The 67,635-nt window shown below is 40.5% G+C and overlaps 1 protein-coding gene and 1 long non-coding RNA gene across 3 annotated transcripts; one reads left to right on the top strand and one right to left on the bottom strand.

Annotated features, from left to right (window-relative positions):
- Window positions 1-32,411: 32,411 nt before the first annotated feature.
- Window positions 32,412-66,777, bottom strand: slc9a4 (solute carrier family 9 member A4). 2 transcript variants are annotated; one of them, XM_062975396.1, is made up of 12 exons: window positions 66,108-66,773; window positions 63,976-64,439; window positions 61,426-61,685; window positions 58,829-59,046; window positions 56,105-56,307; window positions 55,312-55,398; window positions 54,557-54,627; window positions 49,461-49,622; window positions 44,185-44,281; window positions 41,582-41,713; window positions 38,065-38,155; window positions 32,412-33,005 (listed from the first exon to the last, which is right to left on the bottom strand). In XM_062975396.1, the coding sequence occupies exons 1-12, from the start codon at window positions 66,361-66,363 to the stop codon at window positions 32,626-32,628; spliced, it is 2,421 nt and encodes an 806-aa protein (XP_062831466.1). In that variant the 5' UTR covers window positions 66,364-66,773; the 3' UTR covers window positions 32,412-32,625. The 2 variants fall into 2 exon arrangements, with proteins under 2 accessions (XP_062831466.1, XP_062831467.1); XM_062975397.1 differs by lacking the exon at window positions 32,412-33,005 and having other exon boundaries at window positions 38,067-38,155; window positions 41,582-41,679; window positions 66,108-66,777.
- On the top strand, window positions 50,595-51,801 carry LOC134297543 (uncharacterized). The gene is made up of 2 exons (XR_010004321.1): window positions 50,595-51,133; window positions 51,220-51,801. It is a non-coding gene; the product is annotated as an uncharacterized LOC134297543 (long non-coding RNA).
- Window positions 66,778-67,635: the final 858 nt, after the last annotated feature.

Here is a 67,635-nt window from a genome sequence, read left to right as displayed (position 1 = left end):
TTAAGTCCAGTCGTGACCGACTCTGGGGGTTGGTGCTCATCTCCATTTCTAAGCTGAAGAGCCGGCATTGTCCGTAGACACCTCCAAGGTCATGTGGCCGGCATGACTGCATGGAGCGCCGTTACCTTCCCATCGGAGTGGTACCTATTGATCTACTCACATTGGCATGTTTTCAAACTGCTAGGATGGCAGGAGCTGGGGCTAACAGCGGGCGCTCATTCCGCTCCCAGGATTTGAACCTGGCACCTTTTGATCCGCAAGTTCAGCAGCTCAGCGCTTTAATGCACTGTGCCACCAGGAGCCCCATAGGTGAACTACAACTCCCAAAATCAAGGTCCATTCCCACTAACCCAGGGGTCCCCAAACTTTTAAAACAGGGGGCCAGTTCACGGTCCCTCAGACCATTGGAGGGCCAGACTATAGTTTTTAAAAAAACTATCTGAGGATGCCTGCCATAGATGTGGGTGAAACATCAGGAGAGAATACTTCTGGAACATGGCCACACAGCCCGAAAGACATACAACAACCCTGTGATCCCAGCCATGAAAGCCTTTAACAAAACTATGAACAAATTCCTATGCAGTGCACACTGCACATACCTTATTTTGAAGTAAAAGCAAAACAAAACAGGAATAAATACTGCCTCAATGTTAATCATAATCATAATAAAAACAATAAAGAGGGTTGGAAGAGACCCCTTGGGCTATTTAATCCAACCTCCTTCTACCTTTGTGCACCAAAAGAACTAGCAAAGCACCCATTAATAATTAATTATTAATAATTAAAATTCCATTATAAACAAGCAAAGCTTTGGAAGGCGCGCACCAGGTGAGGGAGGAGACAGGAAAGGTGTGCGCCTTTCCCTCCTACCCCGTGCCGCACACACCTTCCTTGGCGGAGGAGGAGGGAGCTGCTGCTGCAGGGGCCAGATAAATGGCTTCGATGGGCCGCATGTGGCCCCCAGGCCTTAGTTTGGGGACCCCTGCACTAACCCATGTAGTATGTTCAGCTGGTCATGGGGCTTCTCTGTGCCAAGTTTGGTCATAGTCCATTGTTGGTGGAGGTCACAATATCAGTGAAGGTACTGCAAGTCCCATTATCCGTGGCAAGTCTGATCCAGATCCATCGTTGGTTGGGTTAACAGTGCTCTCTGGAAGTAGGTCAAGTACTACTGTAAATCATTGTAAATGCTACCCAAACCTCTTGTTCAGTTGCTGATCAATTCCTCTGTTAACTGTGTGCTGTAGGAAAGGATAGGAAAGTATAGGAAAAGGTTAAGGGTTAAGGTAGAGAGTGGGTGGGGTCATGCAAATTACAGAACCTTGGGATGTCCATTCTGGAGTCACTTCAAGGATACCATCCATCCGGCCTCTCTTCCTTTTTCCTTCAATTTTCCCCAGCATCGTGATCTTTTTCAAGCTTTGCCTCTAGTATCCTTCCCTCCAGTGAGCAGCCAGGCATTATTTCCTGGAGGATGGACTGGTTGGATCTTCTTGCGGTCCAAGGCACTCTCTGGATTTTCCTCCAGCACCAGAGTTCAACAGCATCTATCTTCCTTCGCTCAGCCTTCCTTATGGTCCAGCTCTCGCATCCATAGGTTACTATGGGAAATACCATTGCTTTGACTATGCAGACCTTCGTTGCCAGTGTGATGTCTCTGCTCTTCACTATTTTGTCAAGGTTGGTCATTGCTCTCCTCCCAAGAAGTAAACGTCTTCTGATTTCCTGGCTGCAGTCTGCATCTGCAGTGATCTTCGCGCCTAGAAATATAAAGTCTGTCACTGCCTCCACGTTTTCTCCCTCTGTTTGCCAGTTATCAATATGTGTAGTTGCCATGATCTTGGTTTTCTTGATGTTTAACTGCAACCCAGCTTTTGCACTTTCTTCTTTCACCTTGGTGGTAAGGCTCCTCCTCGCTTTCAGCCATCAGAGTGGTATCATCTGCCTACCTAAGGTTGTTAATGTTTCTTTCAGCAATTTTAACTCCGGCCTCGGATTCCTCAAGCCCTGCACGTCGCATGATGAGTTCTGCGTCCAAGTTGAATAGGGAGAGTGAAAGTATGCAGCCCTGCCGCACTCCTTTCCCAATCTTGAACCAGTCTGTTGTTCCGTGATCTATTCTGACTGTGGCTGCTTGGTCTTTATACAGATTTCTCAGGAGACAGACAATGTGACCTGGTATCTCCATACCACCAGGAACATGCCATAGTTTATTATGATCCACACAGTCGAAGGCTTTAGAATAGTCAATAAAGCAGAAGTTGATGTTTTTCTGAAACTCCCTAGCTTCCTCCATTATCCAGCGGATATTGGCAATTTGGTCTCTCGTTCCTCTGCCCTTTCTGAACCCAGCTTGGACATCTGGCAACTCTCGCTCCATGTATTGCTGGAGTCTGCCTTGCAGGAAAACATCACATCTAGAATTAAATTGTCTCTGCATGAAAGCCTTCACTTGGGTGGGGGGCAGAATGGTGTCTGTAGAGGACTCTGGCAGGGTTTTGGCTCCATGTTCATGGCGTTCACTATAACCTGCATGTCAGAGGAGGGGGGCCATTGGTATCTCCTGCTCAATGGGAACTATAGCTGATTGTGGAGGTGGGAGGCTGTCTGTGTAGGTGTGTTACTGTGTAAGATACCTCCTCCACATACACATATATAAATTTTTCACTTTTAGATTTACGGTAGTGTCAAGAGTCAGACGCCAATTAGCGAACAAAAATAGAGTTTATTCAGCAGATAAGCCAAAAGGTAATGTTAACACAGAAAAAACCTTGAAACACTTCACTATCAGTGCTTCAAGAGCAGTTCAAACAAAAATATAATTCAGCAACACAAGCAGGTAAAAACAAAGCTAAACAAACTTAGTGCAAACTGCACTTTCTGAGTCCAAGCCCTGCCAGCCGGCTCTGTAGTTTTCAAAGGAACAGTTCCCAAAAGAAAACACCAAATTGATCAGGAAACAAACAAACAAAGTAAGAATGCAGTAGACTGCTTCCACAATGTGGATAAAAAGACGTCGTCCGGGATTCCAAGGTCAGGTCAGGAGATAACAGCGGTGTCCAAAGAGCAAGCCAGAAGTCAAAAGCCGATAGTAGTCATCAATCACAGGGCGAAGGCAGTAGCAAGGTCAAATTCCGATCCAAGGTCTGAAGAGGGTGCAGTCATCCAAAACAGGTCCACGATAAGACACAGCGAGAGCCAAGCTAGGTGATAACAGCAGATTCAAATCATAGTCCAAGTCCAGTCTTCATGGAAACACAGAGATCCCAATGGCGCCTCAGCAACACCTTGCCACACGCAAAGTGCAGTGGCCAAACATTCCCATTTTATTCCCCTTCCTCCTGGGTGACCAAACACTCACACCCAAACACCAGGTGTCCCAAACCTACTCAGAGTCTGAGCTCCACACAGCTAGAGCTCGTGGATCTGGAGTACCTAGCAATTCGTCGGAGTCCCAATCATCCTGCCCACACTTAGCCCCATGAACACTTAAAGAACCATCCTCCCTTCTCCAAGCATCCCAATTGGGATCAGCTCCTGCAGAAACCCCAGGTTCAGAAGTATCCATAGACCCCAAATCCCCAGACATCTCCGGTGGCTGTGCCCATTCAGTGCCCGCTTCCCCAGCCACCACCTGTTCCTCAGCATCCATCTCCCCATCTGAATCTTCCTCAGAAGATCCCCCATATAGCTCTCTAAGTCGCTTCCTGCGCAACTCCTCCAGTGAACCCTCATCACGAGGGTTTTTTCTTCCTCTTCGAATTCCATCCCCATCAACCATAATCCCCGAAGGCGCAGTCACAACAGGTAGAGTCTCGCTTATCCAACGTAAATGGGCCGGCAGAATGTTGGATAAGCGAATATGTTGGATAATAAGGAGATATTAAGGAAAGGCCTATTAAACATCAAATTAGGTTATGATTTTACAAATTAAGCACCAAAACATCATGTTATACAACAAATTTTACAGAAAAAGTAGTTCAATACACAGTAATGCTATTTAGTAATTACTGTATTTGTTAATTTAGCACCAAAATATCACGATGTATTGAAAACATTGACTACAAAAATGTGTTGGATAATCCAGAACGTTGGATAAGTGAGTGTTGGATAAGTGAGACTCTACTGTATTTGCAGCAGTCTTGCTTATCCAACATTCTGAATTATCCATTGCAGTCTGCCTTCTGCCTGTTTCCACAGCTGTTTCTCTAGTCAGCAAGAACTGAACTTTTTCTGGATTTAATTTCTGACAGTGTTGTTATTATTTATTTATTTATTTATTTACAGCATTTATATTCCGCCCTTCTCACCCTGAAGGGGACTCAGGGCGGATCACATTACACATATAGGCAAACATTCAATGCCTTTTAACATAGAACAAAGACAAGACAAACATAGGCTCCGAGCGGGCCTCGAACTCATGACCTTTTGGTCAGAGTGATTCATTGCAGTGATTCATTGCAGCTGCTCTCCAGCCTGCGCCACAGCCTGAGCCCATATAAGTTCATTTTATGCCATTATAAGTTCATTTTATGCAATTCTATCTTTATTTGTAGTCAATTTTTAGTAGTCAGTGTTTTTGTAGTCCATGTTTTCAATAAATTGAGATGTTTTGCTGCTAAATTCGTAAATACAGTAATTACTACATAATGTTACCATGTACTGAACTGCTGTTTCTGTTGATTTGTTGTAAAACATGATGTTTGGGTGCTTAATTTGTGAAATCATAATGTAATTTGATGTTTAATAGGCATTTCCTTAATTCCTCCTTATCCAACATTTTTGCTTATCCAACGTTCTGCTGGCCTGTTTATGTTGGATCAATGAGACTCTACTTTATTTGCTATATTTATATACCGCCCTTCTCAACCCCGAAGGGGACTCAGGGCAGTTCACAGTCTTGGCAACAATTCAGTGCCCTCAAAAAAACCCAGTATAAAATATCAACGTTGACCCTCCCCTAATAAAACATTAAACATTATTAATCACATCACATAAAATAACATCATATATCACACAAAGACATAGTCGTTGTCTGTAACAGTCCTGGGTCATTGCACTTTCAACTTTAACTTTAAATATTCCTATGATGGCAACAATGGAACACTGGCAACGAAGGTCCGCGTAATTAAAGCAATAGTATTCCCTGTAGTAACCTGTGGATGCAAGAGCTGGACCATAAGGAAGGCTGAGCAAAGGAAGATAGATACTTTTGAACTTTGGTGCTGGAGGAAAATTCTGAGAGTGCCTTGGACCATAATAATAATAATAATAATAATAACAACAACAACTTTATTTTTATACCCCGCCCCATCTCCCCGGAGGGACTTGGAGCGGCTTACATGGGGACAAAGCCCGACATATACAACAATAAAACAATGAAGCGAATATTTCAACAATAAAACATCAACATCAATAAAACCATCATAAAAAACAACATACAGCATAAAATATTAAAAACAGAAGACTAAAACACGGATCTGGGCCAAGGTGCAACATATTTCAACATGGGAGAGGTAGTTTCTTAGCCTAAGTAGTCAATAAAGTGCATAGTAATAATGGCAGAGTATCCTATTGTTGAATGGGCAGATAGTTCGAACCTGCAATAATTAATCGTCGAAGGCCTTTTGGAAGAGCCAGGTTTTTAGGCTCCTCCGGAAGGAGAGGAGGGTGGGGGCCAGCCTGATCTCCTTGGGGAGCGAGTTCCAAAGTCGGGGGGCCACAATGGAGAAGGCCCTCTCTCTCGTCCCCACCAACTGCGACTGCGAGGGTGGTGGGAGCAAGAGAAGGGCCTCCCCCGACGAGCGAAGAGAGCGTGCAAGTTCATAGGGGGAGATGCGGTCTCTGAGGTAGGTGGGTCCCAAACCATTTAGGGCTTTGTAGGTTATAACCTGCACCTTGAATTGGGCCCGGAAAATAAACAGCAGCCAGTGGAGCTCCTTAAACAGAGGCGTTGAACGTGCGCTGTAATTTGCTCCAGTTAGAACCTGGCTGCCGAACGTTTTACTAATTGTAATTTCCAGGCCTTCTTTAAAGGCAGCCCCACGTAGAGTGCATTGCAATAATCCAGTCTAGAGGTAACTAAGGCATGGACCACCATGGTCAAATCAGACTTCTGGAGGTATGGTCGCAGCTGACGCACAAGTTTTAGTTGTGCAAAGGCCCTCCCGGCCACGGCCGACACCTGGGCCTCAAGCGTCAGCCCCGAATCCAGGAGGACCCCCAAGCTGCGGACCTGTGCCTTCAGGGGGAGTGTGACCCCATCAAGCACAGGTTGCCACCCAATACCCCGATCAGATGCACGACTGACCTGGAGGACCTCTGTCTTGTCAGGATTAAGTCTCAGCTTGTTCGCCCTCATCCAGGCCAACACAGCGGCCAGGCACTGGTCCAGAATCCGAGGGGCTTCCTTGGATTTTGGTGGAAAAGAGTAGTAGAAGATCCAACCAGTCCATCCTCCAGGAAATAATGCCTGGCTGCTCACTGGAGGGAAAGATATTAGAGGCAAAGATGAAGTACTTTGGCCATATAATGAGAAGACAGGAAAACTTGGAGAAGATAATGATGCTGGGGAAAATGGAAGGAAAAGGGAAGAGGGGCTGACCAAGGGTGAGATGGATGGATGGTATCTTGAAGTGACTGGCTTGCCTTTGAAGGAGCTGGGTGTGGCGACAGCTGACAGGGAGGTCTGGTGTGGGCTGGTCCATAAGGTCACGAAGAGTCAGAAGCAACAACATTATATAATGGAGTTTAATGCTGCATAATACGGTCAGTGTAGATCAGGCCTGGGCAAACTTCAGATCTCCAGGTGTTTTGGACTTTAACTCTGACAATTCTTAACAGCCAGTAGGAGTTGAAGTCCAAAACACTTGGATGGCTGAAGTCTGCCCATGCCTGGTGTAGACCCATATAATGCAGTTGGAATGAATTGTATAGCATTGCAGGTCCAGCTTCAGCTTTTGAAAGCAAGGACACCAGACTGCCATATTATGCAATTTCAAACTTTTGCAGATTTCATTAATACAGTTTCTCTAGGAATTTCCAGGTCATCCAGTGCACCTCTACACTCACCATTCTGCAGAAATTGACTATAGAGTCACTCTAGAGAACCCAGAGACTCCTTGTATCCTGCCTCAAGCCGCAGGGAGATTCTGGCAATAAATTTATCATCTTCATTATTACTATTAATACTCATACATTACAAACGAGTAACAAACAACCATTAGGTAGATTATAATAGTAAAATATTCACTACACTCACCCATTTTTGTTTTTTTAAGTGACTTTGGTAATTGGGCCTACCTCTGAGTCACTATAAGGGTCATGCACATTAACTTTCAACAATGCTGATAACTTACTATTATAGCCACTTTGAAGATTTTTTTAAATACACAAAATTAATCTTATAAGAAGATTTGGTGCCACAGAGATGTTAGCTGTCCTAGTGCTGAAAATATTTCCCTAGTTGGCAGAGTAAAGACAGGAACACTACACCTGTTGGGACAGTCTGTGTTTTACTTAGAAGAGGGGCTTCCCAGCTATAACCAATAACTAAATCAGCATTTGGGGGCAAGGAGCATAAGAGCAGGCCACATGACACACACAAAATATGTATATCTATATAATTTAAATGTGAACCCATACTTTATTGGAAAGCATACTTGTCTCATCTGACAGTGTAGACAATAATTTCCTATATAACCCCTGAATGCTTCAGCAAAAGCAATTCCCTTGGGAGGAATATGTCACCGACCAGAGAGCTCTGCATTTATATGACTTACTCACCATCGTATAGTGTTCCTGCCCTAGCCCAGCCAGCTATGAGATTCTGTGAATAAATAGAATTCTGCTTCCAATAATAGCCATGACCAAATGCCCTGAGTCTTCTGTTGGTGCAGAATTAGATACTAGAACTCCAACGTTCTCATGCCCTCAACGTAAGGAATATTGAGAGAACATTGCAAAGTTTGTCAGCTCCATGACAGCTAATGTTCCTGTGGAATTAATTGTTGTTATGACATTCAGTTTATGATTTTTCAAAATAATGTATTGGAATTAGGGAAAATTGACATTGACATTAATTTATGGAAAGTTACCCCAAGTCTAATATATAGCCAACTGTACACATTTGAAATGCAAATGTAAATCCAATATACAAAAATGTCAGACCCCTGGCAGCAGGGCACCAAGAACCATACACGGAGGCCAATCTCTATCTAATATCTTTATTAAGGAAATGTATAAAAGTAATAAAAACAAGTGAAGAATATAGTTCAGAAGCAGACCTTTCAAATGAGGTCAAAAATAGTCCAAAAATGTATTGTCCAATAAATGATATTAGAGTTCAAAGTTTAAATCCAATACCGAAACACACACTATTGCCAAGCAATAGTGTGGGGAAATGCCAGAGTCTTAGGAGTCCAAGGAAGCTTGACAACAAGGCTGGAAATAATCTTGGTTCTTTAACAAGGTCCATGACTAGGAACAAGGCAAACAGTGAATCTTGGAACAAGGTCCGTGGTTAAAAGCAAGGCAAGGCAGTACTTGAATTCTTGATCCGGGAAGCAAGGAACTGGGGTTACGAAGTCCACACACGATCTCACTCCTGAAGCTGCTCTGTTGACTCCGCAAAGATTCTCCTGCGTCAGGCACCTATATTGGGTCTCATTTTCCCGCCAACAACCTCTTTCCCTAGAGAACAGGAAGCGAAACCCAACTTTGTCCAGATGCAAGACTCCTTAGAATTTCCCAAGGGAAGCAGGCCTAATCAGCCTGTTGTTTGGCTGCAATCCGTAAACTCCTGCGATTCTGTTCCCTGACTCCTCTGTCAGCACAATAGGATTCTCTCCTAGGGAACGGAGGCGAGGAATGTCCAAGGTCTGTTTTACTGAATTCTTGGGTACAAACATCAACATCCAGCAGGTGAAAAGACTCCGGCTCTTGTTGAAGCGGCGAAAACCCCATGTTTTCGTCTTCATCTGCCTCGATGGCACTAGGAACAGGACTACAAGGCCCATGAGGCATCACAAAAAAAGCAGCACATGGTTTTAGGAGAACATTAATCCATGTCATGCCTAGTGGCAAATAATGTAATAGAATCTCTTGTTCTGGCTGAAACAGTGCCCTACAAATGAAAGAACTGGGAGTTTGCTAATAGAAAGCCACGACTCAGTTTCTGTCTGCAAATTTGGTATAATAATATTAACTCTTCGGGATTGTTGAAAGGTAATGAGTGTGAGTGGGTAATAATGACCACCAGCATTGTTTTAGTGACATTTCCAAGTGTAGATGCAAAATGATTACATCTGCTGACACTTTCATAGGGCACCAGGAGATCGCAATGAATGACATCATCAGTCCTCATCTGTCTTTGACCAACATAGTTGGTCACTTCTCTGATCTGAACAACAACAACTCTCCACAAGCAACTCAATAACCTTGTAGGCTGACGTGATTAAATAGTATGTTGAAAGGAAATTGAGAGGAAAGATGTGACATAGGGCACATCTACACTGATCACTTAGCTCAAAGGACCAGCAAATTAGCTCAGTGGTGACTAAATGACACACTAAGAGAATCCAGGTTAATGTGGGCCAAAGCTGCTTAATATGGCCTTGAATTCCATTACTCAAAGTCATGGATTGTTCTCAATTCTCCCCTGGAATCCAGAACAAACTACACCTTTGTGCCAATGTAAGCAGTCGGACCAGTTTCAAGATCCCATGGCCTTCCTGTGTTCTCTGTATGACAGTATGATAGGAAGCAGTCACCAAACTTTCCTTTGTCCTAGGTGGCAGGATGGACTGGCCCATCCCTTCCTAAACACTTGTGATGATGTAAACAGAAAGTGCCTGTTACCTTGCAAATGTTACCTTTTTTTTTACTGTAACACATAGAATATCCTAAACCAGGGGTCCTCAAACTTTTAAAGCAGAGGGCTGGTCCACAATCCTTCGGACTGTTGAGGGGCCGAATTATCATTTGGGGGAAAAAATCCGAACAAATTCCTATGCACACTGCACATATCTTATTTGTAGTGCAAAACAACAACAATAACGATGAAAGAACAATACAATATTTAAAAATGAAAATAATTTTAACCAACATAAACCTATCAGGATTTCAATAGGCCAATGAGATAGTTAGGTTAATTAGGATTGTTGTTGTTGTTGTTGTTGTTGTTGTGTGTCTTCAAGTCATTTCAGACTTTGGGCGAGCCTAAGTCCAAAATTATTTATTTATTCATTTACTACATTTATTTACTACATTTATATCCCATCCTTCTCACCCCAAAGGGAACTCAGAGCAGCTGTATGTACATACAATATATTATATTATTAGCATAGCACAATATTAGCATTATACTATATTGAACTATACCACTATACTGTAATATTATATGTAATATATAACATATAATTAATATTATTATATGATATTATTGTTAGTTTTGTATTGTATTAAATTAAAATATTATTATCAATATTATATGTATATGCAATATATTATATTATTAAAACTGATATAAAAATATTATATTATAAATGAGGGCGGGGGCCAGGTAAATTACCTTGGAGGGCCGCATCCGGCCCCCGGGCCTTAGTTTGGGGACCCCTGTCCTAAACTGTCTGGGGCATTGTAGGAAAAGTAGTCCCAAAAGTAACTTATCCAATCTGTCTTCTGAACATGTTAATGTTACTGTATGCCTTTAGGTAGTTTCTTAACGATAGTGACTCTAAGGCAACTCTGTCATAGGGTTTTCTATGCCACCCAATGTTTCAATGGGTGAGCAAAAATGTGAACCTTGGTCTCCAAAGTAGTAGTTTACTACACCATACTGTCTCTCACGCTTTGAGCATGCGCATCAGAAGTTTTCAAACAGTTTCTACAGGCAACCCCTCGTAGAATGTGTGATAGTTCAAATGGGGCATAATCAAGCTGTGTATAATCACAAATACATTAATATGGAAATGGACTGTTCATGTGCTTAGAACATATTAATGTTATTGTGAGTATTGTACCTGATTTGGACTACTATAACACATCATACATGAGGCTGCCTTTACAAACAGTTTGCAAACTTCTATTGTAGCAAGAGTTCTAACTGAGACCTGGTACAAGGATTATATGACTCCCTATGTTGAAACAGTTTCGCTAGTTTTTGGTTCATTTCTAGAACAATTCAAAATGCTAGTCATGACCTTTAAAACTCTATGCAGCTTAGAGCCAGATTATCTGAAAGCTCTTTTATTACTTGAATATAAATATTTAAAAGTCCTCTTCCTCTAAGATCCTGATCACATCTCCTCAAATTCTGTTTCTGCATGAGTCTTCCTCATTTCAATTCCAGCCAGGTTGGCCTCTGTTATTTTGACTCTGTGTACTATGTCAGTTCCCATCCCTGGTCCCTAACTTAAGGCACTCTATCTATATTGGCTGGGGGACTGTCAATACCAGGTGCTGAATACCTATGAAATTCATGGGGTCATCACAAGCCAACAAATAATTTGAAGGCACATACACATATCTGCTCTTGTTTTACTCATTACGTAACATGAACCATTGCTTCTCTTTAGCAGAGCCTTTCCTAATTAAGTGTCATATTTACCTCCTTGCCCTAATCATCCAGTGCTTCCCGATTCACACACTTCATTAGTTCCTGACCTCTTATGACACCAGCAGAAATCTTGAATATCCAATGCAGTTGGTAAACTTCCTGGGCATGGACCAGTCTCATATCAGTGCATTTGTGCTGAATATATATTTAATAGCAACGTTATTTATTTAGCTCATTATTTGTTTTAACTAGTGTCGCATGGACACTAAGAGACTTATAAACTGGGAAATGTCAGGTTTCGACTCTGCCTTGAGTATCCCAACCAGCTAATTTGTCTTTGCTCTTGCCATTATATCCATCTACAATATGGGGACAGTAATAATTAATTTTCATTGAGCTCAATAAAGCTTAAAGTGCTTAACATTAGCTCGACAATGTCCATTCTGTTCAGACTTCAGTATTGCTTTTGTTGTTTTTCTGAAAGTGTTTAACTTACTTTGAAAGGATCTAAAGTATTTTAGTCAAATACTTTGTGTTAGAAAATTCTGTAATTACTCCAGTTGAAGGAAATACATTTTATACTTAATCAGATTATTTTTGTGGACTACATGAAATACTATCATCTCATTTGCAACATGCTCATGCTAATAATACTTCATCGACTTACAGTATTTATTGCATGGTTAGAAGAATGATTGAATATTATATGAATACTGTATCAATTTTCTAAATACTAAGAGAAGAATAGTGGAATGCAACAAAGAATTTCAGAATAATATCAGCCTGTGCTTTATAGATTTTTAAAGAAGCTTTTGACTAGATTGCATTACAAGTAGATAGATTTAATCAAGGAAGATCCGTCTCTGAGTTTGCAAGTGCACGTTGATTATAGGGTGACTTGAAGGTATCGCATTCATAAGGCTGACGTATGTCAAAGTTGACTTGATAATGGTTAACAAAGGAAGTGTTGAATGCCCAGTTTTATTTTTGTTTTTAACAGCTGTCAAAGCAACTGTTCAGCAATGGAACTCATTGCCCAGGAGTGTCGTGGAGGCTCCTTCTTTGGAAGCTTTTAAAGTCATGTCACTTTATTTTATTTTATGATATAATAAAAGTACAATAGCCTCAGTTGAGACATCTTAGCTGCTAGTACAGGATTTCCATAAATCTCATCTCTAGAACCACATTTCAAAGAATTTGATATTGTTTTTAGGGGCGTGCGACTCAGCAAAAAAGTGCAATTTTGGTCCCATTCTGTTGACTGGGAAAGTCCCAAAATCGGGAGGGGGTGCTGTTTTCAGTCTGGTAAGATTCATTCCACTGGGACCAATTGGGAAACTTTAGACTTTAAAGTTTAGAGACTTGTTTCTCAGTTGTTTTTAGGCCTATCATGATGAAATTTACATCTCTTGCAAGCCACATTTACAACTGCAGGCCTGCCAAGTTTCAGAATGTTTCACCAATCCATTGATTTTTGGGAAATTTATCATTTTTTTTTTACCTTTACTATAGCTCTACTTGAAGTTGTCCTCTGCTGTGCTGCAGTAGTTTATTAAAGGGTGCTTTGATTATGCTTTTTCTGCATGGCAGGGGGCTGGATTAGATGACCTCCAACTCTATTATTCTATGATTCTACGATCGAATGTAGGAGTTTCATATTCTGGCACTATCTGTGGTTCCATTTTGGATGGTCTCATTTTAGGGTTTTCAATATAAAAGGGGTATATCATGTTGCCTTCTGCTTAGTACTAAAAAGTATTAGCTATAGTGGCACTACCATTGTTCCTGATAGAATCACAACCAATGTCATCCCCCCCCCCATTTCAGCTTCTGCCCAATAGCTGTTTAGCACATTTAGCCTGGCTCCTCAGCAAAAGCCTGACTGACTTGGGAGACCATACCAGAAGCACTGCTACTAGCAGCATAGCCTCTTGCCTCTCACAGGAGTATGTAACTCCTCCACCACAGAAAAATACTTCACCCTGGAATCACCAACAGAATAATCATATAATCCTAAGTCAACCAATTAGTTCTTAGTAACAACCAACTACAAAGGAAAAAGCAGATGAGGAGCCAGATAGCAGGCTTCTGAACTTCCAAATGACAAAACTGCTTCCACGAATGCAACATCAAAATCACACAGCAGTCCAAAGTTCCAACAGCATCCACAGATTTCTAGAGCACGAGGTCCAAGGCTTGGTTACAAACATTGCAGCCAGCAATCGGGTAGCACACTGCAAACCCTTAAATGCTTTCACAGTTGATCTCGAAGGCTGGCAATGTTCTCAGTGAGTCTGGCTGAATGCCTCAACTGGGACTTTTCTATTTTCTGCAAAAGAAGGTACCATTAACTCTTCCTCAGCCTGATCCATAGAAGCCTCTTGAGTTTGGTCAGCAGGTTAAGTAGTTGCTTCTGGGTGTGGTTGAAGAAGTTGCTGTTCCTGACTGGGCTCTATCTCAAACCCTCATCTGTGTTATTCATGACAGTGCCATTGGTGGACCAGTTCTTTTTTCTTTCTTTTTTTTACGATTATATCCTGCCTTTACAATATGGAGCAAGGAGGCATATACAGTTCTTTTTATTATTTTTTTCTAATCTATTTTCTTATTATATTTATATTTTATATATATGCATATATATCACCTTTCTTCCTACATGGAACTCATGGCAATAGGTGGGGACTTGGACTAAAAGGTTTTAAAGCTAAGTTCCCACTTAAATAGCAGAATGACTAACTACTGTAATTATTATAGATGTGATATCACAAGCACACTGTAAAACTGTTACATAAATAAATATAAGGGATACCACTAAAATATGATGTGTGGCACTTAAAAAGAGATGCTCAAATACATTGAACATTGAAGCATAAACACCTCATGACTGTTCACAGATTTAAACTTAATGAAGAAAATAATTCAAAGAATATGATACTGCTTTTAGTGTGAGGAATAGAAATGGTGGAATATTCTCTAAGGACCACAATTAATTAGAAAAGGTTCTGTAGTAGTGTAAAGAAATATCAGATAGTATAATTACTGCCAGCACAGTTGCATACAAGATCCTCAAAGATATAAAGAAATAACAAAAGCAGTATTCATACCTAGTATTTATTTACCCCATTTTCTAAGCAGTTCTCTTAGCTAGCATTGTCTCTTTCCTAGACAATGATTACAGCAGACCCATTAAATCTATTATATGTATTGTTTAGCACACCATTGAACAATTGAATACATCTACGTTGGTTGGAACTAACCTACAGTTTGCCACCCAGAGCTGTCTGATGGTCTTCGGGTCCTCAAATGTCTCTTTGGAACACACTATGCTTTCTTTCAGGTATTGACAACTTTGGCCCTTTAAATGTTTTTGGAGCACAAATTTCATTCAACATTGACTATGCTAGTAAAGATTGCTTGAAACTGTAAGCCAAACACACATGAAGGATTCAAGTCACCCATACCTGCTTTATTTTAATGAGCTCTTTGTATGAAGTTATAATTTTTAAACTACACTCACTTTGGCTTGGATTGCAGGTTAGCATTTTAGCTCCTTCTCTCAATATTACAGCACATTCATAAGTGGATAGAACTATATTTCAATGATAAGTCATGTAGTGAGAAACAAAAATATGTGGTGACCTTGTATGGAAAGTAAATGTGAATATCAAAGACTGTAATACCAACTTTCTAAGGAACAGGAACTGTACCTAAGAGTTTACTCCCTTAAAATACTTGCATACTAAAACTACAAGAATAATTGAGGAAAAAAATTCTTTTTGAAGACAAGAATATTATGCCCAAATGGATCTGTTTCATGTTTCTATTTTGGACCATCACAATATCAGAGAATGACTGCACAGATAATTTATCAATATATATCCAAAGTTAGAGATCACGACAGATTTACATAATATTTAATGGCCTTTTAAGCCACAGTAAACTGCCTCTCTGCTTAATATTTAAACATAAGCTATTTAGAAACTGAAAAGCAAAAATGTTTTCCTGATGTCATATGCCAAGCTGCAGCACAATTATTCAGCTCTAATATCCAACCAACATGATATAAGATAAAATGCAATTATTTTCCCCTCTGCAGATTTGGGAATTGTCACTTTGATATCTGACAGTTTATATTCTGTTACATTAGGCCACTCTGAGTCCCTCAGTGAGGAAGAGGGTGGGATATAAAACAAAGTAAATAAAAAATAAATTAATAATAAATAAATAATAAATTAGGCTAGGATAATAAAACAATTTTCTAGCTGTGCATCTAACTTTCTTCAAGTAAAATGTGGATATTTCCAAGCATCGTTTCCCAAAATATTTTTCTGGAAACAGTTCATTCTGCCTGAATGAAAAGATCTGCTGTTAGAAAGAGAAATGGAAAGGGAGGACTAATGGTGCATCTACACTACAGAATGAATGCAATTGTAACCAGTGTAACTGCCAAGAGTCAATGCTATGGAATCCTGGGAATTGTAGGTTCTTTAGCCTCCTATGCCAAAGATTGCTGATGCCTACCAAATAGCTTCGCCTTTTAAGATGGTCACCATCCCCAAGTATCCACTGTGTACACTGGACTAACTCTAGCATGCTGACCAGAGGTAACCCATTAAGTCCATCAAGGACGCATTGCATATTGCTGCACTGCATTCCTTCCAGATCGTGCCCCTCTCAGAAGTGGACCATTAAACCGATTGACACTTTAAATGTTTCAGTGACAGTTTATTTAATTTCCTACCACTAAAAAGCCAACCAACAATGATGTCTGACGAGGTCCTGAGCCACTCAGGACACAGATCCTAGCCAGACAGTTTTTCGCCCAGTCAGGAGCTGGTGCAGATTTCTTGAATGGCTGTCAAATGAAATAAACATGCTCTGTATTTTCAATTGTGTGGAGTGCTTTCTCCGCTGATATCCTCTCTGGCCACTGAGAATAAACCTCTGCTTTTTCCTTCTACCCATCTGTGCCTGATTTGGCCTTCTGGGAAGCTGAAATAACTCAATAATATAATGCAATTTCAAACTGCATTATATGGCAGTGTAGATGGGGCCTAAATTGCTTGTGCATACCTACCAATATTTCTCAGATGGGATTCTGACCATATTTACCACCAGAGGCGGTCCACCGGTGAGGCGAATTAGGCAGTCGCTTGTAGCGCAACACAACGGGGGGGGGGGTGTCCAGTTGAGGTGCCCCGCGTATGCACGGTGCCGCCATACTGCCAGACTGAAGGAAGGCCACCAGGTTTATCGCCCATGCTTTTTTTCATTTTTACCAAAAAGTTGGATGATTCTGTGCGCATTCGCAGGGCTTCCCCACTCGCCCGCACAGACACGGAAGGCAAGCCAGCCACCCGTCCGTGCGAGTGCACAGGACCATCACCCAAAATGGCCGATGGTCCTGTGCGCATGCACAGACTCCAGACTCCACCCGCTTCAATCGGCACTTCCTTCCACCAATTGAAGTGGGTGGAGAGTGCGCACGCCAGCACACAGGGCGGGCCCACACCAGCGTGGGCCCACCCTGCATGATGGCATGCCGGAAGGAAGCGCCGGCAGCGTGCGCGCTCTCCAGGAGGCCACCGCTGCTTTCCCCTCCTCCACTGAAGTCTGCAGGAAGGAAGGCAAGTGGGGTGTTTAAATTTGTGCGAATTGGTTTGGGGGGCACAGAAATTGGGGGGGGGTGTGCAAAAGTTCTGTTTGCCTACTATTCAAAATCACCTAGGAATGGCTCTGTTTACCACCTAATAGGTACAACTAAAGAAGACAGCAAAATCAAAGCCTGCAATCTTGTGGTGTGGCTGTAAGATACATTTAGGCTGTGTTCTTACTGTTCACAGAATGGCATCCCAGAGCTATAAGGTATGACCTCATTAGGATGATGAAATCCAAAGTTGGACTCTCCTCCTACTTCTGCTTAGAACTTGAAAATGCTATTTTTGGACCATTATTCTTAGTGACCATACTGGCTGGGGAGTTATACATTTAAAATAACTCTTTTGAGTCATCATGCCTCCAAGAAAGGAAAGGATTTGCTCTAGCCTTGATGCTATCAGGAATAGAAATAATAATAATAACAACAACAACAACAACAATGTAATAAATGAATAAATAGAAGGAAATAGGAGGGGGGATAGAGTAGAAGAGCAGCAATTTTGCTCCTCCCTGACTGCTATCTACCTGGCAGAGCTTAGAAAAAGTTGGAGTACTTCTGTTGTGAATTAGGTTTTCCCTGTCCAGCCAATTTCAAACCTGCTTAAATGACAGGAAATGAGGCCCAAATGAAGATTATATGCCCTGTAATAAGACAGGAAATAACAACCTGGCTGTGTCCAAACCTCAACAAATCTCCATCTCCTCCATAAGAATATGGCTGAGTAGTGGTAGAGTATCAAGCTCCCAAGTGTTATCACAACTGCTGATGTTATCACACCAAAGCTTTAAAGCGAGCAGCCTCGCATTTATGCTGCTACAGAATTCTGGGAAATATAGTTTGGGAAGGTGTGGACCTCTGTAGCTGAGAATTTAAAAAGCCCCACCCTAAACTACATTTCCTAGAATTCTGCCGGCAGCAGAAATGTGGGGTTACTCGCTTTAAAGCCCAGGTGTGAAAATGTGGTTAGTCGCTGTTTGGTCCAGGAGATTGATGAAGCCATTGCCTCCAAGTAAGCATTGGCTCTCTATGAAATTTTCCTTCAGACCCTAATTTCGATCATTACAGAGTGATACACTGAAGATTGTTCACATCCAGAAAATGTTAGATTAGCTGTGTTCTGATCCCCTTGAGAATTTATCTATCCGCCACCACTCCTTTTGATGCCTAAACTATTAAGTAAAGTTTGAAATTATTGGAATGCTATTAAATTAGGTACTGAAAACAAAATTTCATGGGTGGAAACAAAAACTGCTATCTGTAGGATCAAGGCCTACATTTTGCCCTTCCTGATGCTGATTGGCTGCCTATCTAGGAATCTATGAGAAAGCATTATGTAGGGAAATATTAGACATATTTTTATCCAGCATCCCCAAAGTATTCATATTGGTGTAAGCACCACTTTCCTAGTTTAGGTCATCAAGAATTTTACATTATATGTTACACTGTTTTCTGTGGCAAGATACTTTTTAAACATGAAGTGATTGCACTGCAACACAAGATATTTATTTATTTTGTGTCAAAAGCATTGCATAATAAATAAATTTAAAAGGTGATGAAATAAAGGAAACCACAAGCAGCTAAATAGTTTTATACCAAAAGTGGGCAACAGGGACCGCATTGTCCGTAGCTTTAAACAACTCCTCCTCTACATGAGGCAAGACATTGTGGGCAAGCATACATATGCAGAGTTGTTTGTGCTGCTCCACAGTCACACAAGGTGGAGGATTCCTCCAGGTAGTGCCACCTTGCCAAGTTGTCTTTTGATCTGCCCATTCAGCTTCTGAGTCTGTTTAGGGACTTCCAAGTTGCCCATTCTTAGTTTGCCCCTGGAGAAAGACCCTCATGGGGGGCCATCCAGCTAGAATTGCCAGGTTTAGCTGCCCAGAGGGACACTCTTGCTGGAGGAACATCAAGAGGAGTGGTGGTTCTCATGCAGTGGGTGGCTTTCACAATGTTCAACCTTATTTCTCTCACAGCTAGCAGCAACTTCCCATCGCATGTCAGGAGGGGCAATGACAGCTAACCTGTAGAGTTTATCAACAGGTGTAGGTTTAAGGCATCCTGTGATTATTCTGCATGTTTCGTTCAGTGCTATGTCCACCTGCTTTGCATGGGCAGACTTGTGCCAGACAGGACAGGCGTACTCAGCAGTTGAGAAAGACAAGGCCAGGGCTGATGTTCTTATTAATTGTGGGTCTGCAGCCCATGCACTGCCAGTAAGTTTCCGCAGGGCGGACATAGAAAGAGCCTCCTCGAAGACTGAGTGAATCCAGTCGGGCGTCCCCCGGGCAACATTTCTTATAAACGGCTAATCTTTCCAACCCCAAAGCATTGCTTTTAAACTTTTAACACAAGATATCATTGCAGAACATAATCCACACAAAGCAGGAATGAAAGGACAGTGTATCAATCTATGGCCCAGATCCTCTTACTCCTTAGTCCTTCTTGTAACACTAAGCAGAAGATCTAGCAGGAAGAATCTCCTGCAGAAAGAAAATGTGTGAGATTTTAGCATGTTTTCCTGCCCCTGGTGGTGCAGCAGATTAAACCGCTGAACTTGCTGACTGGAAGATTGGTGGTTCGAATCCAGAGAGCAGGGTGGGTTCCCACTGTTAGCCCCAGCTTCTACCAACCTAGCAGTTCAAAAACATGCAAATGTAAGTAGATCAATAGGTACTGCTCCAGTGGGAAGATAATAGCACTCCATGCAGTCACATGACCTTGGAGGTGTCTACGGACAGTGATGGCTCTTCAGCTTAAAAATGGAGATGAGCACCAACCCCCTGGAGTCGGACACGACTAGACTTAATGTCAAGGGAAAACCTTTACCTTTACCTTTCCTATGTCACCAGTGGTAAATCTGAAATTTCCTCTTTCTTGAATTTAAGAATATCACAAGAGCAATGTTGGCCTTTCTGTTCCGACAACCTGTTCCTACACCAGATAGTTATGGGACAAGAAGATTACAAAACAAGAATGCAAAACAAGCCATCATTTATGTGATTTAATGGTACACTGCCTCTGAAATTAACAGTAAAATATAAGTATCATGGCCAATAACCATTGGTAGAGATGTCCTCTTTGGTGGCCAATACTACTACCCTGTTTTCCCAAAAACAAGACAGGGTTTTATATTAATTTTTGGTCCAAAAGATGTGTTAGGGCTTGTTTTCAGGGACAGTCTTATTTTTTCAAATTGACTTTTTAAATGAACTGTATCTAGGGCTTATTTTTGAAATAGGGTTATATTTTGAGCATCCTGAGAAATGCTGAAAAATCATGATAGGTCTTATTTTTGAGGTAGGTCTTATTTTGGGGGAAACAGGGTATGCATGAATTACCAGCCTGTAAAGATCAAAAAGGCTAAATGTATATAAGGCCCCATCTATACTGCCATATAAAATGCAGATTTTCTCCTTTGAACTGAATTATATGGCAGTGTAGACTCACATAATTTAGTTCAAAGAAGATAATGTAGATAATCTATTATATGGCAGTATAGAAGGGGCCTTAGTCATACACATGCTGATACTATGTAATACTAGTTTACATCCCTTGAAAGAACTTGACATATTTTCAATGTAGCAATAGTTTGGAGCAAAATGCAATGCCCTTAATCCATTAGGAGTATCTAAATTCAAAGCTATTATTACTTGGCAAGAGATATGTGTGATTCCATTAAATTGCTATGAAAATCTCATTTTTAGAGATTTCACTTATTCACAGCAATGAGCTAAATGGGAAAATACACTTCTCACAGCACACAAATGGCTACTGCTCTGTGGGGAAACTAAAGAAGTTTGAGAATATACAAAGGCTTGCCCATTTATGTTCTAACACAATTGCCCTTTATGATAAATCCTATCATAAGGGGTGAATAGATTCAAAAATTGTCTTAATCTTGAAATATTTAGCACTTAGTGCATTTCCGAAAAGAGATAAATGTTCCATAAAAGTAAATGAACAAATTGTCATTTCTTAAAAGGTTTTGAATGGTAATTGATCAGATTGTCTTCCTGTGGGTTGTCACACTATTTCTTTTCTATTAGCCTCATCTCTCAACAAGTCTACAATTTGCTTTAGAGTTCCTCTCACTTGTTCATATATTAGAGAATATTGAACTACAGAACTAAAGATTGTTCACTATGAACTTCCTCCAATCAAAATCCAGTATAATCAAATAAATCATTTACATTTTTGTATTCGCATTTGCTAGGAACCTGCTGCACAAAATAATTAGCTCCACATTCACTCCTAGAGACAAAGGGCTCAGGACAGACTGGCACAATTGCAAGGAATATTTCTCTAATTAAGTCCATGAACAATGTAGTCCACCATATCATGAATTCTGCTTAGGTTTAATGCCCTGACTTTGACGCAACCAAGTCAGATTGTGTAAAGTGATACAGCAAGTCCAGGATTTACTGTTTAACTAATACTTGTTTCCAATACAGAGGATTCAATGAATAGATTTCCTGTTCTTCCAGAATTCAGCAAGCCCTTTTTACACTAACAGATCAGTCATGTTTCAGCAAAGCATTTCCTATATTGAGATTTTAACTGATAGATTTTCTCTCTCAGATATATAACTGTACTACCATTTTCAAATTACAATAATGGAAGAACATCTGTTTAAATGTTTATCTCAAGGAAGCTTATTAATACATTCATCTAGTCTGTCTGTGCTCGGCTTTTCTCTTAATATGAGATCCAAAATTGCTTACAATGTAATTGAAAAAAATATGTTGAAAAAAGACTAAAACAAAAGAAAAATCTCCAAAAATCTTGATATGAGTGATGCGGTCAATAAAACATTCGACAAAGCACTTGGAACCATCTGGAACAATCTAAAACAATTTATAGTAATATAAGGGCATTCAAAATAGTGTGAACAGTGTATGTTAAAACAGAAATCCTCATCCCTGTCAAGCCTCAAAAGGTTTGGTGAAGTGCCAAGTTTTAATTTGGCACTAAAATGAGGCCACTGCCAGCACAAATTGGGCCTCAGCAAAGAAGGATTTCTACATGTACCTCATTGTTCCCATTGGTAGGACACAGAAGAGACCTTCCCTTTCTTGTCCTCAGACAAGTATACACAGGAAGAAGTCCTTGGGGAACTGAGGTCCCAAACAACCTAGGCTGTGTGGAATTCAAGAACAGAGATGGTCCTTTCTTTACCCATGTTAAGGAGAAGAGGAATATCAGGCCGTATCAACACTGCAGATGTATAGCAATTTGACACCACATCAACTGCCGTGGCTCTGTGCTATGCTATTCTGGGATTTGTTGTCTTGCTAGATATTTACTCTTCTTCATCAGAGAACTCTTGTTCCACAACTACAAAAGGATTTTATAGGCTGGCATCATAGCACTGCTATAAACTTGCAGGGTGGATGGTCTATTATTTATACGCACTAAGCAGTTTGTCTAAATACACAGAAAGGAACTAGAGGTTTTTATAAAAAGCTCCAAATGTACTGAAGGTTTCAACATCAAGGAAAGTTGAATCTGTGGACAGTGTAACAAATAAAATGCATATTCTCACATGTCCAGAGATCAGCTGGTGCCTTTGCTCTATAGCTTTAAATCTAGAAAGTAAATTAAGATAGCAGTAAAAACCACACTTTTTATTTGGGGCCACGGTGGCGCAGCGGCTTAAACTGCTGAGCTGCAGAACTTGCTGACTGAAAGGTTGGTGGTTCGAATCCGCTGAGCAGGGTGAACTCCCATCGTTAGCCCCAGCTTCTGCCAACCTAGCATGTTGAAAAACATGGAAATGTGAGTAGATCAATAGGTACCGCTCAGACGGGAAGGTAACGGTGCTCCATGCAGTTATGCCAACCACATGATCAAGGAAGTGTCTATGAACTACGCTGGCTCTTCAGCTTAGAAATGGAGATGAGCACCACCTCCGGGAATCAGACTCAACTAGACTTAATGTCAAGGGGAAACCTTCACCTAAAAACTTCATGGCTGAAACCAAAACCCAGTTTCTTTTGAATGATAAGGTTATATACATACAGCTTTTATTTGGGTTTTAAAGGTTATATTGGTATAAAATACACAAAAAAAGCCACATTTGTGTGAAATGCATTTAAAAAAGAAGACAGGCTTGAGCAGGTGGGCCAAGGCTTGCTAGAATGAAAACTTGAAAGGGATTGTGAAGTTCTGCAAAAACAGGGAATTTCAGCAGATATTGTGTCTTACCTGATTGCATGACAAGCAGCACCTGCTAAACATCCTTCCTTTTTCAAAAGCCCTCTCTAGTTTTCAATCTGTCAACCCTATCAGATAAAATTATTGTTATTGATGAAATAGAGCAGCAAAGCTTGAATCTGTTACTTTTGTGGGCTACAACTCTCAGCATCTCCCTGCCTTTGACACAGTAGACAGTAGTTTTCCAACAGGAAATTCTTTTTTCACCAGGCACTATTTGGAGGTTTCAGAAACATAACTTTGAGAACAGCTCCCATAATCTCTCAAGCACATGGATAGCTGATCCTGGGCCCCGTAATAAATAACTTCTCCACTCTCTGCCTCTTTCTGACTTTCAGAGGCTGGCTGCTATGGAAACTCATTGCAAACATTGCATATGGCCCATTGCAGCAGTTCTTAAAACGATGTGTAGCAGAAACTTTTACTAATTCCACTTATTCTTTATTAAATGGGTACATTGCTTATGCAATTATCTTTTTAATTTTTCTTTTCAATCCCAGCTTTTGGATAGCAGATGGTTTAAAATCTAAAATAAACTTTATAAACAAATCCTTCTGTGAATCCAATAATAAGGAATGGATTGACCAAGGTGGAATAGACTTTAGTTTAAGGATGCAGTGGTGGCGGACAACATTTTTTAAATTACTGAAATATTTGTGGGCTGAAGGACAATTTCATTTAGGAGTAATGATCTCATCCTGCACCCCACTTCCTATAGCTACACTCCTGCTTTAGTTTAAACTGCCAGACTAGGAGGTGACCTGAAAAGAAATGGCCTTCAGAATTTGTGTCCCATCAACAGAGTGTAGCCTCCAGCCAGGTATCTATTGGCCTGCCAGTCACCTGAAAACTTGCTCCATCCTGTTGTTGTGGTCCTGGATAAGCAGTAAAAACAAGAGTTTTGTCATTGTTTTCATAAGCCTCCACCCACTTTGGTGTCACACAGCACAACTCGGGCCTGGGGCAAAAACCGTAAGATCTTCAAGAACTCTCTCTACAGACTATTCCTCTCTGAGGAATTCCATATACAACCTTCTCTACATCTACATTGTAATAGCTAATTTTTAGAATTCTGGCAAAATAAGTAAAAAGTGGATATTCATGTTACTCATAAACAAGGCACTGTTTCATACTTTCTAACTATCTCAGTTCAAGAGGGACGATTCCAATGAATATACCCAACTTTTCAACCGCTTTTAAAGTGTCCCAGTTTCCTTCTCCTCCTCTAACTTCCCCCATTTGTTCTCCAATTATTTCAATTGCTAAAGTCAAAATGCAAAAGGAATTTGCACTCAATTAACTTAGCAGTGGGGAGAGGGCATGGGGCATATCCTTGCCCTTCCCTGAAGACTTGGGCAAAAACAAACTGCTGTATAGAATCATAGAATCATAGAATAGTAGAGTTGGAAGAGACCTCACGGGCCATCCAGTCCAACCCCCTGCAAGAAGCAGGAACTCCCTGCAGGATCTCCTCATCAACCTTTCTGCAGGTTCTCCTCATTAATCTTTCTCACACTCTGGGCCACAAATGACCCAATTCTCATCTATGAGATGCTGGAGGATACGCGGCTGTTGTTAGTTTTTGACATTTTGGATTTATCATGTTTTAATTGATTCATGGCTGCCTCAAATTAAAATTGATTTATTACTGATGTATTGATACGGAATGTTATGCTTTCTGTTGTAAACTACCATGAGAAGATTTCAGTATTAGAAGGAAGTTCAACATTCAAACAGTAATAAAAGTTTTATTGCCTAATACATTGACAAAAAGGAAAGTGCATTCTCTACTGTGACCTAGTTTCATGGTTTATGAAATCAATACCAAAGTTACTATACAAAAGGGACATAGAAAATGGCACAATGTCAATATCATTACCCTCCAACATTTTGCAGATAAAAACAAGGACAGTGGAGCCAAGCAGCTTCAGGGTGTGGTCAAGAAGGCAAAAGTTGTTAATGAGGAAGAACACACAAGCATAAGGGAAGGCTGCAACAGTTTGCTTTTGTATAAATCTACTGGTAATTGCATTATTCTGCCCACTCGTCTCCTTCTATTGAATTAATTGAATGCAATCTACCTTTGTATTTTGAACTCAGTTTGTAGCAATTGGACTGTACTAATGATGAAAAAGAGATATGGGAGGAGAAAAGAAAAAATTGTACATTTTTTAAAAAGTGGGACAATAAAAGATTAATCAGGATTGTTCCTACCAAATTGAGATAGTTGGGTGGTATGTGTCCAAGTTCTGAAACGACGCTATAATACTGAGACTTTAAATTTATTGTTAATCCCAACAAGAGTAGACACACTGACTCAATGCTAACTTAGTACATCTACACTTATTCATTTACTCTAACTGGGACTAGGAACAGGATTTAGGGAATAAACGTCCTATCTTAATTCCAAATGGCTTCATAATGTTCCATATAATCTGAGTTCCTGTATGCTAACATTACATGAAAAACTACAAGGGTATTGTGTCTTAAGCCCTTTGCCATATTTCCCCCCAACCCAGCTAATCTATGAGCAAATTGTTAGAGCGATAGTTTCAGACAATGGAGTACAGTTCAGTCCTCTATATCCATAGATTTTTTAATCCATGAATTCCACTATCCAATGCAAATCCATGGGATGCTTGGGACCAAACAGGTATTAAGAGGCTACTGTATGTTAAAAGGGGACTTGAGTGCCAGAAAAACTCAGTTCCCCAACAACCCTTTTAGAGCCAAACCAATGAGCTCATGAGTTCTTGAAGTTTAGAGACATGCATGCATACTACTGAAGCAGCTCATTTGACTGGTATCAAAGTAGTTCCATTCAACAAATGCCTAAGAATCTAGAAACAAAGAATGCAATTCAAGGGCTATTCATGTGATATCACTTTGAAAATAAATGTTGCAAACCTGGGCAATTATGCACAAAAAGCAAGCTTGTTGACCAAAGTAATTAAGCATTCCAATTGCCAAGAATTTTACTATTACTAAGCCCCTGTTTATGAAATTCATTACTTCATGCTATCAACAGAGGTCAGTGCTGCACTTCTATTTTTCTTGCACTAAAAGCATCTCATTTCAAGCAAGTTTGCTGCAAGTTTGTTATCATCATCATCATCACCATCATCATCAGCACCAGCTGATTTAATTAATTTAATTTAGATCCCATTGTGAAAACACTGGAATCTGTTTCAAAATACTTGAATGGCTTTGGAAGTTTGAGATGTTACCGATTTATAAGGGGCAGGGGTCATGTGAGAGGTTTTAGCATACATCTTTTACCAGGGCTGGCCCAAAACATTTTCTTCTGCAAAGTGGAACAGTAAATAGCATGTGTGTATGCATGCACACAATTATGTTACATAATTATGCCCACAGCCAGCTAAATTATCTTGGCATAGGACGCAGGAGATCACACACATACCTCTCACCATCCCTGCAGTAAAACAAAACAAAAAAAATACATCCATGAAAAATTAAATCATAATTTTTTCCCTTATATAACACCTACATTCTGCTGAGCTGAGGTAGGTACCTTACTCTCCCTAAAAGCAGACCCAGCCCTTTCTTCAATTAATATTTCTCCTCCCTCTCTATTCATCTTCCCCAGATTAGAGCCAGCCGCCCATGGGTGTAACCACAGAAGGTGAAAGTGTAGGAGGGTAGAACATGTGCTCCTTTAATTACTCAGTGCATAACTGTGGTTGCATCTACACTTTAGCATTAATGCCGTTTGGCACCCTTTTAACTGCCATAGCTCAGTGCTATGGGATCACTACTGCAGTTACACTACTATGCAGTGAATTGTATCCAACCTTCTCCTCTTGCAGTTCCCACTTACTGGTCAACAGCCACTGTGGTCAATGGAGGTCCATTCTGCTCTCCTGGGAAACAGCTGACTGGTGTTACCATCCCTTCCCATAAACTATGGGACAAACAGAACTGAGATCTCTGTCACAATTCTCCCTGCACCAGAGATTACTTGTATGAGGGATGGAGTAGGAACATCAACCAGCTGCTTTCAGAGTGACAGCAGAATTGACCTCGATTGACTGCAGCAGCAGCTGCCTGGCAAATTGAGACTTGAGATGCACATCTACACTGTATAATTAATGCAGTTTGGCTATTCTCACTTTAACTGTCATCACTCAATGCTATGGAGTCCTGTAAGTTGTACATTGGTGAGACATTGACACTCTTTGACAGAGAAGACTAAAAACTTTGTAAAACTACAATTCCCAGGATTCCAAACCATTGAGCCATGGCAGTTAAAATGGTGTCAAACTGCATTAATCTGACCATGCAGATGCACCCCACAAGACTTTCATGATCCAATCTAAACTAGTTATAAATATGTAATACTAGGTTATGCATGTGTAACTTCGCAACAGGATTCCAACAGAAGTGCTGGGGATCAAATATGGAGCACTTAAAATAACTTAAGAGTGACATTGCAGAACTGATGCAGGCTGACAACACTTTGACCGCCATAGATAATGCTATGGAATTAGTTTGACAGTTCTCTCTGCCAAAGAGTACTGGTACACTTTTCAATTTGCATAGACATATGACTGTACTTGGGTGAAAAATGAGAAAGGTTTAATCAGCTTTCCTTCTCTGGATTCCCTCTAGACATCTTGATCTACAGCTCACATGAAACTCCAAATGACTGGGGGACTATCAGAGATTTGGGACAGCACATCTGGTAGAGACTACTATAGATTGAGGAAGATGGATTACGTGGATCCTGATATGTTCCAGAAAATTATATGTTTCATATGCAAAAGAGAGAGAGAGACCTCTATGTGTCATTAACATGTTTCCAAGAAGATGAAGTCTTTGTACAAACCCTCAGAGATTATTTGAGTCATGTGTAACTGTCAAGTTCTGCCACTTTCTATCTGCTAAGAGTGAGAGTTCAAGTTTCAATCAATTGTTTTGACTACCTGAAGAAGTTTCAGGCACACAACCTGTTTATCCGGGAAAAGAAGCAACAATGTGATATGGGGTCAAAGGTGCAGCCTCTTGGTTTCAAAACAGATATAACTAGCATGACCATTCTATGCATAACAATGTGTACATAATATGGAAGGTCAATTCAAATTTGGCAACACAAATTTAAACTGGTTCATTGATCATGAATCATCTGAGATCACTGTCAGACAGAAATAGTTTAATTAATGGATGATTCACATGCTTCAGACAGGTTCTTATTTGTGTGTTTAGGCAATCTGTAATCTACATGGCTTTGAGATTTTTGGGTCAGTTTGATAAAGACATCAATTATATATTGTGACTTTTAATCCCTCATTAACATTTTATATCAGACTAACTATCATAAATAATCTTGATCACAAAACTGTTGAAATTATTAATAAAAACAAAGTTTGAGGCATTGTGCATATTTCAAATGCTATATAAATGCTAAATAGTACAATTTGTATAAATTAAGGTAGTCCTAGAGTTGTCACAAGTCAGAAACAACTTGAACTACACAATAACAGCAGCAACAAGGTCTACATTAAGTGCAAGATCAATTCTTTATTCTCTGCAGATTCATGCTTGAGGTCTTTGGGATAAAGACTAAGATTACCTAATTATTGTTTGTGCTTTCAAGGGCCCTTCCAGACAGGGCCCAAAATGCGGAGCCTTTCGGACTTTTACCAAAGGGGTCTAAACGATGCCTGTGGTAAAAGAGAATTAATTAATTCAGGACAAAGCATGAGCCCAGAGAACCGAGAACTAGTTTGGGGGGGGGGGGTTCTGGGTGTCTGGGTGCCCTCCTGGTAGGTACTAAGAGGGCATCTAGACAGACATCCCCCAGAGAAAGCCCGGATTTTGAGGGGGGGTGGACCCAAATCTGCACCAAAGCAGCTTTTTAAAAATCCATTTTGGTGCAAGTTTGGGCCATGTCTGGAAGCTCCCCGAGTCATTTCCAATATAGTGATCCTAAGGTGAACCCATAATGAGTTTGGGTTTTTTTTTGTGGGGGTTTTGACAAAATTTATTCAGAGGGAGCTTGCTTTTGCCTTCCTCTGAGACTGATAGAATATGACTCACCCAGGGTCATCCAGTGGGTTTCCATGGATGAGCAGAAATTCACTCTGGTCTAGCATTCAAAGCAGTACATCACACAGGGCCTCCTAGAATTGCCTTACACTATGCCCAGTGTCATGGAAATAAGGTCAACTGAACTCAAATCTTTTCTTTTAATTGACACATTTTGGACCACACTTGATTACTGCTACTTTAGATATATTTTTAAATAATTTGTGAATTTTATTATATTAACATTACCAAGTTGCTCTAAAATTATTTCTCCCTGAAAATGCAACCTTCTGGTTTGAAAGAAAGAACAGGAAGTGAAAAATTAAAGCTGTCTCAGAGCAGGATAGGCTACAGTAAACAAGAGCTAATATTGACTCTGGCAACTTTATATGGTGATAACAACATTGAAAGAATCAGTTGCAACAACAGTTCTAAAAAGAAGCAAAAAGAAATGAAAACAAAGTAATAGACCATTAAACATTACTCAGTTCTGCCATACTTTCATTGGCCTGTCATATCATTGTAATCTTTTGATTTCAAAACTCTTCAGTACAAAACGTTTCAGTTGGAGGAAATATTTAACACCACCACCCTTATTTCACCACAAGTAAGGGTTCAACCCAGAAGTAGAGAACATTTAGCTCTCTTTGGAGGCTTTTAAGCAGAGACTGGATGGCCATCTGTCGGGGGTGCTTTGAATGCAATTTCCTGCTTCTTGGCAGAGGGTTGGACTGGATGGCCCATGAGGTCTCTTCCAACTCTATTATTCTATTATTCTAGTTTTCAGACTCCATCTTTTATAATCTCTTATTGTTGAGTTTGATGGGAACTGATAGTCAAAGTACATGGGGATACCCCCGGATTAACCCTGGCATATGCTTGTATTGCCATAATCTAGGATTATGTGGTGGAGATGTAGTTTATTTATTTGATCCAGCTAATACCCAGGAGTGTCAGATCTGTTGCTGGGCTTAGAGATATGAAAACTCTAGTTTATTTGCTAACTCATATATTATCCAATCCTACCTTAACAACCCACAACAAACCGTGCTCCATATCAGCCATCCATGAACTTAATCAGGTTGACTAACAGCCCAGCAAAAACAAGAAGTGACTTAACTGAGAATTATGTAGTAAACTGCAGCCAAGCCAAAACCTCTGGCTGGCAGATGCCCCAGATAGCATTCAAAATGTGTGGCTTGCTTCTGGGAAACAAGACTGAAGTGTGGGTACATTCACACTATGCAGCAATTAATATTTGATCCTTGATTAGTGGAACCATAGGTGTGAATTTAATTCTTGTTCTGAGTAGGTTTACCCGTTATGTTCTATATTAAGTAGAGAGAAGTTGGGTAGACTTACCGGGTCTACACTTCATCCTTGAAGTCCACTGGACACTGCGATTGGAGCGCAGCGAATCAGACCGAGCATGGCTGTGTTCCTATTTTAGGACATACGCTGCGGCAATAAAAGCCGCAAGGAAAGCTTACCTTGCGGCCAATATTGCGTCCACAAAGAACTGTCCGGCTGAGCTGTTTCGGGTTGTCAGAGGATTGTTAAATCCCACCACTCAAGACAACTTGCCAGCCCACTGTGAAGCATTTGCTCGGTTCTTTGCGGACAAAGTTGCTCTGATCTGCTCTGACTTTGATGCCATATTAACGGCAGTCTCTGAGGATGTAACACAAGCACCTGCTTGTCCAGTTTTGATGGATTCATTTCAATTGGATGAGCTCGAGGATGTGGGCAAGATCCTTGGAGAGACAAGACAAACCACATGCATCCTAGACCCCTGCCCACCTGGCTGGAGAAGCCAGAGGGGGTTTGGCCGAGTGGGTGAAGGCGGTGGTGAATGCCTCCCTCCAGGAAGGCAAGTTTCCAGCGAGCCTAAAAACAGCTGTGATCAAACCGCTGTTGAAGAAGCCATCACTGGACCCCACTCAATTTGGTAACTTTCAACCTATTTCCAATCTCCCCTATTTGGGCACGGTCATGGAACATGTGGTTGCCTCACAACTCCAGAGATTCTTGGAGGACACTGATTTTCTGGATCCGGCACAGTCTGGCTTCAGGCTGGGGCATGGTACCAAGACAGCCTTGGTCGCCTTAATCGATGATCTTCACCGGGAACTGGACAGGGGGAATATGTCCCTACTGGTTCTCCTGGACCTCACATCCTTCTGGGATGCCTTATGGGGATGGGACTTGGAGGTACTGCTTTGCAGTGGCTCCACTCATTCCTGGAGGGTCAGTCCCAGATGGTGTAATTGCATCAATGCCTTTGTTGACATATGAAAATGCACAGGTAATTGTTCCAGCATTTCTGAAGTGAGTAGTTGTCTAAAAGTCCTTCCAGTTTTGACTGCACAGTGGCACAATACACCAGATCAGCTTTGACATTTTGGAAACTCTTGAATGGCCAGCCCATTAAGTAGGCTTCCTTGATAGGCAAGTTATGGAATGAATTCAGGTCACACAGAATAAGAGAGATCCAAACCTTCATGCTGTGTTTAAGATAACTCACAGCTTCAGATCTAAGAATATGCTCCTGCATACTCTGAAGAACTTACCATGGTAAAACGTATTAAATTTTATAAAATTTAGTGACCAATGATTAAATCTCGATGGTCTCAATTCAAGGTCTGCCTCTTTCACAGTGTTCTTTAACAATTTGTGAAATGTGCAATCAACCTGCAGAATGAAACTGAAAAATTTAAATAAAAAAAGAAAAGCAATACATCCACTTTTAAAACTCTCATATGTGTGTGTATGCACACACGCACATGCGTGTGCATGTATATGTATTTTTCATACTTCTGGCAATGGACTAGCCATGTAGTAGAGCTTTTGTAAACTGCAATTCCCAAAATACACAACAGCCAGAATAGCTGGAGGATTCTGGAAATTGTGAACCAAAAAATAATATTTCTAAGCTTCGTAAAACAGCCTGTAGATTTTAATATCTTCCTGTAGAGCTTTCAGACAATCAGGACTCATATATTTTTCTTTACCCATGATGTCTAACAATACAGACATCTTCCACCATTAAGAGTAGAATCATAAGTATTTCAGAGGTACCCAATATTTCCCAACAGAAATAAAACAAAGGAATGAAAACAACGATTATTTTGTGTGCTGGCATGGAGGGTCATGCTTTTCTTCCTGTAAAGTCTCTTTTTGGCCCATAAAAATGTTTATCATCCCTGGACTCTGCTGTCCATTTGATGGCAGGGGCCAAGGGGAATGGTGCTGTGTCCACCACATTCTCTGACTCAGGTTCCTGAATATCAGTTTCAATTAGTGCATTATGTTGAGGTTTCAACAGTAACCGTGTTGTTTGGGTTCTGGCAATTTTTTCTTCTTCATTTGTTCTTCTTCTCTGGCCTGTAAAACCTGCTCGTTCAAGTCTTGAAGGCAGTTGCTTCATAGGAAGTAGTTCCGGCTGTTGCCGTTTCCTTTGGTGTGACCTTTGCTGAGACTCTGAATTAAGTTTAATGAACACAGATTCAGAGTCACTGCTGGAATCTCCTGAAATTCAGAAACACACGAGAAAAAAAACAAAGACTGTTAAGAGCTGTATTAGAAGTATCCTCCATTTGAAATGTTGTGCATTTTAGCATAGTCTAGGGTCCTAAATATCCTAAAGAAACAAGGTCCTGTATGAATTTGGAAGTTCATATTTCAATGAGAGACTCTCAGCAGTTAGCATGTGGACCTCAAAATGTGTTGATACTGCAAATTACCTTCTCACAATCCTCTCCTCTATAGGTTGCTAATAGGTTAGATACATGCATGGGACCATATCCAGGCATCAACCAATCCGCCTATTGATCAATGAACCTGACCATCCAAGCTGGAACCCCTGGGACAATAGGTTTGAGATTTACCTGGACAGATACACAATTATAGTCACTCTGCTAACAACATTTACAGGAAAGGTGTCAAAAGTCAGATGCCAATTAGAGAGCAAAATAGAGTTTATTAAAGCAACAGTCCAAAAAATAGCTCAACAAACTAAAAAGACTTAAAACACTTAACTTTCAGTGTTATTAAGTAGAACAAGCGGGTAAAACCCCAAAAAACAAGAACTGGCAAATAATCCGGATTAGCCAGAGATATAATCCGGGTTAAACTTAAAGTTCTAGAACTTGACCCAAAAGTTCACAATGGGCTGAAAAACGGAGGCATGAACTAAAGCAAGCAGTATTGAAGTCCACAAACCTTTCCCAAAAGTACAAAAGGAGTTCAAAACAAACAAACGCCCAAACTGAGCTAGGGAACTCCCAGTTGAGAGCAGCAAAGCCAGTGAAACAGCGAGATACTGGCGAGCTCCCAGCAACCGCTGCTGGAACATACACCAAACCAAGAGTTAAAGGAGCAAAGCGGGAGAACGTCGTCAAGCCGGTCCGAAGTCGGGATAAACCAGCAGCGCCAAGCTGCTGTAGAAGCAAACGCCAAGACAGGAGTTTAAGGAGCAGAGCGGGAGAACCTCGTCAAGCCAGTCCAAAGTCGGGATAAGCAGACAGCGTCGGTATCAGGAGTGAAGGTAGTAGTCAGCAACAGCAGACAGCCACGGAATAGAGAGCAACGCCAAGCCACGGATTGAGAGCGAAGAGCAAAGCCAAGTCAAGTTCCAGTCCAAGGTCCAAGGTCCGAGAGGTTGAAGTCATCCAAGAAGGTCACAACACGAAATGGCACAGAGAGCCAAAGCAACGAGGGCGAACAGCAGCTAATACAAAATAGTAATAACAGTGCAGTCCAGGAAAACCCACACAATTCCAGCCCTCCGTTGCAGAATAACCCAGATTAAACTTACATCTGTTGCAAAGTCCCAGTCCAGTCTTCAGTAACACACACAGGAAACCCAATGGCGCCCAGCAACACCTTGCCACAGGCAAGGTATAATGGCCAAACAACCCCAATATATCCAGGTCTTCCTGGGCTTCCAAACTATCCACGCCCAAAGAGCAGGTGTCTCAACTTCTTAATCTGAATCAGAACTCCACACAGCCAATGGTTAGTCACAAGGCTGAACAGGGAATAGGGTTACAGCCTGTGTTGGACGGGGTCTCACTCCCCCTAAAGACGCAGGTTCGCAGTCTGGGGATGATCCTGGACTCATCACTGAGCCTGGAGCTTCAGGTTTCAGCGGTGGTCGGGAGAGCCTTCGCACAACTCCGCCTCGTGCGCCAGCTGCGCCCGTTCCTTGGGAGGTCTGACTTGGCCACGGTTGTCCATGCTCTGGTCACATCCCGGCTGGATTACTGCAACGCACTCTACGTGGGGCTGCCTTTGAAGACGGTCCAGAAGCTCCAGCTGGTGCAGCGGGCGGCAGCCAGGTTAATAACGGGAGTGGATTACAGGGAGCGTACAACCCCCCTGCTAAGCCAGCTCCACTGGCTGCCGATATGCTACCAAGCCCAATTCAAAATGCTGATTTTGACCTACAAAGCTCTAAACGGTTCTGGTCCTGCCTATCTATCCGAACGTATCTCCTCCTATGAGCCCGTTAGAACCTTAAGATCTTCCGGGGAGGCCCTGCTCTCGATCTCACCTGCCTCGCAGGCGTGGCTGGTGGGGACGAGGGACAGGGCCTTCTCGGTGGTGGCTCCTCGGCTGTGGAACTCCCTCCCCAGCGATATCCGGCAAACCCCATCCCTCCTGGGATTTAGAAGAAAACTAAAAACTTGGCTCTGCGCCCAGGCATTCAGCGAATAAGCTCATTGGCTGATGTAATCGGGTCGCAAATCTGTAATTGTAGCAGTATTGAATGACTGAGGATGATGCAATATCGCTGCCTTGCAGCGTTTTAATTTTTATATACTTTTTATCATGTTTTAATTGTTTTGTTTTATAGTATACTTGTTGCTGGCCCTCGTGGCAGAATGTAAGCCGCTCTGAGTCCCCTCGGGGAGAAGGGCGGGGTATAAATGCATGTAATAAATAAATAAATGCCCTTGGGTCAGGTGTTCCGAATTCCTCATCAGAGTCCCAATCATCCTGCCCATGCCCAACTCTATCTTTGGACCCCCTCTCACTCCTCCAAGCAGACCAAGTGGGATCTGCTTCTGAAGACACCCAAGCTTCCCCAGCATCAGTAGTATCCATGGGCCCCAATTTGTCTCCAAGCATCTCCGGTGCCCGTGCCCAGTCCGTGTCCAATTCCTCCGTTAACACCTGTTACCCAGCATCCATTTCCACCTCAGGATCCCCACATGAATCCTCCTCAGAAGACTCCCTATCAGTCTCCCTTACCCTTTTCCTAAACAAATCCTCCAAAGAGCCCTCCTCGCGAGGGTTTTTCCTTCCTCTCCTGATCCCACCACTATCATCCGCAGTCTCTGAAGACGCATTCACAACAAAAGGCATCCACTACCAACTGGACATAGCTATTTCTGCCCCATTCATCTCAAGTCCTTTAAGGAGAACCCCATTCCTACTAAGACCTGAGGAACTGGGAGTTGAATCCAAGGCTTATGTTAACTACCTCTATAAATATACTATGAGGTGACAATACAAAAGCATAGCAAAAACACATTATGTATTAGAGAGTGGATGCTCAAAACACATCTTGAATGTATGAAGAAACCAGGCTTCCACCCAACCTTTGTAAGCATGAATCTGGCTTATTCTGGTCATTTTCACCAGCCAATAAATTCAAACTGAGGTTTAAACTAATTGGCTCATTTCTCCGTGTCTCGCAGAGGCTGCATGAGCCTTACAGACCTCTGGGATGAAGATACCAGCTACCTGCCATTACAGGTGACTACCAATGCTCCGCTTCTTCCCTGAACTGCAAAGACTTTGTGTGGCTGAATCACACAACTTTTTTCTGTTTGTTTTTTAAATGCACCAAACCTCAGTCTCCATGATTTTCATATGTATCAATCATCCTGCATTAAACTGGATTAACACTGGTTTTTCATGTTGCAACTGTCTTTATTAACTATTTCTGCCATTAAAAGCCTGCTAATGAACAACAACACAAGGCAGAACATCCTTGGTCTGTAATTAGCAACTTGTTTTGATCACAATTGAAACCCAAGATCGGATTTGAGTCACATGTAATTGCCAAAGGATTTTTAGGAAAAAATCTGGGTCCAAAGAATTTTAGCTTCAGGGCGCTTTGCTGAGCTGCATTGTATCAGAGGGCATGGCATTCACTGCCACCATCTAATCAGATGATCAGAAGGCAAAATGTCACAATGCAGCACACAAAAATGCTGACTTTTTTTTTCTTTTTTCCCAGGAGGGGGGTTGAAATTCAAGGGACAGAGCACAGGTTTTGCATGTCAACAATCCCAGGTTTCACCACTTTGGAAGTTACTTTTAAGCAGGATAAAAGTCATGACATGCTGGGATGACCAAAAGTAAGCAGTAGTAGGATGATGCTCCATGTCCTAGTATATCATACTATCCCTGCTCAAGTACCAATGGATTATATTTGTTGTTGCATGCCTTTAAGTAGTTTCCAATCTATAATAATCCTGAGCTGGGCAAGATTTGTTTTTTAAAAAGTTTACCATTGCTTTCTTTTGAGGATGAGAGATGTCACCCAATGGCTGAGCAGGGATTCAAGCCCTAGTCTCTGGAGACAAAGTGTGGTGCTCAAACACTTCACCATGCTGGCTAGTCTTTTTATTTATTCTGCTTAAAGGTATGATTCTAATGTCTAGCATTACCCAAAAGCTTTTGTTGGTAAGAATGGGTTATGAAAATGATAACAGAAAGCGATAATCAAGTCAATCTAGGGCACTTCCAAACAGTGCCAAAATCCACACTGAATGGGCCCCTAGAGTTGCTTTCTTTATCTGGAGAGACTGGATTCTTTAACAAATGCAAAACAGACAAATACCAACAGGTGAAACTTTTTCCGTCATTTACACCAAGTAAGAAAACAGTGTTACATGGTGATTTCTGCTTGATACTCAAAGACTGAAGATGCCATGTAAAATGTGTGTGTGCATTCTAGTCTCAATCCTGTGTACCCTCCCTGCTTATTTTCCATTGAATGAAAGAGAAATTAATTTTAAAACGATATCATTTCAACAGTATGAGTATCTTTCTCCTGTGGAAGCAAAGCATCCTACACACCATCCAGTGCATCACACGTCATGCATTCCAGATCCAAAATCCTCTTTCCTGGGAATGGACATAACTATTTGCTAGTTATCGCAGGTATCTCATCCCTTATCCTGGGATCTCAGGGCAGCACACAATAAAACAATTAAAACCAGTTCTAAATTAGAAACATTAATAATAAAACTTGGTAAACATAGTAGCAATTAAGACCAGTTTAAAAACAGCAATTAAACCACTTTTCAAGCCACAATTTAAAACCATTGAATTTGAAATAAGCTGTCACCTCAAAACTTTAATAAAAAGCTTGTTTTAGTTTGCCACTGAAAAGGCTAGTGCCAGTTGAACCTATAGATGGAGAACATTCCACAATCCGGGTGTCATGAAGGCTCTTGTCTGTGTCATCCCACTTCCTTAGGGGTTTAACTGCTATCACAAGCACCTTGCATTGGGTGTGAACTGGGAACAATCGACAATTTTATAAAATTATTTTGGTGAAAAATGTTACCTGTTAGATCTTCTTTATTCCTAGCTTTTCTCCTGTTGAATTGAGTGTTACCAAATGGTAATGACAAAAAACGTACACTTTTGGCAGGTGCCTGTGGACAAACAAAGGCCAGGAATTCAATAATGTAATATTATTCTTCAGTACCCTATGTTACACTTCAATTAATTTGGTTACCCTGAAAAGAATATGTGAAACACAGTTGGTAGGTATTTTTGAAATTGACAGTTAATGAAATACTGTCTGCCCCCCACATTTGTGGATTTAACTTTTGGCAGGTTAGACTATTCATGAATTTGATTGATAAGGTCTCTTTAGGAATCCTCCGGTGCAACTTTGTTGAAAGTGGAGGACTTGAAGACGTGTTTGCTCAGATAAAGTTTAAAAAAAAATTCAGCCAAAGGTACCTGGCTCAAAGAGAAAATCTATGGCCATCTTGAGGGTTTTGTGTTAGAAGCTGCAATTCAAATGTTCATGTTTGTATATCTGTACCTGACTTTGAAGTTAGAACAATTTTCTGAACTCATATTGATTTCCTGCAGGATTAGCTTTTCAGAACTGAACTTTGTAAGGGTTATCATGTTTGTCAATGCTTACTTTCTCAAAATGATGGGTATTGTTGTCTATATTCATAATCAAAGCAGTGTCCCAGTTCAATAACAATAAATTCAGGATTTTAAAACATGAATTGAGGTTGATTTCTTGTAATGCCAAGGTTACTTCATTTTGCTATATCTGATTAACACAGCTGAAGCCTTAGCTGTTACAGATAATAGCAGCTGGATCTTTTTGGCTAATGGGGGCTAATAATGGGGATCAGAAGCTCCTCCTTTGATCCTCCTTTGCTTTCTTCTGCAGCAGGCTCCTCCATCCCTTCCCAAAGCTACTCCCCCCTGCCCGCTTGAAGCAAATGGGCAGCAATACATGTGTCTTTCTTGGGGAGTTATCTCTCTTGTAATTAGACACTGCAACTAATTTTGCACTAGTTTATTCTCTTGAAGATCTATCTTTCTCTTGTTTTTCTTATGACTGTGTATCTATTTGAAATAACCAACACCTATATTTAATTTTCTAATCCTTATGGTTATTGCAGCCCATGGCCAGTTTTCAAGATGCTTATGTAGCACACTAAATACAAATAAAATGGCATGTTTTTATGCTTTCAAGTTTCAAAAAACCATCCAAGAGACACCTGAGTAATAGTAGAGCAAGGAAAGAAAACTGGAAGAAACCAATTGGACTGGGAGATATGCGTTGTTCACAATGCAACATATATTTATTATTTATAGTACAACCTCTGTGTCAGGCATGTGGCCGCGGGGGGGGGGGGGGGGGGGGGGGGGGGCTTGAGGGGCTTCACCCTCCCTGCCCCCCCGAAATTATCAGGGTGGTCCACGAGAAGGCCTTACTGGTATTATTTAAACGATTATGTTTATTCATGTCATGATCTGATCACCATGCTCAATATATCCCATATGCATGGGGGCATTGGGATAACGATATAAAAGGTTTGCTAAGGTAGATCCTCTCTCACTCAGCCTCAGCCCCCCCCCCCCATCAAAATCCTGGCTATGGGCCTGCCCTGTGTCTAAGGTAGATATGTTCCAGGACTTCACATGGATATATTAAATTAGAAATAACAGCAGGCGCTATTGAAATGAAGAATTTCTGACCCAAGAATACCACAGAGGTGCACTGGATTACATAGAAATGCCTAGAGAAGAGATATTTTGTTGGAAGTGGATAAGCAAACCCATGGATACTGGTCTTGCAGATATGGGTGTCATATATATATATTATTATTTTATATTCAGCCTTCTCCCCTCAATAATATGACCAGACATTCAATAAACAATATAGAATTTGAACTGTTTGTTATACACAAGGCACTATTACTCATTGAAGTGTATGCTTATGGAGATGATATTTTGAATCTCTCTTTTCCAGAGCATATCCATTTCTTTTGTCTATCTTTTTGGAAAGTACGTTTGGAAATGGCTTGTTATTTCAGCATTGCTCCTTTGGTTTGCCATACCACAGACCAGATTCTCACATTGTGTTATTAAAATCTATTCCTTTGACTAGGGATGGGTAACCATTGTGTCAAGGGCCCCATTCACTTCTGGAAGATAATCCATCAAGATCTAGAGACCGCCAGTGATACACAATAAGAACGAATGTTTGGCAAGTCTACATCTTCTCTCTTTCTCTATCCCTTTAATCTCCACCCATTTCTCTTTCTCTACCTCCTTTCCCACCCCAAGGCTGCTCAGGAAGGGACAGGCCAGAAGTTTGAATCATTCACAGGTTCCAATTTAGGGTTGAAACTACATGGGAATCACCTAAAGCACCTCAGGTTGTCCATCCTTGATCTTCACATATGATTTAGTAAGTAGAATTTTAGGTTGTCCTAGTACTGGGCCACAAAATAGGAGTACTTTAAAATACTAAAGAGAAAATGGGCAGGAGATTACCCAGATGTATGATCATCACCACCCCTTACTCTATTTGTAAAGTTAACTTAACATGTTTTCTATGGCCATTTCACACTACCCAGTGTTAGGGCAATAATTCCATGTTAACTCCCACAGCTGCATCATATAAAATTCTGGAGTTTGTAGAGTTAATGAAGTAATAGGCCTTTCTGACTGAAAATTCTGAATACCTGTCCTGAATATGCAGATCCCAGGATTCCATTTAAAATACAGTGAGAACCCTATGATTTAGGAATCCATATACATGGCTTCACTTACCCGCACCCAGGAAAAAATGATCTTTCTGGAATTGGCTAGGTCCTCCAGGTGATTCTATGACATGCTTCTTCTAGACATTATCACAGAGTTGGTTCGACAGTCTAGCAAATTCCTAGAAAGGATCTATATCTAAAAATCTCTAGGTACTCCAAGACAACTCTATAGTATGCTGGAACCAGAAAAAAGCTAATTTCATGGCATTTCGTCATATCCACAGTTTCAAAAAAAAAAAACATGGTCTAGCCAGGGACATAGAATCATAGCAAGTGCCCCAGATTACCACGAGGAAACTAATGATTTGTTTTCCTTCCATTGTTTCTAAACATATTATGCATTGTATACTAGAACTCTTGTTTTCTGTACCCCAAAGAATACATTGATTTCCAGGTTTTTCAAAAATGCTATCCCACCTTCCCAACCATTCCATTCATTTTTGATATTCCTGTTTTTTTAAATTCCCCATGATATAATAATAAAGGGATGCCTGTGCTAACTCTTTTACGAAAGGAGAAAAAACATCAAACAGAATGCAGGCACGTTGTTTGCCACCGCAGCCTTCCTCTGCCCTACCTAGAGCACCACAAAGAACCTTTATCCTACTACAGTTGCAGGAGCAGAGCTTGAATAATAGGATTGCTGAGGACAGAAACTCTCCCTGGGCCATAACTGAAAGTGCTAACAAACAGTATGCTTTGTGTCGCAAGATGTTCAGCTTATTTGCATACTTCAATTCCACAAATAGCACAGCTTGTGTAAGTGGTACCAACCTGCCCTCCCCATGGAAGGCTGCGGCCTTTCTTCACAGCCTGCCTCAGGCTCTGCTGGCGTCGGATGAGGATTTCTTTGGCTTGCTTCTCACTTGCATCTGCAGCAAGATTGTACCTATTATATGACAATGTCTGAAATGACAAAAACATTCCTTCCTATATTTGTCAAGTTATACTCCCCATATTATTTGCATGTATTATTGTCATCAAATGATCTTTACAAAGTATGACGTTGGCCACCCACTGCCAGTGCAATGTAATAGCAATAGCAGATTCGCACTATAGGATTGGATTTATATATAACCAGAATTTATTTTTTGAACTATAATTGCACACATCAAGGTATCAGCAGGCTTGAGCAATCCAGAAGTTTTGAGAAATGCAAAATGTGTAGAGGGAGAAAAGCCCACTCAGGTCTGAATATGCTCATGGCATGCTGGATGACTTTTTAAGTAGAGATTCTAATTGATTCTAATATACTAGATTTTATGTAACTTCATCAAATATTTTTATGACCAAAAGGGGAATACCTTTCCAATTCCTTAAGTGCTACTTCATCTATAATTATTTCAAATATCCATTTATATATGCTCAAAACAAGGTCCTGAAAGTTGAAACCAGCAATCTAGTTTGCACCACAACAATCAAAGACAACAGCCTTATGCTAACTTAAAGATGTCCTGCAGGAAGAGGTTTCGTGCATTACTGTATCTAGTCCATGCATGATTTTAACCGGAGACATCATTTGAATGCCTCCAGTGAAAACGCGGGAGCTCCTGCATTATGGGCCTGTGTGGAAGAGCCCTCAGCCCTCACTCTGTTTTTCTAGCAGGCATCGGCCATCTTATCAAAACAGAACTTCAGTTGTTGTTCAGTGTTTTTTCAATGTTTATATTTTAGATCTGTTTGTTTAAAACACATTGTTTTAATGGTTTAATGTTTAAGCTGCCTTAGGTCCTATATGTGAGAGAAGGAGGACAAATAAATAAATGGATAATACAATAAATTCATTGTATCAATGATTTTGCTAGGACATGCTAATATAACAGCTAGCTTTCTGCAAACAACTAGATCGCAAGCAACTTTTAATCATTCAGTTTTGCAGCAAGTGACTTCTGCCACCTAGTGCTTGTTCTTGGACTCTAACTCATTCTGTTGTAGATCACCATCAAATCATAGGCAAGGCTATCACTCTTGGCCAAGTATGATTGTCTCCCAAGGGTAGAGTCTTGGCTGTGGTCTATAGGTAAAAGGTAAACGTTTCCCCTGACGTTAAGTCCAGTCATGTCTGACTCTGAGGGTTGGTGCTCATCTCCATTTCTAAGTCAAAGAGCCGGCATTGTCCGTAGACACCTCCAAGGTCATGTGGTCGACATGACTGCATGGAGCGCAGTTACCTTCCCGCCGGAGCGGGACCTATTGATCTACTCACATTGGCATGTTTTCGAACTGCTAGGTTGGCAGAAGCTGGAGCTAACAGCGGCCGCTCACGCCGCTCCTGGGGTTTGAACCCGGCACATTTCGGTCTGCAAGTTCAGCAGCTCAGTGCTTTAACACACTTCGCCACCGGGTCTATAAGTAGAGACCTATTTTGGTGTGTTATCGAAGGCTTTCATGGCCGGGATCACAGGGTTGTTGTATGTTTTCCGGGCTGTATGGCCATGTTCCAGAAGTATTCTCTCCTGACGTTTCGCCCACATCTATGGCAAGTATTCCTCAGAGGTTGTGAGGATACCTCACAACCTCTGAGGATGCCTGCCATATATGTGGGCGAAACGTCAGGAGAGAATACTTCTGGAACATGGCCATACAGCCTGGAAAACATAGAACAACCCTGTGACCTATTTTGGATCTGCATGGTCTTTCAAAGTAGAAACATACATTTCCAGATGGAAAGCAAGCCTAACAAGGGTTTGCTTGATGTGCCTTCCTCTTGGCAGACCTCTCCCTCTCTCTTTCTATTGATTGCCAGGGCTTCCCTGTTCTCAGTGTTTATTGCACATTTTTAGGTTAGCTTTAAGCCCATTTTAAACCTCTTATCATAGATCACCAATTAAAGCAAATACCGTCAGCAGTCCATCCACAACCACAGATTTCACACCCATGGATCCAACATTATGTTTCTTGAAAAAAAATTAATGCCAAAAAGCAAAGCTCAATTTTGTCATTTTATGTAAGAGACATCATTTTACTACACCATTGCTTATAATGGGACTTTAGCATCTACAGAATTTGATATCCACAAGGGGGGTGGGGATGTTCAAGAATAAAACATCTGCAGATACCAAAGGCCAGCTATATTTGGGAAGAGGAAGGCTGGTAGACATTTCTGTTTGCTTGATAAAGAATGAGCACAACACCTCCCTCTGACACACACACTCCCATGCATACACATCACAGAGAGAAACCAAGTACATATTCATTAAGGATTAGGATCCATACTTTCCCATAAGGTTACTGTAATACTCAGCTGCATTAACCTGCAATCAATGATGCTGACATTTCAGTTATCACTGACCGTTGCTAGGGTTTTAAGGAGTGCAAACATGGCCTTTTATTCTAGAACTATGAGATGAAACAGTACAAGAATGAAAAACACACACCCTTTGTCTCACTTGATACAGATTGTGTGCCAGTATGTTTTGGATGGACTCCACCTCTTCAGGGGCAAGTCTTCGGGTTCTTTGATGTCTGTACCTCCTGCAAACAGAAAGGAAAGAGAACTTGACATTGGTTATTATTAAGTCAAAGGGAAGGGAGTTGTTTCCATGCAGTGTTTCTAAGTAGCCGCTATTAGTTGCATGTATCAGATATATACAGAATGCCTTGCAAACAAAGGATAGGAAAGTTTTGTCCATAAATCAAAAGAGTTTGTCATTTAAACTCTTTGTAGCATGTATTTGTATATGCATGGAACAATGTCCCATTCTTATATTATCTTTGGTCACAGCAATTGGCCAAATCCAGAAAGAAATCTGTATACACAACTATAAAAAGTAATAACAGACATCCGTTAAACCCCACATACTCTTTTCACATAGAAAATGTTTATTTGTTGAAAACCATCTGCCAAAATGCAAGTACAATAGAGTCTCGCTTATCCAACCTTCACTTATCCAACGTTCTGTATTATCCAACGCAGTCTGTCTTTTAGTAGTCAATGTTTTTGTAAATGTTGGGATATTTTGGTGCTACATTCGTAAATACAGTAATTACTACATACCATTACCATTACCATGCTTTTTCTGTCAATTTGTTGTAAAACATGGGGTTTTGGTGCTTAATTTGTAAAATCATAATGTAATTTTATGTTTAATAGGCTTTTTTTCTTAATCCCTCCTTAATATCCAACATTTTCACTTATCCAACGTTCTGCCAGCCCATTTATGTTGGATAAGTGAGACTCTACTGTAATGATAACACTTAAGAATTCTTTTCTTAGTTAGCAAATTTGCACAGTCATATTTTAATGTATCTTTATTTTGTTTTGGCAGTCTCACCTATGCCTGTACCTTATTTCTACAATACGAAATGCAGAACACCAACATCACTGTCTTCTCTTATTGGTGTGTGTCTTTAGTTGTGCTTCAATGTCTTTATCCCCCCTTTTTGGCTTTAATTACAGTTTTTTTCTGTTCTAATTATAAGATTCCTTGAGTCCCATTCTTGGAAGAAAGATTGGGCATATATTAGACCAAGAGACAAACAAACATTTTTTTTGCAGATTGGGGAAAATTTCACAAAAGGATATACTTGATGTGTAGATCCAGTTGTATAAAATGTAAAAACAAAGGGACAATTCTAACAGGTATTTTAGTTTTAATAGAGAAGCACGCGTTAAGAGCCATCTAAAGATAGACCCACTGTGTATCTCCAATGTATTTCTGAATTATGATGACCCTAAAGCAAACCTAACATGGGTTTGAAGTTTTTTCTTTGATCTGATGCTGAGAGTGTGTGACTGGCCAAAGCTCAAAAAGTTTCCATGGCTGATCGGGGATTTGAATCCCAGTCTCCAGGTCACAATCCAATGCACAAATCTCCATACCACTTTGGTCCACCACATAACACAATGTATGGTATATACAAGAGTAAGCCAAGAAAGTACTTAGCTAGCTATTATTATAAGAATAGTTAGGGAGCATACCTGAATTGGCAAACTGACATATTTAACCATACAAATATGTGATGGGCTTAGTCAGGACTGCTAACAAGTGAAAGAAATCACAATGTGCCAATGGCCAGCTCATATGATTCTCTAAGCACTTCTATTCAAATGTCCTTAGTTTCAGGTGAACAATGAGCAACTCTTCAAATATTGTGAAGTCACTTTGTCATCCAGCTAAAACACAAATATAGAAGTGGATAACTCTTTCATCAAGTTAGCTATTAACCAGACAATTTGATAACAATAAGCATGTAACTCTTCACAGAGGAAGCAATGTAGTTTCTGTTTAATAAATCTACACCTTCTACAGTTCTGCAGTACTTATGATACAAAGCTCTTTCCAAGTAAAACAAAGTGGGCGTGTTAACAACCTAATGAAATGTGTTTTTCTTCTTTTGTTGAAGGCTTTACCCTGATCCCTATGCTCTCTGGATAAACATTAGGCTTAGTTCAGGTGTTGTATTTACACAAAGAAAATTGCTTTAGTGATAACATCCTCTGGTTTCTTTAAAAGAAGATTGTAACTTTCCCTTAACAATCTGCTCTTAATATGATTGCATTCCATCTTATTATAGGTATTAGTTCCTTAAGGACATGGGGTAATTTTGGCTTTGATAAATAGCTATAAGTAGTATCTCATAGCCCTTCCACTTTTCCTCATTTACTGGGCAGTAACTCCTGTGAGAGATAGGATCTCTTCTCCTGTTAACCAGATTGCCATAAACCTGTTGCAATTCCCCTTGCAGGACAAGAGTGGAAACATTGTCAATTGCTTTCCAGTCATCGGGGAATACCGAAGCTGTTGCCAGGTAAATCAGGACTTGAGGATTTTCACCATTCCTACATATCCATTCAACTAGTAGAAACAGGGTGCTCTGGTGTGGGCTAGTTTATGAGGTCATGAAAGTGACGGAATGAATAAACAACAGCAGTGGAAACATAAAGACTGTGAATATGAACCAGTCACAAATGTGTAAGCCTAGGTTATGCATTTGTAACTGCCTTAGTAAATTCTTACCAATTCTGACATGCACAAGGAAGCAGAAAAGTGTGTGAAGGGAGAGACAATTAAGTACAACTGTTAAGGATTTTTCAGAATGGGTCCCAAATTGCATGGATTCTAATCAGTTTAGGATTTTCTTTGTCAGGGTTTCTCAATACTTTAAAAAAAAACCCATGTTTTTCAAATATTATTTAATATGCTTTGAATATTATTCCCATCCCTAATTATGCCTGGCTTTTCACAATCAGTAACTTGCTAGTGATCCAGTCTAGCAAAATAGGCAAAACTATACAGCTTACAAAAACAATAACATACTGGCAGCACGATTTTGTGAAATGGCCTTTCCACTCTCCAGTGAAACTGCTAGGAGTGAGTTTCAGATTTCCTCTAATATAGTGATCTCCCTTCTGGGTGTGTAGGTCCTAAAAGGAATGTTGTTTAACCTACCACAGTGCATATTTCCCTATGGTTGCTAAACTAGCTAAGTTTCATGGGGGGAAGATCAGTGAAGCAAAGGCTTCCTTTCCATATTGATAGGTAACATTGTAGTGATCAGACCTAGTCTAATTCTCATATGCCCACACAGTACAAAGATACCAGTTTTAAAAATTAAGAGCTCTGTTACGGAGGCATTCTATATGCTACAATTAGATTGTAAATTAAGGGGAACTCTCACATCATCACTTCAGCATACTTTAAAGCCCCATGCAGATAGGCATTCTCTTATTTTCCCCTATGGAAAACACATAGCTCAGGTAGCATTTCTCCAGGTTATGGAGAGTTGGTGGCTTAGTTGGTAGACCACAGTTTGGATGCAGAAAGTCCCAAATTCCATTCCTGACATCATGACTGAGAAAGGCCCTATCTGAAACTGTAGAGAGCTAGTGTTGTTCAACATAAGGCACTGGCCCGTATAGTGGAAAGTGGTACACTTGACTAATGTGGTCCATACTACTTCAAATTCCTGTTCCCAAATATACAGACAGTCCTCGAGTTACAAACACCCAACTACCGGTAATAAATGACTCATAGTTAAGAATGGGGGTGAGACAACAGGAAATGAAAGAAATTCATTCCTGAAAGAGTTATCACGGGGAAAAGGTGTCCCAACCAAAGGTTTAGCACCTATCCTTGTTTCCACAACATGCCAATTTTTCCAAAATCCAATTATCACAGGGACAGAAAGTGAGGATAAATCTTCTGAACAAGGGCACAGAAGCAAAACAAACACCAAAGAGGTGTTAACCCTTCCCTATGGAGACTCCGCCACAGTCCTAGGTGTGAACATTTATACTTTTATTTACATAAGACTTGGCAAAGATATGATTCTGTGTTTTCCAAACAGAAAAATAGATAACATATATGAGAAAGTGCATAACTATTTCATATCTGAATGTTCATTTCCTACCACAGTAATAGCTCAAAGCCATTGGGTTCCAAACACATAACAAGTGTTCCCTCATAGAGGTTGTGAGGTATTCCTCACAACCTCTGAGAATGCCTGCCATAGATGTGGGTGAAACATCAGGAGAGAATGCTTCTGGAACATGACCATACAGCCTGGAAAATGTACAACAACCTATTTGAACAAATTTTATAGGAATTTTTTAAAGTGCTGAGGATACACATTATTTTGCTACAAAATGCAATTTTCCAAGTCCTATGCCAAAGTGGTTTGATACATTTTTATCATTTAGACCTCCTTATAATATTCTATTCCTAGCCAACAATTGCAAGCAGTCATTTATAATCTTTTCCAGACCATTAAATGAACACAAAGGTAGGTAAGAATAGCAGAATCAGAACAAAAAAAACCCCTGTCTAGTTGACTTATCTTCATTTTAAGGTTGGAAAATACATAAATGTGCATGCATCTAAGGCTCTCTCCACTGATCACAAGAACACAGACTTTTGGCTCTCATTTTCACTCCCCATTAGCTAGGATAGATCTTATCCAGTGGCATCCTGAAGGTCTCACATTCCCCTTTCATGATGTGGAGAAAGTTCCGCATACATAATGGCTAGGATCCTGCATCAAGAAACATCTTGTAAAGTTCTGCATAGGTGAAACTACAATGCCCGTCTTCCTCCCCAAACTCAGCTTTTAGCTATCACAGTTCCTTCAACATGGCCATTTACTGAATGGTGCAGCATGGCATAAGGAAGAGGAAAGTGTTCCTGTTATGTTCCCACAGCTGCATGTACACAAATGATCATCATCATCTGAGTCCTCCAGAAGATTCCAGTTGCTGTGTATCCAACTGTAGAAATATAGCCAGACACTTCACGACTACCACTCCTTCCATGGGTCAGTAAATGTCAGTCATAAGGAGTGAGGTGTGGTGTTTAAAAGGTGGGTTGCAAGGGGACTTTTGTTGTTATGTGTTTAGGAAGGCACTCCAACCAGTGCAGTGTCCAAAAAAGAGAAAGATATAAATTACACAAAAGGATATCACTCCAAGTTGTGTACACAAAGTTGAGTCCCCACAGGGAGAGAGGGAGGGTTAAAAATAAAGTCTTATTGTTATTACTATTATTCTTACATTACACAACATCTCCAGCCCATCCTTAAAATGAATGGATGATTCCCACTTCCTTTCCCTCCACACATTTGTAGAATGTGCAAAAGGGACAATGTCTTCCTCTTCAACACTATGAATTTCAAATAACCTCCATTCCCCTCTTTAAGAAGGCTTAACAGTACTCACAGAGAAGATTGTGTGGATGTCGCTGGTGTCATTGCCCCACTTTCTACCATCTCAATGACTTGTTTTATTTCAAGTTTTTTGTACAGAGAAACAAGGCTGGATTTGGGTTGCTGCTTGTGTAACAGAACCTTCTTCAGGAATCTGTTGTCAAACTTCTTAAACCTGGGAGCAAAGAGAATTTTTAGAAGTAACAAGAATCAATGGTGACTTCTCACAAAATACAGTTTTGTATCCAATGCAAGTCTTTCTGGACCAGAAGGCCATGAAATAATCCTATGGACTATTAATAATCTGAAGGCAGAAGCTGTTCCGCAGGTTCCACTCTTCCTCATTCAAATATAATCATTCCTAAATGTAAATGAGATGCCCAACTCATCAAGAAGCTGAAGTTGCGGTGTGGGACAGGAGAGAAGCCATAAAGGGTGCCTCCCCGTGCCGCTTTTCCTGGCAGTCTCCTGTCCAGGAACCTTGCTTGGGTGCAGCTGAGCTGCCAGCCAATGACAGTGATCCTGCCAACCCTCATCAGCTGGCACCTCCTCCCCACCAGGGCCAAAATGGCCAGATGCTCAGCTTTCACTATGATCAGCTGGGGAGTATTTATAGATGCTAAACTGGCCAGACAAACATCTCTCCAAGTCTTATCCCACCAGTGAATATATTCCACTGGAATCAGAGGGGGGACAAGGGCAGACATTTTGCTCACAGCCTTTGTGTGACCATGTTGGGTTTCCGCCTAGCTTGCACTTCATTGGCTATCCCATAGGATGCAGCAGAGGGGCTGGATGAGTAGATTCATTGATCAACATGCTGGTTGGTTGATGCCTGGATTCAGATCCATGCAAGCACCGACTCTATTTACAGTTGTAACCAAATAAATTTGAGGCCTATTTCTTTCCATTTGATGGTGCCTCTTTAAACTCTGATTTTATCTTGTAGGATGGAACTCACCCCTGTGGACATTTTAAATCACAATATTTATGTTTATTTTTATTCTATTAAATATTATTTTGAAAGTATTTTTATTTCAGGATACTAATTCTTAAATAACATCACATTTTCTAAATTGTTCATTTTTAATTTATTCACCCGGAAACTCTTTGTAGCTGCTCATAGACTGAGAGCTCCCTGATTGTTATGGTTGAGCCTTCGGGCTCCGATAATAGAAGAAGGGGGCATAAGACTCCTCGAGAGTCAGACTCTTTCGAGGAGCGTGAACGAAAACGGCTCCGGGATTTGTTTACAGACCCGACAGATGAGGACTCATTTGAGGGTTTTTCTGAGGGTTTGGAGGAAGAGATGGCCAGCTCGGAGGAGGATGACATGGAATGGACTCGTGTGAGGGAGGATTTGGGTGTTGGGGAAACAGGCAATGAAAGCATGGGAGGTGAGTGGCGGGTTGCAGGATCAGACCCATGGACTGGCTGGAGGGATGGAGCGGGATCCACAGCTGGGGATGCTGTGGGGCGTAGTCAAAGGTGCTTTAGCTCTGATGAGGATGATGAGTTTGGGGCGCCTGGAATTGGGATGGCAGCTGACAGCGATGATGAGCTTGAACTGGGATAAATTGGGGTTTGGGATCAATGTCTAATTGCGTTGGGCAAGGTAATCTGGACGGACGCTTGGGCTTTTGTTGGGGAACTTCCTGAAGACGGGTGTGATTCGTTGCTGGATACGTAAGTTTACCAAGGACACTGGGCATTGACGGCGGGAGGAACTGTGCGGGGTTTTTCTCTGTGCAACTTGTGTTTAATCTCAATAGCTTGGACCTCCGTCGTCTTTTTGACGGGCAATACCTACTCACACTGGATTGACGCTGGACTGACTGACTTCGATTCTGGATTATCCCTTCTGCTGCTTATCGGTGAGACCTTTGGATTCCTAGACGGCTACGTTTGGCTATTGACCTCTGGACCGGATTGGGACCCTGCTGACTGCCGTTTCCCTGACTGCTGAGCCTGGACCTGGATATCGTTGGCTGTTGAACCTTAAATTGAATCCTGACTACGACCACGTTTTCCTTCGCTGCAGGGAGGAATAAACAAGCCTGGTTTAGTCTCCTGCTGTTTCTGAGTAGCAGAGAGGAATCTGCTACCAGTCTGTTGTTTACATTCTGACTCCTGTTGATCCTCCTTTGTTTGCATTGTTTGCCAGGCTGAAGTAAGCACTTTTGATTTAATCCGGATTATACTTCTGTTTAACCCGGTTTTTCCCTTTGAGTTGTTTAAGCTCAATCTGAGTTGTTTTTTGTTACCTATCACACTGAAGTCAAGTGTTTGCCCTGTTTTTTGTCTCCTACGGGCATTTTTAGTTCTGTAATCTCAATAAACTGAGTTTTGCTTTACTCACTGGCGTTCTGTCTTTGACACTGATCATAGAGACATGGAGGAGGCTTGCAAGGAAATGGCTGCAGACATTTGAGGTTGTCTAGAAAGCTTCTTTTCTATTTCCTTGTTTAACAAATGCTTGATTGTTAATGGAAAGCCAAAGATCTTCTCTATTAATTAGTGAATGAAATGGATTGTTCCCTAGGTAAGTGCTTCCCCTTTGGCATTCTGTTTCCACCTCAGGGTGATATTCAGCAGTAGATGGCTTATTAAGTAAGATATCTCTTAATGTTTTACTTATAGTAAGTTCTGTTTCAATAAAAGCCTCTCCACAGTCTAAAACCAGTCAGCCTCACATGAGTGGAAAAATTGCATCAATGACATCTAAAGGGCACTCTGTATGTGTGTAAAATATATAACCAAGGGGGTTGTAGACTAGGAATTGGAGCAACCTATGGCACCCCATGTGGCTACATGCAGCCACATTATCACCACCACAACCATCATTGTGATGGGAATGATGATTCATCCTACCTTTTTCCCAATAATGGGACTCAAGATGGATATCAACGTGCCTGTATTTCATCACATAATAGTCGCCATCGCATAATAGTCGCACCCTCTTTTGGGGTCCCGGTTTTGGTTTTTTTAACATTCCTCACGAAATAGTCGCATCCTTAGCTCACGGGTGGGACTACTATATAAAGAGGCAACACCTGGCTGATCACATCTTCCCTCCAAGCGCACGGGTGGGTGGGCCTTCAACCGCCCGCATGCCTGCTGGCAGCCAAGGGAGGCCTCATAGGGGTCACCAGCAGACATGTGGATGGCTTTGCAGCTAGGGGTTTTCCTTGGCTGGCAGCCAAGAAAAACCCCAGAGCTACAGAAAAAAATTCTTCGAGTAATAGTCGCACTCCCCTTCTTCCCAAAAGGGAATAAAAATGCAACTATTATTCAACTATTACTGAAGCAATACAAGTTAAAAACAATACAAAAATAAGTAACAAATGTATAGTGAGTTTTTAAAAATCACTTCATAAATGGCTGGAGGTTCAGGGAATTTTTTAATGGTATATGTTGTAATTTATTGATTTCTTATATATGGTTTATGTAGTGTGCAATTTGTGTATTTGGTTTATGATGTTTTTGTTTGATTTTATATGTTACATAATTTCTGTTTTTAACTATTGTACACCGCCTTGAGTCCCACCCATGGGAGAAAAGCAGGAGAAAAATAAATAATAATAATAATAATAATTATTATTGACACAACGACATTGTATGACACAGCAAACAAGATAGATATACTGGATTTCGTATCCCAAAATCACAAGTCGAACACTTCCAAAGTGTTTAGGACTGTGTGATTTATTATTATTATTATTATTATTATTATTATTATTATTATTATTATTATTAAAGGTAAAGGTTTCCCTTGACGTTAAGTCCAGCCGTGACCGACTCTGGGGGTTGGTGCTCATCTCCATTTCTAAGCTGAAGATCCGGCGTTGTCTGTAGACACCTCCAAGGTCATGTGGTCAGCATGACTGCATGGAGCGCCGTTACCTTCCCGCTGGAGCGGTACCTATTGATCTACTCACATTTGCATGTTTTCGAACTGCTAGGTTGGCAGGATCTGGGGCTAACAGCGGGCGCTCATTCTGCTCCTGGGATTTGAACCTGGGACCTTTTGGTCCGCAAGTTCAGTAGCTCAGTGCTTTAACACACTGTGCCACCAGGGGCCCCATTATTATTATTATGCTACATTAAAAACTCAATATTTAAAAGCCAGAGGCTTTTGACCTGCTCCTGGAAGTGGAGCAAAGACAGGGCAATCCTTTTTGAGGAGGGAGCTCCAAAGTCTGGGAACGGTCACTTAGAAGGGTCTCCCTCTCTTTCTCTTGTTCCCCCAAACAAGCCTAAGAAGATAGTGAGACAAAGAGAAGGACTTCTCCAGACAAACTTGGAGCTCTCCTGGGCACATCCAGGTAGATAGGGTCTGCCTGGACCCAAGCCAAATAATGCTTTTAAAGTCAGCTCACACCTTGTCCACTACAGGGCCCTTTCACACTATGCAGTTATAACACCATGGTCCCAATTTACTTGCTATGGCAACATTCCATGGAAACTTGGGATCTGGATTTAGGGAGAGATATTTAGAACAACAAATTACAAACCCCAGGATACTATAGGATACAGTCATGGCAGTTAATGTGGAGTCATAATGCTGAAGGTAAAGGTTTTCCCTTGACGTTAAGTCCAGTTGTGACCGACTCTGGGGGTTGGTGCTCATCTCCATTTCTAAGCCGAAGAGCTGGCATTGTCCGTAGACACCTCCAAGGTCATGTGGCCGACATGACTGCATGGAACGCCGTCACCTTCCCGCCGGAACGGTACCTATTGATCTACTCACATTTGCATGTTTTCAAACTGCTAGGTTGGCAGGAGCTGGGGCTAACAGCAGGCGCTCATTCTGCTCCCAGCATTTGAACCTGGGACCTTTCGGTCTGCCAGTTCAACAGCTCAGCGCTTTAACACACTGCGCCACCACCAGGAGCCAATAATGCTGTACTACTAAGGAAATCCTAAAGCAGAAAATGTGTACAGTGAAGATGTACAGCACAATAAGAAAAGAATTCAGCATGAATTCAGCCGACCCTAGCTAGATTCAGAAGGAAGAGCAGGACAAGATAACTTTATGTTTTTGCTAGGATTGTTTTTCTACACTACAAGAACAGTTTTAGTTATTTTACCTGACAGACACATTCTTACTTGTCTCTCAGCTGATAATGACTCCAGTGTCCACAAATATCTTCAATGCCAGCTTTTAAATGATCCATCAACTGCAAACACACACAATGCAAAATAGAAGTGAACTTCAAATTAAAGTACTGTAGTTTTTACAAGGCTGCTATATAAACATTTTGTATACCAACAGAAATACAAAACTATTTTCAATGGTAAAATAGGAATACTGCTAAGAATCATGTTGCAGGATTCTCTCTGCATTAACTTCTTTTGAGGATACAATCCACTTCATTAGATCCTAGAATTAGTCAGTGTAATTTCCAGTCTTAATCTTATTCTTAGTTTAGTAGGTAAATTATATAGGTCCCTCCATCTCTGGGTGTCACTAAAGTTGAACTGAATATTCATCTGGAAAGTCAAGACTTATTTTAAATTCCACTGGAAGTCAAGAAACAAATAAAAATTCTTGTACATAGCTCAGAGACAAGAAAATGACTTTCCATGCAGCAGATAGGAGATTGACAGCTTGGAATATCTAATGAGTTGGATCAAAATTTAATCATATTGAAAGCAGACATATTGAAAGTAATGGTCTTAAGGAGGCCTTAGCTAATTCGGTCTCATTGATTACAACTGCATTAATTCTGCAGGATAGATATATCCTAAGTCTAAATTCAACTCTGTTCTAGATTAAAGTGGCAAAGGATCTGACAAAATATCAAGTTGATCCATAAGATCCTATTTTCAATTAAAACCATACATTTTAAAATTCATCTTACACGTTCATGAATTTCCTCATTGATAGACTCTTTTTTATTGGTCTTCTTAACATCGAGGAACTTTACAAGTGGTCTAATGGTAATTCCCTTCATTTGGAACAAAGAGAGAAGACAATGATGTAGTTCAGTTGTGTAGCAGAACATGCTGAATCCTAATGACATGAAATGGTCGAATCAGTGGGTACATCCTGCCTAATGTGGCCCTTTTGCTTGGAAAAAGGTGAATATGGAGTTGTTCACCACAAGCACTGAACCTTCCTGCCCTAATTCTGCTGCCCCTAGAAAGATAGGATATGCAAACATAACCAAACTGGCTACTGACCATGGTGACATGTCTGAATGAATAGTATCATCCAGTTATGCCATCCCTGTAGGGAGGGACAAAGGAAGTGGGGCAGGAGGAAATATCCCATTTTGTGTGATAGATTGGGAGAGAAGTAACCTATGATCTAACCAATCTAAACCTGATTACAAGGCGTATCAGGCTCATTAGGTCAGTGGTTCTCAGCCTGTGGGTCCCCAAGTGTTTTGGCCTACAACTCCCAGAAATCCCAGCCAATTTACCAGCTGTTAGGATTTCTGGGAGTTGAAGGGCAAAACATCTGGGGACCCACAGGCTGATTACGACTGTGTTGGGTCAAGAATGAGAAACCCATTCCTACAGATGTTATTAGACTGATACTTCTATAATCCTTCACTGTTAACAAGAGTTACAACCTAATATCAGCTACAAATTACACAGTTCATCCTTAGTTAATGGCAATGCTACCTTATGAATTATAAGTATTCTTACCTGGATAAAGACAGTAAAATATATCACCACAATAGTAGAAGTAATAAACATTTTCTTTCTAAGAAAGAGACCTGCAGGAAGCAAAAACGCAAGGGAGAAATTGCTGGCTCCACGTAGACCACTGTAGATGATAATCAGTTGATCTTTAAAAGTGAATCTATAGGTCCGGAAAATGTTGCTGATGCTGAACAGGAAAAACACACCTGAAAAAAAATGAACAGAAACTCACTGCTAACAAAATAAAAATATATTGTCGAAGGCTTTCATGGCCAGGATCACAGGGTTGTTGTATGTTTTCCGGGCTGTATGGCCATGTTCCAGAAGTATTCTCTCCTGACATTTTGCCCACATCTATGGCAGGCATCCTCAGAGGTTGTGAGGTGACACAACCTCTGAGGATGCCTGCCATAGATGTGGGCGAAATGTCAGGAGAGAATACAGCCCAGAAAACATACAACAACCCAAAATAAAAATAAATGAATTGATATGTCCACAAGAGGTATTATATAGGAATGTGGCATCTACGTTAGAGAGTGGTAAAGGCTAAAATGCAAGATGTTGGAAAGCTTGCTTTGAAATTGTCTAATCCATAACTTAGAAATTTACCTTTATGAAAATGAAATATGCTTATACCATCCATAACTGAGCAGTGGCAGTGATATCAACTAACTATTTAACATCAATTATGTTATCAATTAAATTAGAAATTTTCTAATGATTACTGTCTATACTCAAGTATAAATTTATCTCACACATAAGTAGAGGGTCAAAATTATGGATTTTGATATGATCCATTGATAAGTCAAGGGACACTCTGCAAAGAGGGAAAAGTGCCAACGCCACATCAGGGGGCCAGCCACCATCATGTCCCTGTCCAGACATTCAAAAAGGCCAGAAATGGCACCACAGTGGGGAGAGTAGAAGGGGTCAATGCATCTCTTAGGTTCTCCCAGGACTGACTAAGCTATTGCCTTCCGCTACTCTTCTCAGATAATTTTTTGATAGGAGTTTGGGTATAGCACTCACACTGACCCATGGATAAGTCAACCCAGTTTTTTGGAATTGATTTTTGACTAAAATTTCTAGGCTGTTACATAAGGATATAGGAAAACTAATAAAATAAGAGATTATACTAAAGATCCAGCAAATTTTACCCTAACAGATGGTTATTTCCTGAAAATCTAGTTCTCTTGGATTTTTGCAAAAGTAGTTGTTACTTTTTGCTTATCCCTCAGGGTTGGGCAATTATAGAGTTTAGTTTACAAGATTCAAATAATTACAAGAATAAAAGGATGATACAGATGTTGTTGGATGCTTTGGTTTTTTGTTTGTTTTCATTGATGATTACAGTATGATTGGTTAATCACTTCCAAGGTTTAATGATTTAAAAACAACAAAAACGTAACATGTCCTTCACCCAACATGACATGAATCTATCTCAGATAGGTTTTTTGACCTTTCTCACAGATGTGTCAATCTTGCCAAACCTAATCCATGCAGCCCACTCTACCACTTTTTCTTGTCACTAAAGGAAGATTATGCCAAATGTTGTTGTGCAGTGTGGGATATATCCACATTAGGCAACTTTAACCCATAGTAACTGTTATTTGTGAGCCTACCCATTTTCCCTTATTACCCTGCAAGTAGTTTCTCCCTTCCTATCTGCCACTATATGTCTTTGACAGATATTGTTTTGTGGTCCCAGGTGGCTCATATTCAAATGGTATATCTAAATGTTAATTTATTAGGAAAACAAATTTCACTTATCTTCCTGAAGCAATCAATTCAGAATATTTCTTATCCCTTGTCTTTGTAATATACAGTTATTTGTGAAATAACCTGACCAGTGAAACACACCTATCAAGGTTCTTACCAAACCGGTCAAGCCAGTCAACTCTGAGGTTTCTGGCTTCAGTCCCTCTCTCCTGGTGTTTAATGGTGCATTACATTTCAAAGATTGGAAAAATTACCTTATGGCACTATAATTCCAGTGCTGGCCAGCTATATCACTCAAAAGCCAATTCCTCAAGCTTTGTCTTAGGTGGGCAGGCTTGAATTTTATTGGATATACTGTATATTTATTAAGCTTCTGAGAGTAACCGAGGGCCACATGAAAAATGGTAGCATAGAATTGGGAGAAAGGGGTGTTTTTAACTTGATTTAGGCCAGAGATGGAAAGTGTGTGACTCGTGAGTTGCATGAAGGTCTTGCACTTTTTCTCTTTCATGCACCAAAGCCCCATGAACCTCCTTCTTTTAATTTCAAGACTCATTTTGAGGGTTCTCTATATGTGCATACACGCACATACAAAAACTGTTTGGAAATGTAGAAGTTTTGCTTTCCAATCCCATATTAACTTTTGACAAGTGGGAGTGATATGGCATCATGTCTGGTATGGTAAAACACAGTATGGCCTATATGTGTGGAAGGGAGAATTTCCTTCAGACCTTGTCTGTCCCTGACTAAGGTAGCACATTAAGGATTAGAAGCTTTCATTTTCAATTTCATTTCAATATCGCAATTTATGGGTGGGTGGCTGGGTGGGTGAAGTTTTGCTTTTTGCTATTTTCACTGGGAGTGAGAAAATGCTCTGTACATTTCATTTGTACATCTCTAAGAGGTCTATGGGAAGATGCCAATTTTCCTTCTGCCCATCCCTGCTTTCAACCCTGTAAAACACTACCTTCCACCTGCTTTGACTTTATTGGCATATTTCTTTCTTACTTAGTGCCCTCCAAAGGATGCAGAAGAACAACGTAAAGCACACGAAAGCCCAGTTCCATTCATGATTCCAACCAACGGTGGACACTCCCATGAACACAAATATCAGGGTTTCACTTATACTGCTCAGCATTTTCATGAAATACTTGATTGTTGTGTAGGAATTTTGGGAAACGTTTGCCTCCACGTATTTCTTCATAGTCACTGCACATGCTGTAATCCTGTACATTCAGAAACAAAAAGGAAAGGACGAATGAGCAATTGGAAGAAATTTAGAAGCCTTTTCCCTAAGCACCTCATTCCTGATTTTGCATCTAATGAGATAGTGGATATTTCTATTTCGATTTTGGTACACTACAGCCCAACCTGAGGTTGAAACTTGTCAGTAGAGAAGGAGCGCTGAGTCTAGGAAAATTCCATTTTTAAATTACAACTCCTACAATCCACCAGCCAAGACAGCCATGACCCATGCTGGCTGATGATTTCTGGGAGTTATAGTCCAAGGTATCCTCTGAACTATATCAACCTTTTCCAGATGTTTCTGGCTATAGCTCCCATTGCTTGATGGCTTGGAACAATGTGATCTGTTATCTATATTTTCTAGAGGGCACTAAACTGTGAAAACCTAGTCTAAATGAGTTGCTGTGGATCGTTCAGGCTGTATGGCCATGTTACAGCAGCTTTCTCTCCTGACGTTTTGCCCACATCTGTAGCAGGCATCCTCAGAGGTTGTGAGGTATGTTGGAAACTAGTCAAGGGAGGATTCTTAACAGTTTAAATGGTTTCTTAACAAAGTCAAATAATTAATATGCCTAACTCAGTATTATCTATATTTAACAGCCTGGTCTTGACTATCAATCCATCAGATCTTCTGTGGAACAGACTAAGGAAGCTTTTTTATGGTGTATGGTCATATCTGCCCAGGGACGCAAAAAACTGAGCCTGACTACTTTTTGTATGCACAATGTTGTTTTTGTCAGAACTGTGGCCTTCCTCTTGTTGCTTAGAATTGCAAACTAATTTGGGGTTGTAGATCTATAGTTGCTAATTTGAAGTATGTTATCATGGAAGCAATCAACACAACACCCAGGCAGTTTGGGAACAGAAATGAAGCTACCTTCTCAAATAAGAAGTCTGTCTCCCAAATGAAATTTTCCTTCAGCCTGTCTGTCAAATCTCTAGCTATACAGTAATTTGCAGTTGACTATTTAGAAACACATGCTAACACAGCAATAAAAAAGAAGTCTAAGCGTGAGAAATTGTCAATGTTTCATTCTACAATGTTAGACATTTGGGGACTGATGGAAAATTTCACTACAAGTGGCAGAATTCCCATTTGAGGACCAAGTCCTCATTTTGTTGCTCCTTCATGGATACACCTCTGTTTGAGAGTATTAGTGGTATAAAGTAAACATGTCTAATATTCACAAAATTATTGTGTACATTTGTCTCTATGGCAGCATTGAGCTGAGCTAAGATCTTCAGCAGTGGCAATGGGATAGTGCCCTGCATCACTCCTGAGGGTAGCAGGATTGCAGGATTGTCTATGTGTCACAAACCATTGTCTTCCAACAACGAATTATGGTCAGGGAACTCAGAAAAAAATAGAGTAGGTACAACTGCTTCCTTGCCCAGCACCTGCCATATAAGATAGTTTTCTCACTCTGATTAACACTAGGACTATCCTCAGATAACAAAGCTAATAGTCCTCATAATGTTACTATTCAATCTAGGGGACATTTGCTAGGGAAAAATAGTGCTCTATAACTGAACTTAATTTATAGCACCTATGGACAGCAGACTCATTGAAAACAGTGGGGAAAGTTACTGTAGTTATGACTGGGAATGTATGTTTGTAAATTTCTTATATTTCCGTGAGAGCAGGTACCTCATCATGTTAATACATCTCATTTAAATTGTTGAAGAAATGGTTGAAATAACTATTGCCTCCTCGAGATTTTTTCACCAGGTCAAGACTAGCATAATTATCATCAGTAGTATCAATAGCAAACAATTGGGTTTGTGTGGGGAAATGTTACATTTTGTGGAATAGTCCATATATATTATGCTGTTGCACAAATATCTACACATTTTCATCAAATGGCCCATACATGAAAGAAATTAAACTAAATTGCTAAAAAAATGATCATAGTTTCATCCATAGAACATAGGGTTGGAAGAGACCTCATGGGACATCTAGTCCAACTCCCTGCCAAGAAGCAGGAAAATCTTTCAACAACCCTTAGGAAACCCTAATTGGGCAGCCTTAACCTGTCACAAAAAAAATATATTTCAGTGCAAACTGAGCATGCTTGGTAGCCACATACTCAATCCAGTTTGAAAATGTCTTCCCTCCAAAAGCCTGTTCCTGGCCCAAACACCTGTAATACTTAGTAAACACCTGGAACTGTATTTATCTGAACTTGTAGATATAAACATAGGAAATATATTAAAGAAGGTGCTTATTTGACTTGCTTGTCTTATTTCTTAAGGACTGTGGGTGTTCTCAAATGTGCTCTGACGCAGGCAAGAACTTAAGCGTATAGAGACAGAAATGATAAGTCTGTTCAGTGGTGAAAATTGGTTGCTGTTATACTCACGCCAAGATGCCAGAAATGTAAAGTGTTTCCGCAGCTAAGTATGACAAATAGCTGAACATGAAGACCAGGAGAGGCTCAATGGCTGAGAAGTTCTTTGTGAATCGAGTCATAAATGCTGCCACAAAACCAAACACAATGCCAAACAGCACTCCTCCAAGACTCACGACAAAAAAGCGAGCAAATCCTGCCATGATGTCAACTGGTTCAATCTCTTCATATTTATGCATCTTAGTAAAGTCAATGAGGATGTTGTATAAGACCTGAACAGGGAAATAAATAGATATCTCATCGCTTTGTTACCCCAAGGTGCTACTTTTACACAGATCGGGACAAGGGATCTCAAGCCTTCGATTACTGGTGGGTTAAAATTTTTGAGCTAAAATATGCTGGTATTTATTTATTTATTTATTTATTTATTTATTTTATTGTTCCACCCCTTTTCCTATTGTCCAGGCCAACTCTGGAAAACAGACCCAAAGTCTGCTGTGAACAGAGGGTGCATGTACTCTGTAGAATGAATGCAGTTTGACACCACTTTAACTGCCATGGCTCCGTGCTATGGGATTCTGGGAGTTGGCAGAGAAAATCTTTAGCCTTCTCTGCCACAAAGTGCTGGGACCTCATCAAATTATAACTCCCAGGATTCCATAGCATTTCAAATTGCATTCAAGAATCCCCATGCCAGCTCCTCCAAATGTTTCAATTTAGCAGGAATGACGTTCTTAAACCTCTGCCATTCCTATTTCTCTGCTGTTTTCAAAATACAGTATCTTGGTGTATGTTTCCTTATCCAAATATTACTCTTTATCCCCAGTTTACTGCAATTGCTGAAAACGTATTTCAGAGTGCAAATATACTCTGAACTCAAGTGAACAGAAGTAAAAGGAGACGAAGGAGTGGAGTTTTGTCCTTCCCAGTAAGCAAACTATTGCAAACTTTCCACAGTATAGCATCATGTACTGTGTAACTGCAAACATTTTCTTGAGTTATGCAAAAGGACACACTTTGTACAAAGCACGGGAGAATCCTATGATTTAATAGGGTCTTCCCCTGTGGAAATCCCCTTAGAGTTAACACTCCTTGAGGTGTGCACCAGGTGCCATCTCTGTCTCTCTCACAGATCATCCCATACTCTAATTTCCCTAGAACATAATCAATGTTGCAAAAAATTTAACTTCTTCCACTTCCCCTTCAGTTATGATTTTTTTTATTTTGTATATTTGCATAAATTTACTTTTTAATGACCTTGTTTTACTGGCTTTCTTCTCTCCACCCATTTTCTTGTGATTTATTAATCTTCTGCCAGCAGGGCCATAGCCAGAAAAAAATTTCGGGAGGGGTTTTGAAAATTTGGGGGGGGGGGTTGAACCCCTAGCACCCCCCCCCCCCCCGCTACAAACCTGTCAATATCTGCTTGAGATAGTGCCTGGAGGGACTCTTAATGTTTTGCGTCTCATAGACTTAGCATGTTAAAATTCATGAGTAAACCAGGTTTTTTTTATAACCTGAAACATTTGGGGGGGGGGGGTTGAACCCCTAAAAAAACCCCCTCATTACAGGCCTGTCTGCCAGGGCTACATCATCCCGAAAGAAAGAAACTGTAACTGCAGACATCAAACAAGACACATCACCAACCACTTCCACAGTGCTATGTTCCATTTAGATCAACATCAACTTTAAGCAACATTAATCATATACATATTCAATCAGAAGTCCCAGTGAGTTGGGAGAAGTATGTACAAAATTGAATCTTAGCTGACATGTACTAAAAGGTGATTGGAATGCATACATTTCTTATGATAGTTATAGGTTTTTTTTCCAGCTATAGTTTCCTTAACTAACTACATTCCATTTATATCCTGGAGCAAAAACCATTGCACATGACTTGTCCTTTGTCCCATTTTTGTGGTAAGAACAACCTGAAAGTAAGTTGAGAGGCTACATTTGGCTCAAGAGGCCATGTGTTATTATGCTATGGAGAAGCTAGATCTGATTTGATCTGTAATATACATTATAAAAGATGGGGATGAATCCAGAATCCATAAAATGCATCTCAGGGAAAACTGTCATTTTGAGCAGACATTTTGATTTTAGAATAATAGAAATACTGTATAATATTTATCATCATGCTTACACATGCATGGTCAAAGTACTGTGCTTATCGGTTTGGGGTTTTTTTTATTTCAGGTTTTCCTAAGCTTACTACAAAAATTCTATGACTTCTCTGTTTAAAGAAGTTGTTTTGCATATTCTTCCTCATTAATAACCTTTGTCCTTTTGTTGCCTATCCAAACTCCTTTGACCACGCTGATGTTACTCAGACACATGTGTCTCGATTTCCATCCATGTGATGTTGGAGAGCATGTCATGCTTACTTTAAAAGTGCACCAAGGCAGGCAGACCATATGAAAATGTCATATTGTATAAGTGACAAAAATCCACTTTAATCACTATTGTAAATTACTCATCATTTTAAATAACAGAATGACAGAAAATGAAGCACCCAACATTTTAAATGCCAAGTTTCTACATAGGTTGCAAAGTACTTACCACTGTTATCCCATCATTTAGCAAAGATTCTCCAAATATCATCATATAAAGAGACTCATTAACAGACATTTCTTCAAATACAGCTAGGACAGCTGTAGGATCCACAGCTGAGATCATGCTCCCAAACATCAGGCTGTCAAGTAGGTCCACATCCTGGAGGTCAAAGACTGTGATCCGGCAAATCCCATAAAGTGAGAAACCAATTCCAAAGGCATTTATGAGAGACCCCATTGCAGACCACCACATAATTGATCCAAAATTTTCAAAAAAGGGCCTGGTTGGCATAAAATACCCTTGCTCTAGGATAATGGGAGGCAAAAGGTACAAGAAATAAATGCTCGTAGTCATGACTGGTGGTGATTTATGGTTAGTGCCAAAAATAATTGCACCCACCAAGACACCCATAGCAATGAGGAGGCAGCTTTCTGGCATGAAGTGAGGCAGCTTGTGGTAGAGGTGGAAACCTGGAACAAAAGACATGGGGAAATGGTTACAAATTAAATGGTTATTTTTAAAGAATAATGAAAAAAGCACATGTACTATAAAGCGAAAGCTTGTAACTGAGCAGGATGTTTTAAATGTAACTGAGGATGATGTTACAAATTTAAATGAGGACAATGTTCTAAATTTAACTGTTTAATATTTGATATTTAATTTTCACAAAATCTGCAGCCAAAATCTTTTTAATGAATTTTAAGGTAATAATACCTCGTATTGTATCACAATGATAGATGCAGAACACTAAATTGAATACCGTAACATCTTATTTTTAATTGATTAATGTTTCATCTTGAGAATACAGTGGTACAAGTCCGGCCAGAATATAGATTTGGGGGAGGGAGGTTGCAAGTCAATTGAGTTAGAAAATCCCCTCCAGAAAAATAGTGTGCTTATCCCAACCTTGTGCTCAGTCACTGAAAGCCACTGGGACAAAGTCTATTAATCATGCAATCCTATGCACTCTTAACTGAGAATAAGACTTACAGAATAGAAACACACTGTATAACTGAATGCTCCTCTCCATATTGATCCAGAAATTGAACCTGGAGTTTTAGCTGAAGTGCATGAAATAATTTTGGTGAGCTTCAAGGCATATATCACAGTGCCAAAGTGACTTCTGTTCAAACAGAAAACTGTAGTATAGTACAATCACAGGAATACATTCCTGAACAGCACCTAAATACATGAAACCACAAATAATAACAAACCATTTTGGAATGAAGGTAATGTGGCCCAAGAATACCATAGAGTTGTATTAGAAGAACTAGAAAATGTTGAGAGAGAAAATATAATTTTTTGGATTTGGATAAATGAAACCATGGACATAGGTCCTGTGAATATAGGGGCTCTATTTCATATGGATCCCCTCATGGCTCAACGAGTTAAACCGCTGAGCTGCTGAACTTGCAGACTGAAAGATTGGCGGTTCAAATCCAGGGAATGGGGAGAGCACCCACTGTTAGCCCCAGCTTCTGCCAAGCTAGCAGTTCAAAAACATGCAAATGTGAGTAGATCAATATGTACCGCTCTGGCGGGAAGGTAACGGTGTTCCATGCAGTCATGCTGGCCACATGATCTTGGAGGCTTCTATGGACAACACTTGCTCTTCGGCTTAGAAATGGAGATGAGCACCAACCCCCAAAGTTGGGCACAACTAGACTTAATGTCAGGGGAAAACCTTTGCCTTTACCTTACTGCATATTATTCAGAATACCAAAATGTTATTTTCATTCAATGACTTTTGCAGCACCCTCATGCTGCAATCTGAAATGTTTCATATACAGAAGTAAATTCTATTCAAGGAGCCTTATTCCCAGGTTATTGACTACACGACTCAAAGGATATTCACTTCTAATACTATTAACACTTTAGCATTTGCTCTGTCGCATTATTGGTAACAAGGCTGTTTAATTGTTTGCATTAAGCATTGTCAATCCATTGAACTGAGCAGAATATATTTTACCAAGCTAGTAATGTTTTCTTTATGTTATTTTCTTAATAAGTATACTTTTTACCTTTGTATGTAGGGATGTTCAGTACAGTCATATGCATGTGTACTTCAAAGGAAGTCCCATGAGATTTCTTCCAAGGAAAGTATGTATAAAGCTGCAACACAAAATGTTTTGACTTACCTATTTTCGCAAGGGAAGCCAAGAGAATCCAAAGGGTGACTTCATAGGGTATTTGCACATATTCATAATCCACGATGAAAACATGCAACCTCTCATCTCTCCCTGATTCGGTAGCATCAAATGGGTCAGCTTTATCTGAAAAGCTAGCATTCCTGGGTGGCAATTTCACATAGCTGGCAGCAAAACAGCCCTCCAAAGTTGATAGAGAGAGTAATAGCCAGAGAAAATTCACACACTGGAGGCTTCGGCTACCCATACTGAAGAAGAAAACTTATCTGTAAGTCTGAAACAGGTATTTTTCACAGAAACGCCTTTTTGTATTTTCTTGTTCTTATGTTTACGAACATGGATTGCTGAAGGAACATAAGTAGTTTGTATCCAGCTGGTTTCATTGTGCCAAAGTGCTTTTCTTCATTAACAGCCGATTTGAAGCCAAGCTTGACTTAGAGAGGCAAGGATCCAGATTCTGCAATTTATTGCTCTCCTGGCACAGATTGCAATGGTAGCCTCTTACAAAATGCAGTTTTGTGCACAATATGACTGTTTCTAAGCTAAGACAGTTGTGTAATAATACTATGGACTACTAAACTTCTGAATACAGAGGCTGCTCTGCAGGTTTCTCTCCCGCTGTTACTCACCCCAGTTTATCTAAGCTTAATCATTTCTGACTGTGTAGAAATCAGGTAGTTCTCATTTACAAATATGTCAAATATGTTAGAGACATCTAGTGGATACGAATGAGAAAAACACTACAAAACACAGGTATATACAGTAGAGTCTCGTTTATCCAACGTAAACGGGCGCGGCAGAACGTTGGATAAGCGAATATATTGGGTAATAAGGAGAGATTAAGGAAAAGCCTATTAAACATCAAATTAGGTTATGATTTTACAAATTAAACACCAAAACATCATGTTATACAACAAATTTGACAGAAAAAGTAGTTCAATACACAGTAATGCTATGTAGTAATTACTGTATTTACGAATTTAGCACCAAAATATCACGATGTATCGAAAACATTGACTACAAAAATGTGTTGGATAATCCAGAACGTTGGATAAGTGAGACTCTACTGTACTTGGAAATATCAGACATCTAAACTCTCAGCAAGGCAGACTCCGGCAATACATGGAGCAAGAGTTGCCAGTTGTCCAAGCTAGGTTCAGAAAAGGCAGAGGAACGAGAGACCAAATTGCCAATATCCGCTGGATAATGGAGGAAGCCAGGGAGTTTCAGAAAAACATCTACTTCTGCTTTATTGACTATTCTAAACCCTTCGACTGTGTGGACCATAATAAACTATGGCATGTTCTTGGTTGTAAGGGGATACCAAGTCACATTGTCTGTCTCCTGAGAAATCTGTATAAAGACCAAGTAGCCACAGTAAGAACAGATCACGGAACAACAGACTGGTTCAAGATTGGGAAAGGAGTGCATGGCTGCATACTTTCACTCTCCCTATTCAACTTGTACGCAGAACACATCATGCGACATGCAGGGCTTGAGGAATCCAAGGCCGGAGTTA

The sequence above is a fragment of the Anolis carolinensis genome, chromosome 3 (assembly GCF_035594765.1).
Source record: "Anolis carolinensis isolate JA03-04 chromosome 3, rAnoCar3.1.pri, whole genome shotgun sequence".
Classification (NCBI taxonomy): domain Eukaryota; kingdom Metazoa; phylum Chordata; class Lepidosauria; order Squamata; family Dactyloidae; genus Anolis; species Anolis carolinensis.
The sequence above is the reverse complement of the archived record's forward strand: the minus strand, read 5'-3'. Positions and strand labels throughout refer to the sequence as shown.

Excerpts from the sequence above, each read along its gene's own strand:
- slc9a4 (XM_062975396.1), bottom strand. The coding sequence starts at position 66,363 with ATGGGTAGCCGAAGCCTCCAGTGTGTGAATTTTCTCTGGCTATTACTC. Across the intron at positions 56,308-58,828 it reads CATCCTTTGGAGGGCACTAA|GTGTGTTTTTCCTGTTCAGC; the intron begins GTAAGAAAGAAA and ends ATTTTTTTTCAG. Across the intron at positions 49,623-54,556 it reads CATTATCAGCTGAGAGACAA|GTTTAAGAAGTTTGACAACA; the intron begins GTAAGAATGTGT and ends CTTTGCTCCCAG.